General features: G+C 47.4%; 2 protein-coding genes across 6 annotated transcripts; both read right to left on the bottom strand.

Moving 5' to 3' along the window:
* Nucleotides 1–2,585: 2,585 nt before the first annotated feature.
* Actg2 (actin gamma 2, smooth muscle) lies at nucleotides 2,586–22,636 on the bottom strand. Of its 3 annotated transcripts, XM_038318906.1 has the most exons (10): nucleotides 22,463–22,636; nucleotides 20,668–20,775; nucleotides 13,385–13,546; nucleotides 12,887–13,015; nucleotides 10,606–10,716; nucleotides 10,275–10,359; nucleotides 8,598–8,759; nucleotides 7,445–7,636; nucleotides 4,444–4,625; nucleotides 2,586–2,805 (listed from the first exon to the last, which is right to left on the bottom strand). In XM_038318906.1, exons 3-10 carry the CDS (start codon nucleotides 13,508–13,510, stop codon nucleotides 2,662–2,664), a joined length of 1,131 nt encoding a protein of 376 aa, XP_038174834.1. In that variant the 5' UTR covers nucleotides 13,511–13,546; nucleotides 20,668–20,775; nucleotides 22,463–22,636; the 3' UTR covers nucleotides 2,586–2,661. The 3 variants fall into 3 exon arrangements, with proteins under 3 accessions (XP_038174834.1, XP_038174833.1, XP_038174835.1); XM_038318905.1 differs by lacking the exon at nucleotides 20,668–20,775; XM_038318907.1 differs by lacking the exons at nucleotides 20,668–20,775; nucleotides 22,463–22,636 and adding an exon at nucleotides 22,285–22,375.
* A 6,140-nt stretch (nucleotides 22,637–28,776) lies between these two features.
* Nucleotides 28,777–51,918, bottom strand: LOC119806893 (STAM binding protein). 3 transcript variants are annotated; one of them, XM_038318958.2, is made up of 10 exons: nucleotides 51,857–51,918; nucleotides 49,767–49,988; nucleotides 43,645–43,720; nucleotides 43,370–43,465; nucleotides 41,877–42,234; nucleotides 39,104–39,228; nucleotides 37,982–38,119; nucleotides 35,025–35,137; nucleotides 33,562–33,661; nucleotides 28,777–29,586 (listed from the first exon to the last, which is right to left on the bottom strand). In XM_038318958.2, the coding sequence occupies exons 2-10, from the start codon at nucleotides 49,967–49,969 to the stop codon at nucleotides 29,530–29,532; spliced, it is 1,266 nt and encodes a 421-aa protein (XP_038174886.1). In that variant the 5' UTR covers nucleotides 49,970–49,988; nucleotides 51,857–51,918; the 3' UTR covers nucleotides 28,777–29,529. The 3 variants fall into 3 exon arrangements, with proteins under 3 accessions (XP_038174886.1, XP_038174888.1, XP_038174887.1); XM_038318960.1 differs by having other exon boundaries at nucleotides 37,982–38,017; XM_038318959.2 differs by lacking the exon at nucleotides 51,857–51,918 and adding an exon at nucleotides 50,113–50,173.
* Between the last annotated feature and the right edge of the window lie 9,030 nt (nucleotides 51,919–60,948).

Below are 60,948 nucleotides of genomic sequence, written 5' to 3'. Positions count from 1 at the left end.
CTCTGCTAAGCATCTGCTGTATGTCAGGTTCCCTGCTTAGCTCTCTGAGCCCAGCTCTGAAGGATGGATTAGTTTTCAAGTGCTTACAAATGCTGCTGTCATAAATAAAGCTGACAGCACATTAAAGACTATGCCATCATTCAAACGTGTGAGACAAATGTTCCAAAAGGTGGCTTTCTTAGGCATCTATTTATTTAGCATGCAAGGGGTGTGTGCAGATTCATGTGCTTACAGATACGTGTCCGTGAGTGAGTGCACCTATAGACAGAGGACAACCTTGGGCATGTGTTCTTGCCTTCTACTTTGTTCAAGGCAGGATTTCTTGTCGTTTACCACTGTGTGTGCCAGGACATCTGGCCCAGGGGTGTCTGCGTATTCTAATGTCTCTTCTTCCATCCTGCTGTAGGAGCACTGGGTTTACAGCTGGGTGCTACTGCGTCCAGCTTTGTGTGCACTCTGGGACTGTGTCCAGCTTTGTGTGCACTCTGGGGGCCCCAGTTCAGGTCCTTAGATGTGCACAGCAAGCGCTTTCCCACTGAGCCATCTCTCGAGCCTCCTTTTGGGTATTTTCTTCTTATTTTCAAATCACAGGACCTCTCTTTGTCAGCAGATAACTTGGCATCAGCTAAAGAATCTAGAACAAGGGACTGGAGGGCTATAAAGATCACTTGTTCCATTGTGAACATTGGAGTTCAGGTCAAAGGATTTATGTAACTTGCTAAATTTGTAGGCATTCCCACAAACGTCTGTAACCGTAGCACTAAGGTGGGCGAAGACACAAGGATTGCTGGGGTTTTCTGGTCTCTAGCCTAGCTTAGAAAGCACAAGCCCCAGATTCAGGGAGGGATCCTGCCTCAAAGGAATAGGCAGAAAATGACAGAGGACAACACTGGATGCCCTCTCTGTGCACAAGCACACCCCCCCCCCGCCCAACAAACATACATATACTCACAGAGATACATATTAATTCATTAAAAATTTAACGGCCCTAAGATAGTGTTTTTGTGTTGGTTTTAAAGTGAAGAAATAGTGGTGTAGAGGTAAAAGGGAGATGCAGAAGTCAGATGGGTATGGAGGATGGGGGGGGTGGTGGGATTAGTCAATCTGCCCACTGTCCCGCCAGGCGGACAGATGGAGATTCCAGAGCATTCTTTTAGAGTAAGTTGATCTCTATCTGTCCTTGGATCCTTTCTGTGTGTGTATTGCTTATCTGTGTATTGTGTGTGTAGCTTGTGCATTATGTGTGTTGTATGTGTGTGTCCCTTGGCTTGGCTTTCAAGAGCCAGTCTCTTGGAGAAGTGCCTGAGGAAGCACACACAGAAGGTCAAAGAGCTCTTGTGTTCCCAGGGTGCACCCTCACCAGTCCCTGGCCAGCTGGGACTGTGGGTGCTGGCTTTCTGCTTCTAACTTGGCTTAGATTCAAGAGCAATGTGTGTGGGTTAAATGCAACAAACCCTCCAAAGAGCTTTTGCTGACCAAGGCTCTTCTGCCTCTTCCAAGCAGCCTTACTGGGTCCTCCCCAGAGACTTCTGTAGGAAGTCACACACAAATCCTGATCCCAGGATCTGCTTCTGGAAAATAGATCCTAAGATTGCATTCCTCCAAGGAATTTGAGCTCTCTGTACTTGGCCACTGGGCCCCACTATCTCTAAGTGCGCATGTTTGCAATGGCTGGGGGCCAGGCCATACTTTCAGGATCACGGAGGCCAGGACTAGGCAGATGAAGAAAAGGACATCAGGCAGAAATGAGGGCCTCCTTCTGATCCTAACTAACAGGGTAGCCTAGTCACCAGTAGCATAGCTTTATGACAGGGAATGGTATGTAAATGGACGTTCAGAAGAGTTAAGGTCTTGGTGAAGACTCCTTAGAACTAAGAGAACTTAAGTGTATTTGACACTAAAGCCAGTGTTCTTTCTTCAATGACATTTTCTCTTCATTCCTTGAACATTGATAAGAACAAGAACAATATATTTGGCAAGGTGGGAGTAAGAACTCGGCTTTTAGAGATATGAGCCCTTATCAGTGATGTGGGAATCTTTACAGCACTCACTTCAGGGGCAGTGTGGGGATTAGAACTGTGTGAGGGATTCGAGAGATGCTCAGTGGGTAAGAGCTCTTGCTCCTCTTTAGAGCACCTGATTTTGGTGCGTAGCAACCTTTTTGGGTGACTCACGGTTGCCTGTAACTCCAGCTCCAGGGGATCCTGTGATCTTTTCAGGCACATGCACATAAAACCACAAAAAGACCCACATAATTAAAAAAAAAGAATAATGAAAATGATGGCTGGAGAGATGGCTCAGTGGTTAAGAGCACTGGTTGCTCTTGCAGAGGACCCAGATTCAATTCCTAGCACCTGCATGACAGCTCACAACCATCTGTAACTCCAGTTCCAGGGGACGCAATGCCCTCTCCTGTCCTTCCTGGGTACGGCACACAGGTGGTACACAGAAATACAGGCAAAACACTCATACACATAGATATATCTAACAAGGAGCAGGAGGACGAATAATACCTGAAAATCCCTTAGCATTGCCCCTGAGACACACAGATAGGAACATCGAGGAACAAAAGAACCTCACACAGGTAAGGCTTGAAGATTTTAATGTTTTGTGGTTGGTAACAGCAATCTTGAGTGGGTTCTCAGAGAAGCCCCTCTGACCTTAGAAGCATTTCCTGTGGACAATCGAAGGTCCGGCCTCGTCATACTCTGGCTTGCTGATCCACATCTGCTGGAAGGTGGAGAGAGAGGCCAGGATGGAGCCTCCAATCCAGACTGAGTACTTCCGCTCGGGAGGAGCAATGATCTGCAAAGAGAAAATGTGGCAAATTATGACCAGCCCCCAGTGGGTGAGAAGTGGGGTACAGTGGTGCATGTTGTGGTCTCAGATACTGTGGAGCTTCAAAACCAGGTGCTCACACGAGCCTAAGATTCTAAACCATCCAGATCAGTACAAAATCCCATCTCAATAATAAAAAAATACAAAATTAAAAATAAGCAAGGAGGGTAAGAAATCAGAAAATTTTTCAACCCACTCCAGAAAAGGATAGCCTCCGTGAACAGGCTAGGGACTGGAGAGGTGGCTCAGTGGCTAAGCACTTGTTGCTCCTGCAGAGGACCTGAGTTCTGTTCCCAGCACCCACACAGCAGCTCACAACTACATGTAACTGCAGTTCCAGGGGCATCTGAAGCCTCTGGCCTCCACGCAGTGCACAGACACACATGCAGGCAAAATACACAAAATAAATAAATCTACAACTAAATAAGATATAAATTGTAAATGATTAGATTGTTGGCCAAATTGCTCCCTACCCTGCCACTCCCCATCTCCTCCATAGAAAGAGTGGGTTCCTCTATTCTGCGACTTTGGGCTGGGCTTCCTGTCACCTTGTCCAGAGGATGCTAGCAACCACAACACAGACAGGAATTGAAATGTGCTTGCCTAGTTGACCATGCTCCCTGTGCCTCCTCTCTCTTCATGAGAAGAACTCTATGGGAGCTGCTGGTCCTTCATCATCAGTCTTGAAGTCTGAGACTCAGGACTCCACCTGAGCTGAGCAGACCCATCGAGGTGTCCCAGACAAAGGTGACTCGGATTAACTGACTTGCTGCTGGTTCACAGCTGTGTAAGTTATGTTACACAGCTCATTGTTATGTGCCGCTGAGATTTTGTAGGTGTTTGTTACTCAGCAATAGCTGACCAGTACCAAAATCCAGCCCTTGCCTGAGATGATTCCTTTTGCAACTCTGTGCCAGTCTGCTTAAACCCTGCTATGAGCTTCATTTGGCAATGGCCGCTTATATCTGGGAGGCTCTCAGTTTTATGCATGCATTGTTAACCCTTTCCATGTGTTGGACAACTTTGAACTCGAACTCATTTTCTAGTTTTTGAAGCATCTGAAGTGTTTCGTTTGTTTGAAATAGGGTCTTACATAGTCTTATTTGGCCTTGAATTCTTTGCATATAAGGATAACCTTGAATTCCCGATCCTGCAGCCTTTTCCTTTCTCGGACTGAAATTACAGGTGTATGCAGGTGCTCTTATGCTCATATGATAATATTGAAAGAATTTGAGGTGATGGCCATATTGAGGGACTTTGTGGGGAAATTAGGAGGAGGAAGGAAATAGAATAAGAGTGAGAATGACTGGGGTCAGAGAGATGGCTCTGCCATTAAGAGCACCTGCTGCTGGGTCAGGCATGGTGGAGCACACCTTTGCTCTCAGGATTTGTGGGCAGAGGCCACAAATGGATTGAGCCATGCTAAGAATATCTTTATCACTGCCCCCAAGGAATATAATCCTCCATGATGTGATCGATTGCAGAACAGGAAGATAATGATGAAACCAGGAGACCACCAAACTCCAAGGCCCAGCAACATCTCCCAGATAGGCAGGTATTTGTATAAAGATCAGCAAAAGGGAAGTAGGGCAAGACCTGACCCACCTTGATCTTCATTGTGCTGGGAGCCAGGGCTGTGATCTCCTTCTGCATCCTGTCAGCAATGCCGGGATACATGGTGGTGCCCCCAGAGAGGACATTGTTAGCATACAAATCCTTGCGGATGTCAATGTCACACTTCATGATAGAATTGTATGTTGTCTCATGAATTCCAGCGGACTCCATGCCTGGGGGAGGTGACAGTTTTTTAATCAACACCCATGCCTTCAGAAATGTAGCTCATATCAGGCTCACGCTCGTAATCCCAGGCACTTGGGAGGCTCAAGTAGGAGGGTTGATGAATTCAAGGGTAGCCTGGGCTACAGGGTGAGACACTGTTTCCACATCAGACAAGGACACCAGACGGAGTGTAACTACAGCTCTTTAAAGAGTCCTCCCCCACCGCAGTGCCCTGGCTCAGACCTTGATCAACTGTCACCTGGACACAAGCTCAGATCCCCCTACTGCTCATGGCCCTGGCTTTAGTTTCTTTATGCCTCAGCTGATCTTTCTCACTGTTACCCAAGGCACATTTCTGAAGCAACACGCTTCTTTCCCCGGCTTTAAGGAGATGTAATTCATCTACTATAAAGTTAACCCTTTTCAAGTGTACAGTTCAGTAGTTAGTATATCCACAGAGCTGGGCAACTGTTGCCACGGTGTCATTTTTTTAAAAAGACAAGCTGGCTTTCAATTCACTGTGCAGCTGAGGATGAACTCCCGATCTTCCTGTTTCCACACCCCAATCACTGAGATTACGCGGATGTACTATCACATCCGGCTCTAGAGCATTTTAATGACCCCAGAGAAACTCTAAAGTTATGAGTAGCCACTTCCCTTTTCCCTTTAAACACGCCCCAAGAAAGTGGTTTCCTTTATTAAGTACTATCTTCTAGTCCTTGTCTAGTACTGTCTGGTAAGTACAAGTCACTAGTTCCAGTTTTTAAAGGGTTATTGTTGACCCTATTGCTTTATTTACGTGTTTGAATATGGGTTTGTGCTCACGAATACAGTGCCCATGGAAGGCAGAAGAGAGTGTCAGATTCCCTGAAACTAGAGTTACAGGCTGTTAGGAGCCGCCATGAGGGTGCTGAGAATTGAATCTGGGCTCTCTGGAAGGATCAGTTTGTGCCTGTAAATGGTGAAGCATCGCTCCAGAATGCCCCACTATTTCCATTTCTATACATGGGAAAGCCACAGATGGAAGGAGATGGCATGTCAGGGTGACAGTGCTCAGAGGTAGCGAGCTTCAGGATCAGCACTGAAAGTCAGCTCCGGTCCCAGGTTCACTCTCTGCACCACTGTCGAGACGCAGGCCTCTGCACCTAAATGCTAAGTGATGCAGAAGTGGTCTGGATCGACCTTTGCCCTCGTCATTGCTTCATTACTATCATACTATCTCACCTGTCTTGCTTTTCCTTTTAAAAATATTCAATTGTATATGTGTGTGCCTACATGAATTTATGTGCACCATGTTCATGCAAGTGCCCATGAAGGCCAGAAGAGGGAACTGGATCCCAGGGACTTGGAGTTACAATCAGCTGTGAGCCAGCATGTGGATGCTGGGAACTGAACCTTAGGTCCTCTGGAAGAATGGTAAATGCTCTTAATCTCTAAGCCTTCGCTCCAACTCCATCCTGTTTCTTCCTCTATCTTGGTTTCTTCAGTCTTCTATTCAAAATATGTATTTATTTGCTTGTTTATACAATACTGTCTCTTCTTGGGAAAACTTAGGGCAGGTAAAAGTAACAAAGTTCCTGTGTTTCCCTTTCCTCATATCATCCCGTCCTCTGCCCTGCATTCTCCCACTCTGTCTCCTCCACCCTCCACCCTGCACCCTGCACCCTGCACCCTGCACCCTGTACCCTGTACCCTGCACCCTGTCTTAAAAACCTTTGCCTTGGCTCCTTCCCCCTGTATTGTTGGAACTGCTTTTCCTGAAAATATCTCTTACCTTTAGAAAGTGAGTTTTGGCCAGACCTTGCAATCACGTTACTCATATGCATTGAAGTCATTTAAAACTATGTATTCAGTCTGCTGCCCTGAAGTATACTCAACCTATTTAAATTGCCTTTAAGAAAACAATGTAACCTACCTTACTGTACTTTGAACTTCCTATATAATCTCGTTTTACAATCTAAGCTAACTGCATAGCTTTAATCTTAAGCCATGTATGACTGCATGTGCTGGATGCAGAAGTGTGTGTGTGTGTGTGTGTGTGTGTGTGTGTGTGTGTGTGTGTTGTGGTAACCATTTGCTGAAAGCAGTCAACAGGTCGAAAGCAACCTTAAAAAAAACTTGGGGGCTGGAGAGATGGCTCAGAGGTTAAGAGCATTGCCTGCTCTTCCAAAGGTCCTGAGTTCAATTCCCAGCAACCACATGGTGGCTCACGACCATCTGTAATGAGGTCTGGTGCCCTCTTCTGGCCTGCAGTCATACACACAGACAGAATATTGTATACATAATAAATAAATAAATAAATAAATAAATAAATAAATAAATTTTTTTTTAAAAAAGAAAATAAATTTCCCACAACCCTTGAAAGCAGCATGAGGATATATAAATTGATAACATATGTATATGGCTGAGTGTTATTCTGTTTATTTGGGGTCAGTAAAATGTCTTCTCTCCCTTATAAGACTCTGTTAAGGATTTCTGTAAAGAATTCTTTATTCCTTTCCCATACTATGTGTTCTGTGCTATTCACTGAATACAGAGCAAAGCTTTCTGCTAGGCACTGGCACCAGACAGGCACCAGCCACATACAACAGGAAGACGACAAACAGAACACAGGGTACAGCCACTAGGCAGGCGGAAGAGATAGGAAGAATTCAAATTTAGGTCCGCTTTTAGTCTAAACTTCTCCAAGAGGAAGATTCTTTTCATCCGAATCATTATGCCCCTCTACTCCGCACCCTCTACTCTGCACCCTCACTCTGCACCCTCTATCCTGTACACTTCCAGCGTTTTATACTCTATCCTGCAGGGGCCATGGGCAGCACCTCACCAATGAAGGAAGGCTGGAAGAGGGTCTCTGGGCAGCGGAAGCGCTCGTTGCCAATAGTGATGACCTGCCCGTCAGGCAACTCGTAGCTCTTCTCCAGGGAGGAAGACGAGGCCGCCGTGGCCATCTCATTCTCAAAATCCAAGGCCACATAGCACAGCTTCTCCTTGATGTCTCGCACAATTTCTCTCTCAGCTGGAGGGTGTACAAATGGCAAAGTGGTTACTGGGCTCTGCACGAGCCGTTGTAGCAGGTGCTCTCCAGGAAACTCTTAGAATACTTTGAACCCAGCCTTAGGAAGAGGACAGAACTGCCGAAAAGAGAGTCCGGGCTCTTCTCTATGCTGGGTTACATGTCCCATCCCTCAAAAAGGCTCGATTCTCAAGCAGGAACCCAAGGGGTCTTCTTCTTGCTCTGTCACTGTCTCAACAATTCCACCGTTGCTCCTGGGGTCTTACAGGGCACATTATGGGGTAGAATTGAACTTACCCCTGGAGACTTGGCAGAATCTAAAATAATTATTATCAAAATCTCTCTTACCAAGGTAGAGTTTATGACCCCCTCTCCTCTCAGATAGTTTTGTTTTGTTTTGTTTATGTATGGAATATTCTGCCTGTATGTCTGCCTACAGGCCAGAAGAGGGCACCAGATCTCGCTAGAGATGGTTGTTAAGTCATCATGTGGTTATTGGGAATTGAACTCAGGACCTCTGGAAGTGCAACCGCTGAGCCATCTCTCTAGCCCTCAGGTTTTTTTTTTTTTATATCATTTGTTCTTATAGAAACTACAGACACCTCCAAGGAGAAAAATTTATCACCAGCTCACCAGTAGAGTTAAACCTTGTTAAAGCCACAGGGCCTGAGGTGACAGGAGCATTGGCAATGGGTGCTGGGGGACAGCAAAGCCGAGAAGGCTACAATGATGGGTTGGCAGAGCACAGCAGAAGGAGGCTAGCTCTCTGCCTTGTCTTCTTCCCCAGAGCATCTCCATGGGAACCTTCATCCTCCAATGAGGCTGTCTAAACACTACAGGGCTCCCAGTCCACCCCAAGACAGCCTGAGGTCAGAGCCACAGAATTCCCATCATTCCCCAGAACTTCTGGGACTAGATGAGACTGGATTTGAGCTCAAGCATGAATGAGAAAAGGGGCGGGTACCTGTGGTCACAAAGGAATAGCCTCTTTCTGTGAGAATCTTCATGAGGTAGTCCGTGAGGTCCCGTCCAGCCAGGTCAAGACGCATGATAGCATGGGGCAGGGCGTAGCCCTCATAGATGGGGACATTGTGGGTCACACCGTCCCCTGAATCCAGAACGATGCCTGTGGACAGGAAAGACAAACCTCACCTTCCTCTTTCACCAACCTGTTTCTGGAGTCCGTTACTGAATGACCTTCCATTATCATATTTTCCTTTAGTAGTTGAGAAAACTCACCCACCATGAGAATTCCCAGTCCGTATGTGTGTGTGTGTGTCCCCTTCTCCCAATGAGAAGATTGGGTTGTAGAAGGCAAGTGCTATGTCTCCATTTCGTGGATTCCTTGAACTGCATACATGATAATAGACACTTACCAATTTACCCTAAGTCTGAACCACGCGTTCTGTTATCTGTTACTTCAGACTACACATTCTTTGTGAGAGTGTCAGGTCCCTTGGAGTTAGAGCTTCCTAATGCAAATGCTGGGCCTGAAGTCAGGTCCTCTACAAAAGCAGTGTGTGCTCCTAACTGCCGAGCCACCTCTCCAGCCAGGTGTGCCTGTTGTTTGATATGGGCTTTGTGAAAAGCCCTGGAAGGCTGAATGCGCAGGTAAGCTGCGAACATTTAAAAGAATGCATTTTAGAAAGCATTGTGATAGTGCCCAAGTCCCTGTTGAGGATCACAGATTCTCTGCTTCCTGGGCATCCTTCTATATCGAGGCCACATTTGTATGCACAAGGTCGTTGCAATGAGGGTGTGGGGATAAGTGACTATAATAAGGAAACAGCCCTTGTTCATAAGTCAGTTCACGTATTAATTATAGCTTGGTTATGTAAATTCTTTCCAACTACACAAGCAGGCTCACACCCAGCATGCTTCAGGGGCCTTCTCATTTGTTGTTTCCCTGGACGTTGGATGTTCCTTTTGTTCTAAGCAGGAACCTCTGTAGGAGTCCCACTTGACCCGACTTCCCCTGCTGTAGTGCCCGTTATACTGGTAAACCGTCACGTGCTGTTTGAGCTCACTGGGAAGCTGGCTCTGGAAATGGAGTTGTCCCCGCCTCCATTTCAGATCCAAGCATGTTTGCAAGGCCCTATCAGTGGATGGGCTGCCCTCCCACACTCTGTGGTGGGGAGGAAAGAGAACAGAAGAGTACAATGTCGTGTCCTTGCAAACAGCTAGAAGCCAAGCCATTTCCAGCAAAGGTTACTACTGCTTATCCCATGGTTTATAAAAAGTGCCTGGCATGGGAAAGGGAAGCCAGGAGTTCAGCCATGGAAAGAAACTCTGTCAGGCAGGGACTGCAGCTGACTGCCAATCAGTCTCTGTTGGATGTTTCTAAGCCCCCAGTTTCATCATGTTACCCGCTGTTACTTGTTCTTTTACGTGGAGAGGACACTGCCCTGCCCAGGTGAGTGCCTCAGTGGGGTTTCTACCGCCTGTTTTGAGGAGCCAATCTGATGATGTTCTGCTATCTGTGGGTCTATCATTTGTCTCTTGCTATTTATTCTTTTCCTTTGGGTTGCTATAAACTTGCTACAGACTGTCATTAAAAACCCAAAGTATGACCACCACAGATCATCTTCAGGACTGTGAAGAAAACCTGGAGCCAGGGAAGGAAAGGTTCAGTGCTCCTCACCGGTGGTGCGGCCAGATGCGTAGAGGGAGAGCACAGCTTGAATGGCGACATACATGGCAGGGACATTGAAGGTTTCAAACATGATCTGGAAGGACATCAAGGAGAAAAGGACTGTCTCATAAACATCACAGCATCTCCTGGCCTACAGAATGCTCCGAAATTTTCTCAAGAGCAAGAACTATGCCAGCTCAGTGGTCCATTTCCCCTGGGATATGCCCTGGTGGCCCATGCATACAGCAGATCTGTAAAGACATTTTGCTGCATTGGTGCTGCATTGGTGGTGGGGAAGAAGTACCTGGCCAGGCTGCTTCCCTGTGCACAGTGCTCTTACCTGGGTCATTTTCTCCCTGTTGGCCTTGGGGTTTAGGGGGGCCTCTGTGAGCAGGGTCGGGTGCTCTTCCGGTGCTACTCGCAGCTCATTGTAGAAGGAATGGTGCCAGATCTAGTGGGGACAAAAGCCAGAGAAGCCCAGAGACTCCTCGGGGGGCTGGAAAAGACCCGGCTGGCCTGTGCATACTGGAAAAGGGCAACTGAATGCTACACAGGACAGGGTGGATCCCGAGAGGCTGGTCATCCCCGGGGAATCTCCGATCCCCTCTCCCCAAGCATGCCAGACCTAGAGCCAATGTATGTGCTCATGTCTACCATTTAACCCTTCTTCTTCCCTCCTCCCTTTTTCCTGTTGCTTTGTGTGTTCTAGGAGGCGGGATGCACTCAGTGCTTCTTGTTTTCAGGCTTCTTGGTTGTGTTTTGCTGTTGAATACACCGGCAGGAGGCTAGCCGGTGGGAGGAGAGAAAAGCCAGGACATTTCTCTCAGCTGTGGTGTGGCCCACCATAAACACACCTTCTTCATTGGATGCTCTTCCAGCACACCAAGTCCTGCTGGGTTCCAAGGCCACTGCCTACCCACTGGAATCCCAGCAGGGGACTCTGGAGAGCAGAGGAGCTCGTGTGGTAACTAGTACTCGTCTCTTGCTGGCTGCCGTCATCTTGCTCACACCCCAACAAGCATTCATATTGTCAGCCTCGTCTCCTGCTGTGATCCTGGCCTGTGCGTGGGCCCAGTTCTCACTGTTCGCTGATGACCAGGCTGGTGCGTGGAGCAGGGGCTCTGCACGTCAGCACGCAGTCATCTTAGATTGGCTCAGTCAGTGTTTTGTGGGACAGACCTGTGTGCCGTGGGAGGTTTAGTGGCACTCCTAGTCTTACTGGAGAGCACCTATTATGCTAGCACAAAATTTGGTTATATTTCCAGACATTACCATATTTCTGTGTGTGTATATGTGTGTGTGTGCACGCATGCATGCGTCTGTGTGCACATATATGACCGCATATGCATACCTATCCTAGACAAGAATCCCTGCCCTGCCTAGGAAAAGCTGACTTAGCTCCACCCAGACATGCCAATGGGTATCGTTAGGAGGGGGCCAAGTACTGTGCTTCATTTTAGTTTTTCAAAGCACTGTTGAGTTTAGGAATGATGACATCAAAAAATCTGGAGAATATCTTACATTCCATCTGTTGTTATTAGTTAACATTTTGACATCTTTCCTTTGTGACTCTTGTATTTCTGTTATTTGTAATTTATTATTTCCTTTCCTTTTTGTTCTTGGGTTTTTGATCAGGGTTTCTCTGTGTAATAACCCTGGCTGTCCTGGAACTTGCTCTGTACCCCAGGCTGGCCTCAAACTCACAGATATTTTTGCCTGCCTCTGCCTCCTGACTGCTGGGATTAAAGGTGTGTGCCACCACCTGGCTATTATTTCTTATCCATTATCATCATCATCATCATCATTATCACATTGAAATTTGATTTTAATTAAATGATTAAATATTTTTGAGACACAGTTTCTCTGTGTAGCCCTGGCTTACCTGGAACTTTTGATGTAGATCAGGCTGGCCTCAAACTCTCAGATTTGCCTGCCTCTACATTCCCAGAGCTGGGATTAAAGGCTTGTGCCACTACATCTGGTTGTTTTTATTTTATTTTTAAATGTGAATCTTTTTTTAAAAGAGAATAATTTTCTTTTCTTAAAAGAGGGATTTTTAAAATTATGTGTATTTATGTGTATATGTCTGTGTCTGTGTGTGTCATGCACACAAGTATAGGCGTCCTCAGAGGCCAGAAGATGACATTGGATTCCCTGGTGCTGGAATTATAGGTGGTTGTGAGGCGCCTGATGTAGATTCTTGGCGCCCAACTCAGATCCTTTGCAAGAGCAGACTGTACTCTTAACAGCTAAGCTATCTTGCAGCCCCAGCTGAGATATTCAGCATTTTAAACATGGGCCCACATCTGGCCAGACAGAGTAATGCAGGAGAGGCGGAGGCTGGAAGTTGGGTATGACTGGACCCTCAAAGGGCGCTACAAAGAGTTGGGAATATAGAGAACTGTATGGGTGCCAAGGACAAGGGAAACAGTGGGACACCATTGCCATGGTCCAGGGAGAGAGGTTGGGGGCTGAGGCTGGAGATTATCTGGGGAGCGGGAAGGAGGAAGGCTATGGAAAGCATTCCCAAGGAAGATTGACAGGGCACACAGAGACCGTAGGAGAGGAGAGTCAAGATGAGATATCACCATTAGAACAACCACATTGGGGGCTTCAGATACCTTCTCCATGTCATCCCAGTTGGTGATGATGCCGTGTTCAATGGGGTACTTGAGGGTTAGGATCCCACGTTTGCTCTGAGCCTCGTCCCCCACATAGCTGTCTTTCTGGCCCATTCCCACCATTACACCCTGTGATACAAAAGAAAAGGAGAGAAAAGTGCATTGGCTCAGGGGTCCACGCACAGGATTCAGTCATTGTAATGGTCCCCGGAAAGGAGACAGATGAGGAAAGGAAGCAGGAAATGAAGGTAGGCATAGCCAGGAAGAGGAGGTTGGGATTTCTCATGGGCTGATCCTTTTTCTCTCACAGAAGAGATGTGGTTTTCTGAAGGAGAACAAAGCCCACAGATATATGTATTCCCTTATCTCGTGTTATACTCTCTGCAGAGAGAAAGCGATAGAGACAGAGAGAAAGAACGCTCAATATAGTTCTTTCAATGCAGGTCCTATATGGCTCACTGCTAGTGGCTCACAATCTTGGATCCAGAGGGAACACACCTGATGGCGAGGACGGCCCACAATGGAGGGGAAGACAGCCCTGGGGGCATCATCTCCTGCAAAGCCTGCTTTGCACAGGCCAGAGCCATTGTCACACACAAGGGCGGTGGTCTCTTCTTCACACATGGTGGGTGTGGCTGTGTGAGCTGGGGGCTGGAGCACCTTGGGGTTGGAAGAGAAGAGAACAGTTAGCCACTTGTCAGGTAATAGGGGGAGACAGTCTTCGTGGCTCTGGGGTTTCGTTCTAGAAGGGTCAGACACAGGCTTGGCATCCTTGTTTCTGGAAGCCGCATCTCATGCATTGCTTCAGTTGATAAGCACAGAATTCTGTTGCCATAAACACATGTATGGAATGTATATCAGTGTCCTCACACCTGAAAATGTGACTGGCTTTAGAGACAGTTCTTTACAGAGGTCAACTGAGTTTAGAATGCACTTATAAATCCAGTATGATTGGTCTCCAATATGGTTGTATTTATTAACTGTGTAAGAAAAGAAAATCAGAATACTGATATAGGGCGAGAGTGGACACGTGAAGACATGACCAGAAGGCAGCCGTCTATAAGCCAGGGGAGGTCCTGAGGAGAAAGCAACCCTGGCGGCATCTTGACCCTCAGACTTCTAGCATCCAGGATGCTAGAAATTTGTTAGAAAACAAATTTCTGTCCTTAGAGGCCCTTGTCTGTGGTACTGTGTTATGGCAATCAACCAATTAATACATTTTATTTTTATTTAATTTTAGTTTTTGAGACAGGTTCTCACTGTATGCACCCACGTGTGTGTCTGTGGAGGCCAGAAGAAGGTTTCAGATCCCTGACAACTGGAGTTCAGAGTGGTTCTGAGCTGTCACATGGGTGCTGGGAACTGAACTTGAGTCCTCTGCAAAAGCAGCAAAGTCTTCTCAACCACTGAGCCATCGCTCCATCCCTGGGGTCTTCCTATACAGCCTTGACTGGCCTGGAACTCACTATGTAGGCCAAGGTGGTCTCAAACTCAGAGATCTGTCTGCCTCTGCCTCTGAGTGCTGGGACCAAAGGTGTGTGCCCCAGTGCCCAGTTTATTACATGTGATTTTAAAAGATGAAATAGCTACAAAACTTTCATTCAGTGGAGAGAATCGTGAGAGCACTTAACAGCTGTTAAACAAGTTGAGAAGTTTTACACTAAATCCGAGACAGGACTGGTGATTACAAGAAGAAAGAACTCTTACAAACCGATAAGTAGACAGCCCAAAAGAAAAAAGAAAGTGAGAAGACAACTGGCAAATAAGGGAAGTAAAACCCTCCCAACGAAAGACTCCCATTTCCCTGATAAATGAAATAAAACCACCTTCCACCTAGCACATATATTTTTAGTATGTTTGTATATGTGTGTATGTGTGTAGAACTGTGTCCATGTATGTGCATGTGTGTGCAGGTCAGGAGACAACCCACCCAACCTCCCACTCCTTCCTTCCTTCCTTCCTTCCTTCCTTCCTTCCTTCCTTTTCTCTCTCTCTCTCTTAAAGACCTGTCTGTCTGTCTGTCTGTCTGTCTGTCTACAATTTCTTTCAAAAAAGAGGTAAGAGAAAGAGAGAAGCTGTCTGGGAAGGAAGGGACTGGAGAGGTGGCTCAGTGGTTAAGAGCACTTGCTGATCTTACAAAGGACTCAGGTTCAGGTCTCTGCATCTACAGTCACCCATAACTTTAGTTCCAGGGGATCTAATCCCCTCTCTGAGCTCCTGGAGGAATGTATGCAAATGGTGCAAGAGACATGCATGTAGGCAAAACACCCACATGCATAAAATAAAAATAAATATTTTTAAAAATTTACCTCAACTTTACAATTTATAGCATTATCTGGTTAAACCTCAAAATATCCCCGAGGCAATCTATTTTTAAATTCCATTCTATTCATTTGTAGATTAAGACTCAGAAAACTTTAAAGAACTCAGAGACCTCAGTCAGAACAAGGTGAGCAGACTGGCCAGGCACTGATGCAGGACAGGTGTGGAGCCTGAACTTGTGTTGTGCTGTCCTTGCCATGGCTGAGAGATGGTCATAACTTCTCCTTGTATGGCATTTTCCTTTTGCCTGCTTTTCAGGAGCACACAAAGGGGCCTCTGTTTCTTCTCCCTGGGCGTCCTCTGAGCTCTTTCTGTACCAGGACCAGGTTTACCCTGGTACACAGGAGGTGCTCAATAATAAATGTTGACATAGTGGGCCCCTTTCCAGACCTGTCTGCTCTGCTCCCGGGATCCTCAAGCACTTGGCTGCACTGACTTAGTGACTATTCTCCCCAGGGGAAGCCAGCCCAAAGAGCCAGGAGAGGCCAGGAAGAAGGAAGCCACACTTCTGTGGCTGTCTCTTTTAAGGTCCCTCCAGCACTGTCTCTTGGTGTGGTTTATTCACACTTCAAATGTCCATAGCTTTTTTTCCCTTTTTAATTTTGTTTTAGGTTTTTTTTTGTTTGTTTTGGTTTTTTTGTTGTTTTGTTGTTTTTTTTTTTTTTTGAGTCAGAGTTCTTTGTCTATAGTTACTTCAGGTAACTTCTTTTAACTCACAGCAACCCTCCTGTCTTAGTTTCCCAAATACCGAGTTTATAGGTGTTTTGCTTCAAGTCTAGTTTCTCTTTGGTGCCTCTCCCAACTCCCTCCTTCTTTAGACAGGATCTTACATACCCCAGGCTGACCTTGAACTCCCAGCCTAATCAAGGATGACCTTGATTTCTGATTCTCCTGCCACCTAGTCCAGGATTAAAGGTCCTCATTACTTATACTTATGCAATGCTGGGGCTTGAACTCGGGACTTTGTACATGTTTAGGCAAACTGCCAACTGAGCTACATTCCCCAGCTGACTCCCGTTTAGCTTTGCAATGGCTCTTTCATCTCCTCTCTGGTTTTCCTGTGCCCGACCCCACCCCCACTAAGACCCCTGAGAACCACAGGCTTGCACTTTGTTTCCCAGGTTGTACGACCACAAAGCGTCCCCTGAGCAACTTGTCGGCAATGCTCGCCACAGTATTTCAGGGCCTTAGAATCACTTTTCTTTTTAAAAATTTTCTTCAGATTTATTTATTTTTGTGTGTGTGAGTGTTTTGCCTACGTGTGTGTGTGTGTGTGTGTGTGTGTGTGTGTGTGTGTGTGCCACATGTGGACAATGCCTGCTGAGGTCAGAAAAAAACACCTGATCCCCTGGAACTGTAGTGACAGATGGTTGTGAGTTACCATGTGGGTACTGGTAACTGAACCTGGATCCTCTGCGAGAACAGCAAGTGTTTTCGGTCACTGAGCCATCTCTCCAACCCCAGAACTGTTTTTCTATGGTAGAGCCAGAGATGAGATAGGGCACTAAAGGCCGGTGAGAGAGCTAAAGACCGGAAGGGGTGTGGGCCACCTCCTGCCATGTCTCTAGGCAGAAATTCTTGACCCTTCTAGTTACCTGGGACTGACCTAGAGTCACTGTAGCTGTGGTTTGCTGGGGTCACAACTGTTTGCATTCCATGGGAAGCTGAACAAATGTTGTGGTTATTTTAGTATATACCCTATCCGGACTTCATTGAGAGAATCACACAGTCAGACACACAGCTTTTGCATTCATGGGAAGCTGAACAAATGTTGTGGTTATTTTAGTATATACCCTATCCGGACTTCATTGAGAGAATCACAGTCAGACACACAGCTTTTGAGTTTTACCCTTTCTGCAAGGCAGAAAACTAGATGAAGGGACAGGTTTGGCCCTGGTGTCTCATCTCTCCTTAAGTGCCCCTTATTCTCCCTGGGACCATCTCCCCACAGCCCTTCCCCGTTTCCCTCCCCGGTACCCAGTTTCTTCCACTATAAAAGAGAAATGAGAACATCTATCTCATGAGAAAAGGATTAGGGGCCAGAGAGAAGGTCCAGTGGTAAAGAGCACTTGCTGTTCTTACAGAGGACCTGGGTTCAGTTCTCAGTCCCCACACACTGGCTCACAATCATCTACAACTCCAGTTCCAGAGGGTCTAATGCCTTCTTCTGACCTTTGAAGACACCAGGCATACACATGGTGCACATACATACATGCAGGCAACATTCACATGCATAAAATAAAATAAAATAAAATCTAAAAAAAAACCCTAAAAAATACTTTGGGAAAAAAAGATGGGTCAGACAAGCACAAGGATATGAAAAGGTTGCACAGACTAACCTAAGATAGGCAAACTCTGATATACTTTCTTATAGAGTGAATGTTAATAGTGTTTGTTTTTTTACACTTTATAAATGGCTGAAGATTGGCTCGGTAGGCGGCTTGGTGGGCAAAGCACTTTCTGTGCATGTGTGAGGACCTGGGTTCAGATCCCTGCCCCACAGAAAAGCCAGGGGTCACTGCTAGCTCCTCTGCAATCCCAGTTCTGGGCAGAGGGAGATAGGAAAGCCACCAGAGCAGAGCTTACTGGCCAATAGGCAAGCCAGTGGAGTCAGGAAACTCCAGGGCCAGTGAGAGTCTGCCGCAAAAGATATATGTTTCTCTCAGTGAGAGAAACAGAGAAGGATGCCCAAGGTCAACTGATAGCCACCACAGACACACATGTGAGCAAGGCACATGCATGCACACCAACACACACATGCATAACACACACACAAAGTTAAAAAGAAAAAGAAGCATATTTAGCTGGTGTGGTGGCTCCCAGCACTCATGAGGCAGAATTAGGCAAATCTTTATGACTTTGAGGCCAGCCTGGTCTACAGAGCAAGTTTCAGGACACAGAGAAAACTTGTCTCAAAAAAAAAAAAAAAAGCATATTTTTCTTTTAAAAATGGTAGAGGACTAATAGTTAATGACCTGTGAAAATTGTGTAAGATTCAGTTTTTATGAATGTATTTATTTTATTCTTGAGTCAGGCTGGTCCTGAGATCACTATGTAGCTGAGGACAGCCTTGAATTCCTGCTCCTCCTGCCTTCACTTCTGAGGGCTGAAATCACAGGCTGTGGAATGCTAACTGGCCTCTGCACACCCTCTCATGCCCACATTGAGTCATTACTTTTATTATAGCTGCAGAGTTGAAGGTGGTTATGATAGACCTTCTGTTCTGAAAGCCTAAATAAACAACCCGCTCTGTAGCTGACCTGACCTCTTGATTCTCCTTCCTCACTCCCCAGTGTTGGGATTCCAAGCATGCAACTACACGTATCCATTTTATTGGATCCCCAAAAATCTGCATGTTACCTACTCTTCTGGTCTTCACCCACCCTCCCATCCAGCATCCGAGTTCAGCTCTTGGCCAGACCCTTCTCCTGCCGAGCCAGCTGTATGAGGTGTATGCAGCCCAAGGTATCTCAATCCAGTTCTGCCAGGCTGACTGACAACCCGGGCTTACAGTTGGAGCTACACTCAGAGAGGCATGCCACCCACATCAGAACCTGGAGCCAGCACTGCTCATGCTCGCTCTTCCCTCCTAATTAATTGCAGCCCTTTTTGATTCTTCCGCCACACCACCGCACATGGTGGTGGCACTTCTGTCCTGTGCCCAGTCCTCTCATCCTCTGGGGCAGTCCTTCCACAGGGTAAATTTCTTGCTGTTATCCTTTAGGCTTAACTCCTTCCATGCAACCCCACTGCTCAATTCTTTAATTTAGCATCTAGAAACCAAAGGACTGACCTACCCACCCCTCTCTAAGGTGACTGGGCCTGCTTCTTGCCTTGAAATCTAAATGGAGTGGAGCTGAGTCCCTCGCTGTCCCAAAGACTACAATGCTCCTGCTTCCTTCTTTCTTTCTTTCTTTCTTTCTTTCTTTCTTTCTTTCTTTCTTTCTTTCTTCTTTTTCTTCTTCTTCTTCTTCTTCTTCTTCTTCTTCTTCTTCTTCTTCTTCTTCTTCTTCTTCTTCTTCTTCTTCTTCTTCTCCTTCTCCTTCTCCTTCTCCTTCTCCTCCTCCTTCTCCTCCTTCTTCTCCTCTTCCTCTTCCTCCTCCTGCTCCTCCTTCTTCTCTTCCTCCTCCTCCTCTTCCTCCTCTTCCTTCTCCTCCTTTTTCCAGGACGGCCCTTCTCTGGGGTTCAATTCAGGTATCCTTCCCCCAGGAAGCTGTCCCTGCTTACAGCCTAACCAGGAGTTTCTCCTGGGCTTCCCCCCTTTAATACACTTAATACTCCATTGCAATTCTATTTTTAATCTCATTTTATTCTAAAACAGTGTTTAATAAAGCCCAGGCTACCCTTAAACTTATTCTACAGACAAAGAAGACCTTGAACTTCCAATCCTTTGGCCTCCCAAGCACGAGGAATATAGGCTTGCACCACTACACTCTCCATAGTAATTCTTTAAACTTGAGAGTGCCACGCTAGGTAGACTAGGCTGGGTGGCTATAATGTACACATTTACTCCTCACTCTGGGGGATGTTCTGGGTGCCCATGTTATGGGTGAGGAAATGAAGGCCACTCAGTAACTGGGCACCAGCCTCCTGACCCGAGCTTGCTCTACTTGGATACAGCTCACAAAGGTGGTAGAGGCTATGTTTGTGTGTGTGTGTGTGTGTGTGTGTGTGTGTGTGTGTGTGTGATGCAGAGATTGTGGCCTTGGCATGTTACTTCACAGATGGTGTGAGATGGTTTGTTTTGTCTCACACAGAGTCTCACATGGAGGCCCAGGTTGGCCTGTAACTTACTATGTACCCCAGGCTGGCCTTGAGCTTTGGGCAGTCCAAGGCTCCCAAGTACTTAGAAGACAAGCATAAGCCACCACGACCGGCGAGGGTGCATCTTTTGGAAAAGTTGCCTAATTGCCCTGGACCTCAGTGACTTCTCAGAGGAGAACGAGTTAGCTGCCTTCTCACCCCCAAACATCATGGAGCCATGAGACATTCCTTCTTCCCTCGCGTCTCATGGTCCTCGTCCCACAGTGAACTTATAGCCTTCTGATACTGTGAAAATTCTCCATTCATCTTAGCCAAACTCAAATCAGAGGACAGAGAGACCAGCCAAGGCCACCTGAAGGCGGTACCTTCTTGTTCTAATACAGGTAGCTCATGAGTACCAGGGCCACCGTTGGCTAGGACTCGCATACCCAAGCAGAAGCTGCTTTCCTGCAGTGACACGGTGACCCATGGCAAGGAGAGCAGGACAGGAGTCATATCCTGGGGGTCTCCAAACTGTCCTGTCCTCAGGATGCCTTTTCCCATCAGGCAGCAATGTGTTCCAGGCACCCCTGCCACCAAGGGCCTTGGCGTGTGACCTGGACCACAGAAACCAAACAAATCTGGAGTTGCACAGATACACAGGAGGCCTGGCAGCCCCAGAAAGGAAGAGGCTACAGAAGTCGGGCAGTACTCACCGAGGGTGTGAGAAGTCCTTCTCCTAGGGACTGAGGGCCGTGGAGTCTTTGGCAGAAACACCAGAGCAATATAAAACCCCTGAGGCGGATCTTCTTTAAACAGAGTCCCTAAAAAGGCCAGCTGACGGTGTGGTAACAGTATTACCATATAAGGTGTTTTTTTTTCAATAAACCAGCCTTGGGGGCGTGGATGGAGGGTGGATAGAGTGGATTATCATTTGAAAAATGTATGCAAAAGGATTCGACTGGTAACAGTCTCTGGGCCATGGATTTGTTCCTTTTAGGCTATACTTGCATAAACAAAAATCACACCAGGCCTTATAAGCTGCCCAGAGTGAGGCCTGATAGGGCTGTGCTCCTGGAGAGAGAACCATACCAAGAATGGCAGTGGCCTCCTCTGTCCCGCCTCCTTCCTCAGGCCTTCTGCCCACTGCCCCAGGGTCTGCTTGGGACATCCATGCCTTAGCCACAGAATGAGTGCCATTGTGCTTTGTCGGGTGCAAGCCCAGGACAATGAAGGCTGAGGGGAAATTCCATCTGCACTTGGCAAAAAATCCCATGTGCCCCACCGTTTTGCTGCCCTGGAATCTCCAGTTGCCTTAAACTTCCTCTGTAACACCAAACTCTCCAGTCCTCCTTCCTGGAGTTGCTCCCCCAGTCCCCCAGTACTAGGAAATGCAGAATGAAGGGCCAGCCTCAAGACTGAGCACACCTAGCAAGACCCACGGACAGGCACAAGTCTCCAGAGTCCTGTGCTTGTGGATTTTCTTACATAACGCATTCTCTCCCTGGGCACCGTTCCATGTCCCACGGCGCCCGCCACCAGCTCTGTGGCAGTTCCCACTTCACCTCACTTAACATATGAACACAAAATGTTCAGTTGTGAGCTGGAGAGCTGCATCCAGGTGACTGTGGGCTCTTCAAGCTCAGCATCCAAAACCTCTCTCTCCTGCCCCCAAACTGCCACACCCCCTGATTCCCTCCCTCTTTTCTTTCTTTCCACTCTGTCCTTTAGGAAAGCCAGTCCATATAGAAGTTTCTCTATCTCTAGGTACCTGGGCGCAGTTCCATGAGTTCTAGACCAGCCTAGGCATAACACTTTTAAGGTAGGAAGCAGTTATAAAAATAGAGACATTTTATAAAAAAGAGTCAAAGGGGTACACAGGAAGGATTGGAGATAGGCAAGGGAAATGATGTAATTATATCTTAATTAAATAAATATGAACACACACGCACACACACACACACACACACACACACACACACGTCAAAGAAAGTTAAGGCCTCACTATGTAGCCTCAGGTGGCCTTCTGAGTACTGGGATTATAAAGAGGCACATGCGTCACTACAGCCTGCTTCATACTCAGAGGTTTTTTTTTTTTATAACAACTTTTCAGTAATGGATAGAACAAGGGGAAGAGAGAAAAAGAAAGGATACAGAGTGTTTAAACCACAGGATTAACTCTTACTTAGATAGCATAATGTCAGATGTCAAATCGTCAGTGCCACCCCGCCCCCAGCTGTAAATAGCAGGCTCCAGACAGCCCTGAACAGAACGCCTCCTCATCCCGCTCTGAGGTTACTCCCCCTCCCCCGACTTAGCGCTCCCGACTGTACCAGGAGCAGCTTCCTGCTGTCCCCCAGGCTGTGAAGAAAGATGGGCAGGGTGTGAACAAAGAGACTCTCTCCTGTTTCTGTGGGAAGGGGAGTAAGGAGCATTCCAAGAGGACAGTTTGGGAGACTTTGTTCCCGGATGCTGCTCAGGCCCAGCTGCACTGACGTGCCCTGGGCTCACCTGTGTGGAGAGAAGAGCGTGTGGACGCCAACCGGGCTACCAGCTTTGTCAGAGGGGCACAGGACGGGTGGTAGGGTTGGAGCCTTCTTGCCAGCCTCCAGTCCAGGGGACAACCAGTCCACCTAGGACTCCGTCGATAAAAGGCTGTGGGACCCCGGGAAGGGGGTGGGTGGGCAGATGGAAGCCTTTGAACTAGACTGATTTCTCTACCAAACGACTATGTGCTCCGCCAGCACTTCTAGGAATTCCCCACGTGAACACTGGATCCGAGCCACCACTTGGATGTCAGTACTGAAGGGAAAAGTCTAACAACCAGACATCCAATGGGAAAAACTTGAAACCTGCTTATCAGCTACGTGAAAAGACGTTTGCTTCTCCTTTCATCCCATGAGGTGGGAACCCAGAAGAGCTGGGAACAGACTACTTTCCAAGAGTTCTAGGACTTGGGCTGGGCTGGGAGCTGCCTCGGGACCTGGGTCTCCATTATCCTGTTCCCCCCCTAATTAACAGATGACTTTGTCATTCCTACACCCACATTCATCCTCTGGCAAGCCACTTGGGGTACCCTATCCTCAGCCTAGAAGTAAGTAAAACTATTAATTCCAGTACCCAGGAGGATCATAAAGTCAAGACTAACCTGGGCTACAAAAAAACAAACAACAGTCAAAGAAAACAAAACCTCATCAAACTCTTCCTACGAAACCCAGGCCTGTCACACCAGAAAGATGGCTTTATGTGAAAGCAGGACCCTCCCTTGAGTTTTCGGTCAATACTGTGGTTTCCTTAGGAAGAACAGGGAACCTATAAGGACTGAACAAAATCTGAGCTGTTAGGACTCTCAGGCCACCTAGTGAGGCAAGACCAAAATGTTCTAGAATACCAGAGTCTCCAGGAGTGATTTTGAACAAGTGGCTGACACATGTCTTACTATTAATACTTTCCTGTCTTTGTTTTTTGAGACAGGGTTTTTCTGTAGGTTTGGAACCTGTCCTGGAACTCACTCTGCAGACCAGGTTGGCCTCAAACTCACAGAGATCCACCTGCCTCTGCCTCTGCCTCCCGAGTTCTGGAATTAAAGGCGTGTGCCACCACCGCCCGGCAATGCTTTGTTCTTGTTATTGGAGCTGCCGTTGATTGGTGTCTACATGCTATATATTGTACGTAGCCCTCTATGCAATCATGTATTTAAATCTATTATTGTGTGCATATGAATGTGTGTGTATGATGCACATGAACAGGTTTGTGTGCCATAATGCACGGATGGAGATTACAGGACAACTTCGGGTTCATTCTCTCTTTCCATGGGTTCAGTTGAACTCAGGTCACGGGCTTACTGCACAAAGCTCCTTCGCTCACTGAGCCATCTTGCTGACCCCTGTGTAATCATTTTTAATCTTGGAATTACTGACTTAAAAAAAAAAACAAGAGTTGAAGACTTTGAGGCCAAGGGAGATGAAGTCTCTAGGGAAACCATGAATCCACCTGTCTTGGGTTAGTCTAGCACCAAATCTTGCCTTTGAAACTGAGTGCAATTTCTCTCCTGGTGTTGAGAGAGCCTGGTATTTGCCAAGAACTTTTGGAGTGGTTACTTGTGATACTGCAAGGATGAGATTCTCACAACATAATGCAAATAATTTCGAGTCATTCTCATCTTACTTTTCTGTTGCTGTAACTGAATACCATGACTAAAGTAACAGAGAATGAAGGGGTTATTTGGCTTGTCACTGCAGGAGAGCTCTCACCCTCAACCACAGGCACCAAGCAGAGAGCAAACAGGAAGCTGGAAAAGACTAAGAACACCTAAAGCTGCCTCAGATGATATACTTCCTCCAACAAGGCTCCACCCTCTACAGGGTCCATGACTTTCCCAAACGGTGCCACCAACTGGGACCAAGTATTCAAATGCCCAAGACCATGGGCGAATATTTTCATTCAAACCACACATTTTTGAAAACATATCTAAAGAGTTCTGATTTTGTTTAATTTTAGTTAAACATTTTAAACACACACACACACACACGTGCCTGTGCGCACGCACACACGCATGTGCCTGTGCATGCACATACACACACACACACATGCACACACGTGCCTCTACATAAGCACAGGCACCCGAGGAGACCGGAAATGGACACCAGATCCTCTGGAGCTGGACTTACAGGGTTGTGATTTGTGATTTGGGTACTGGGAAGTGAATTTTGGGCCTCTGTAAGAATATTGAGTCATATCTCCTGTCCAGACTCCTACTTTTCTTACACTTGGATTACCCAGCACTTGGGAGGTAGAGGCAGATGTATCTTTGTGAGGTCGAGGCCAGCCTGGCCTACAGAGCTAGTTCCAAGACAGCTAGGGCTGTTACACAGAGAAACCCTGTCTCAAAAAAAAAAAGAGCAAAAACCAGAAAACAAACAAACCCCAGTAATAATAATAAAACAAGTCAAATGAAGAAACCGTGAGAAATAAAGGGAGACTTGCCCAAAAGTAAGTTTGTGGTGCATTTTGCATTGACTTAAAAATCCTCCAGCGAAGCAGCTGCCTGCAGAATGTCCACCAGGCTGCCCCGCAGAGTCTGGCCACTTCTGTCTGAGGAACATCTAACTTCTTTTTCCTTTTCTCTCAGTGTTTTCCCCAGATACTGTCCAAACCTTGAGCATCATGACCTTGGTGCTCTGGCTTTCTCATTCTTTCTCTGAAGCCCACCCACCCACCCCTTCCTCCAGACTACTGCACACGTGCCTTCCCAGAGCCATGCGTGTGCATACGCAAGCCCACATCCCGCTGCCTCACATGTGGTGCGCATACACACACATACACACAAGTAAATCTAAAGACAGAACATACAGTAAATATGGGGCATGGTGGTAAACCCAGCACCAAGGAGGTGGAGGCAGACGGACAGGTTAATGCACAGTTAATGAGGCCAACCTGGGACACTGAGACCCCTGTAAGAAATCACCACCACTATCATCAACATGGTGACCCCCACTACTACGCCACCCCAAAAAGAAAATTCCAAGTGGTACATCAGAGCTCCCAGGCATGACAGAGTTTACCTCTACATTAAGCCAGTCACAGAATCCAGGTGTTTTGGATGGAACCTACAGGGCCCGTCCAGGTGCCAGCAGAATTATTCTTCTCTATGTGCTCTGGTGAGATGTCATAATAGTGGAAGACAGACCCTGTCTACCACCGGGAGCTGAGTTCATTATACAGATGTTTATGACATACCTCAGCCATTGTAGAAAGGTGTTTGTGGCTTCCACTTAAATTGATGTATGAGTGTTTGCTTGTATGCATGCCTGTGTACCACCTATGTGCTTGGTGTCTGCAGAGGCTAGGAGAGGGTGTTGGGTCCCCAGAATCGGCAGTTGCTGGTTATAAGCTTCCACATTGGTGCTGGGAACCAAACCAGGGCCCTCTGCAGGAGTAGCCAGCGGTCTCAAGCCCTGAGCCATCTCTCCAGCTCTGGTTTATTATGCTTAAAAAAAATTAATGAATCCACTTGTCTGTGTGCTTGATTTCTCCATCCCTTTCCCTCCATATTTAACCAAATTCTTCACAATGATTGACATAGCGCAAGTCTGTGTGAAATCTCCCCTGGAAGCTCTCCAGAGCCTGCCTCTATCAAATCCTGTGGAACCTGGGGTTTAGCAGGTGTATGTTAAATATTTGCTGAATAAATGGAAAGTGGAATAATTACAGGTATTATACATATATATGTTTCTCTCTTTAGGGTCTCCTGGTCACTGCCAATCATGAGGAAACTGGTCTTGTCCTATCATAGGAGTGTGGCTCCTTAATCCATCTGCTTCTGGAGATCAGAGGGCACAACATTTTTTTCCTATTTTAAACAGCGCTCCTCACACAGCAGGCACTGTCAGGGTCTGGACATATGACTCATGTTTTGGGGAGTGAGTCAGTACTCCCCGGTCCAGCAGCTACACCCCAAATCCCACAGTGCTTAGTGTTGCCATTTAATCTACTTAGTTCACACTATTGGGACCACTGCCATTGGCAGACTTAGATTCTCATCCTTGGCATCTATTGTAGATATCTGCTGCCTCCTCTTGTTCAGCATCCATTTCTGTTTCTAAGGCTACCATGACCTTCTTTGAGAAAGACTGCTCCCTGATCTCAGACCATGCAGCTCAGACGGGATTATAGGCTTTCAGTGCAGGCCTGACCAATCAGAACTTTCCATCCTTCTGGCCACAGTGTTTGGTCCCAAGACGAGTTGTGGCCAAAGCTATGACCCAACAACTCAATTAGGAGTTGTGTTGAAACCCAGAAGTTCATTTTCAGCTAGATTTATCAGGATAATATATAGGCTATTAAATTACAGCTGTCTACATTACTTTAATAGAATAACTTAGTCAAACCCTGAACCATCGTGGTCACAGTGGACACTGGATCCAGCTATGTCTGATCATTAGTTGCATTTTCTGTCAACGCAATGGAAAGAATTTTAACTTTTTTCTGTGGTCTCTTTGTGGGCCAGCTAAAGCTTCAAGTGCCACAGTTATTATAGATGGTGTGCTTCCAAAGCCATGATGCCATTGGGAATGAAGATACTTGTGTGACCATATCCTGGATTTAGCATGAATCAATTCAAGATAATTCTAAGCTCCCAAGTCTCAGGAACGGGGTAGAAGCACCTGACTGGTCATAGGTGCTCTGGACACGGAGATCTAGTGTGCAACAGGAACTAAGGCTGTTCAAGGTGGTAGCAGGGCCAATGCTTAGCACCGACGGCACGGTGGGAGGAGACTTTGCTTTGGCTCCACGCCATTAACATTTTTACAAAGGTTTCCCTGTGTGGTTCAGGCCAAGCCTCCTGCCTCAGCCTCCACTGTGCTGGGATTCCAGGCATGTGTCACCGCACCCAGAATCATTAACTTTTTTTTAAGGCAAAATGAGGTGAATAGGACTGCTGGGGGCGGCAAAGCTCACAGCAGGGAACGGGCAGAGGAGTAGCTAAGAATGGCCTCGCTTCCTTCTGTGTAGGAGAAGGTTCCACTTCCGTCACCCACCGGTTACCATTGTAATGTTCCATTTAAGCAACAGCCTGTGTTCTTGCCAAGCTCGGAAGTTAGAAACAATGGTAGGCCCTTGCAGCAGCTGCTCTCAGGAGGGGACATGAAAAGCGGTCCTCCTCAGGGGACTGATCAGTCTACTGAGCCCAGAAGCACGGTCAGGACTTCAGGCATAACACCAGCGACTTACTCCTTAGGCTAGCTCTCCATCCACCAGGCTCTGTCCAAAGGTCTCTGCTTGCTCTTGAAGGCAAAGTTTATGTTGAATAGGTTCCAGCAGTGAGGTCAGCCTCATGGAAGGTTTCCATATATGACATCGCCTGCTGCTTGGCCCGAGAGTGTTACCAAGGTCCCCTCACTGAGGGCTGTTCAGGGAGCAGGTCTGGGCTGGGTTCCCACATTAAGGGGCAGTGGAGTTCTGGTTTCTGGAAAACATGAGGTATCATTCTTTTTTGTCCAGTTAGAAGCAGAATACACTCTTTCTAGTTGGGAAACATTTAAAAAGGCTAGAGGGAAAAGTAAAGACACCTATCTCATAATTTTACCCCTTGATATGAATCCATCCTTTTCTAAATGCACATGTTCCCGTATATTTCGGGAAGGCAGCATTGTGGTATGGTTGAGAGTTTCATTTGAGGGCTACAGAGATGGCTCAGCAGTTAAAAGCACTTTCTGCTTCTGCAGAGGGCCTGGGTTCTCTTCCCAGTACCCTTCATGGCTGCTCACGACTGCCTGTAACTCCAGTTCTAGAGAAGCCAAAGGCCTGTTTTGGCTTTGCAGGCACCTGTATGCATTTGGTGCACACACACCACACACACATATACACGTTAAAAAATTAATCTTACTATCCAACATATTTACTCTTCTCTCATGTTGGTGTCACAGATTTCTAGGACCTTTAAGCACCAGCTCAGTTCATGAAGAAAAGTGAGGTGTCACCTACGGTCTCACACACCATCCTGGACATTTCCGAAGAAGACAAAGTCAGCACGGTGGACTTAGCAGGGTGAGTGCTGAACAACTGCACCGTTGGCTGGGACTCTGTAAGGCTCAGTGCCTTGGCTGAGGCTTAAGGAAAAAGTGGGAAGACCCACTTTAGTCAACACCAGAACAAGAGACGACTTCCTGCCCGTGGAGGGAGACTGGGCAGGCAGGCCACACTAACTGATTGCAAATGAACGGCAACACAGTTCACTGGGGGACACACCATCCCATTTGGCCACAATCAGACAGACATTCCATTTAAAATGTTTACATGACGCCCATGATCAGACAGATCACTCCAGAGCACAACACAGTGAGCTGTTTTATTACAGAAGAAAATAACATAACCTTTTAAATTAAATAACAGACTTCTTTTTTAAAAACAAAATCAACTTATGGGTGGTTGTGAGCTCCTCATGTACTTCCCACCAAAGTGATAAGCTCCCTCAGTAATGCCACAAACAAGAAAAAGCCAAATCCTTCCAAAATGGCTTTCACAGTTTTGCAGAGATGCCCTTATTTAGTCCAAAGGTAGAGATGAATAAGTTGGAAGGTAAGTCACAACAGGGACAAAAAAGGCCAGTGCTCGGATTTAAAGAGGGCATAGAGGTACTTTCTCTTGCATCCTAATTTTTGAGTTAGTTGTTTGGTGTGATTTGCTCATTTTCAGATTTGCTTTAAAAAAATAAAATGACTTATTTTCAAATAAATTAAAAAAAGACCAACAGTCACCCATTGGTGTTGATCCTTTCCTATTCTGTCTTAAAAGTTTTTTTTTTTCATGGGGGTGAGGATAGTAAAATGATCAGGGCATGTAGCTCAGGAGGAGGGTAAGACTTTGTAAATTACATCTATTTATTTAGTGTGTGTGTGTGTGTGTGTGTGTGCATGCGCACATACCACAGTGCACAAGTTGAGGTCAAAGGACAACTTGGGGGAAGTTGCTCTCCTTCCATCATGTGGGAAGTCCAAGGAAATGAACCTGGGCTGCTGGCCTTGGAGGCAAGTGCCTTTACCCAAGGAGCCATCTCCCCGGATGGTGACTGAGATTTACCGAAGGTCCGTGATGGTCACAATCCTGTCCTTGACAGTGACGTGACTGCAGTCCTGAAAGAGGAAAATGAGGAACAATAAATGTGTGGAAAGTCCTTTATAGTCATTAAAAAATGCAAACATTTCTGTTTTATTTGAGCCTGGGTTGGATGAATGGCTTCAAACTCCCTAGGTAGCCCAGGATGCCCTTGATCCTCCTGTTGCTGCCTCAGAGTTGATATTACAGGCGTAAATCCTCTGCTCGGTTCATTAGTACTGCGGATTGGACCCAGGTCTGAGGCTTGTGAAGGAAGCGCTCCACCACCTGAGCTCCATCCCCAGCCTTAAAACGCCTGCTCAAGCAGTAACCCAGATCCAGAAAGACAAATGCCAAAACTCTCTCTTATTCATGAATCCTAGCTCCGAACATGTGAGCATATACCCTAACGTGTCACAAGAAGCCAGGAAAGTGGAAAGGGATCATGGCAGGGAGGGTGGACAAGAAGCTCTAGAGAGGAGAGCGGGAGGAGGCAAGGGCTACAAAGGGGTTTAAGAAAATAATGGGGGGCCGGGCGGTGGTGGCGCACGCCTTTAATCCCAGCACTCGGGAGGCAGAGGCAGGCGGATCTCTGTGAGTTTGAGGCCAGCCTGGTCTACAAGAGCTAGTTCCAGGACAGGCTCTAAAAAAAAAAAAAAAAAAAAAAAAAAAAAAAAAAAAAAAAAAAAAAAGGTGCAGAGAAACCCTGTCTCGAAAAACCAAAAAAAAAAAAAAAAAGAAAATAATGGGGGGATTTATCTGGGGAGGGGGAGGAAGGATAATACAGGGAGAGAGGGAGGAAGGAATATGTTACACTAAGGTTGCCTGAAAACCCAGGGGAACCGATTATTTTATAAATTATTTAAAAAATACATACAATATGCTAGATATGTGACATACACGCTTCATTCAAGCACTTGGGAGGCAGGAGGCAAGTGAATCTCTGAGTTTAAGGCTGCCTGGTCTACAGGGTGAGCACTAGGCTACCGAGGCCCCATCCCCCCAATATAGACTGTTGTTCACTGGAGGAATACATGAGCTATTGTCATTGACCTTGCTGACCCAGAACTCAAAGGGAAGTCACTATTGCTGAAGACAGCACTCTTTTGGACACAGTACTTGGAGGAGTCATTGGGAGCTGACCTGGAAAGCGCCCCCCCCCCTCACTGACTCCCCAGCCCCGCATGACTGGCTCTCACAGTACTCAAAGGCACTATGCAAGCTGCGCAGGAAGAGGGGCAACTGGATGTCCTACCCAGCTGTAAAGCCTGCGACTCACAATAATGACCAGAGGCAAGACAGCCACAGTGGTGCACCGGTGGCATTTTGTCCTGGAGGTGTCATTAGGCCTTCTCAGTGGGAGGGAATTCGTACTTCAGACTGTGAACCTAGCCAGGGCTGGATAAGTCACAGACCCGAGAGAAGAACCTGCTACCGCCATTTCCGTGAACCAATGAACCAACGGTTTCTGAGTGTATTCTAACCACGGACAGCTACATGTAGCTCTCACCTTTCAGCACTAAAGCTTCCTTTTGCAACAGATGGAGACTATTAAGAGCTACAACTGATCCAGATACAAGCCAGAAAGTGACAAATCTGTAATGCAACCAGGAAACCCAAGGCTGAGGGGAAATCTCACAAGAGGGGAGCAGAGTGTGTGGGCCGGAGGCCCAGGATGCCTGCTGTTAGACAGTGACCCCAAGACTTGACAGGGAAAATAATTCCAGGAAATAACAATATGGTTATATAAACAAGACAAAATATTTGACATCAGTTTGCCCTGCCAACATGGATGGGGGAAATTTCACACAGCCCCACCACTAGATGAAAGCTACAGATTACTTTTTGCTGAGAGGGAGACTCAGTTTCCTTAAGGGATGAGCTCCTACATACATTGTCGTGTGTGTGTGTGTGTGTGTGTGTGTGTGTGAGTGTGTGTGTAATTATTAAAGAAGAAATCATGAATTTGGGAGGGAGAAGAAATTGGAGGGGGAAAGGAGTTGGCATGATGTAGATGCAGCACTCTTGTGAAATTCCGAAAAATAAGTAAATAAATAAATCAAATGCCGGCTCAAGGTCAGTGATTCCTAGTCTGGAAGCCAGACCATGATGTCAGTGGCCATTACAGTAATGAACCTGGGAATCATCCCTCCACTCACAGTCTGAATCAGCATCTTCCCATACATTTTCTAGAGTCACTTGTTAAATTTTCCTTTACTCAGAAGAATTAGTAGGTTTGTTGCAGTGTTTGGGGGGAATTATATTATTCAGATAATAAAATTCACCTACCACCACAAGTGGGGGGGGGCAGGTTCTCACTCTGGCATAAAAAAGGCTTGCTTCTTTATTGATTGATTGGAGTCGACAGGGTCTGGCTATGCAGCTCAGGCTGACCTCAAACTGGGAGATCCTCCCATGGGCGCCTCCCGAGTGCTGGCATTACAGGTGTGTGGTACCATGACCAACTCCAGGAAGAATCTTTATAACTAGACATGGGCACTGGTGTCCCAGGCCTATTTAATGGTACAAACTTTAACATTCTCACATCTAAACATTATTATATCTCGAGATATATATATATATATGTATATACACACACACACACACACACACACACATATATTTTTGAGAAAGAGTCTATGTGGCCCTGGCTTGCCTAGAACACATTGTGTAGATCAGGCTGGCCTTAAACCTACAGAGATTCCCTTGTCTCTGCTTCTCAGAGATTAGGATTAAAGGTATGTGCCAGCATTGCTGGTTCTATTTATTTATTTTTTAATATTTATTTTCTTCCTTACTTTCAACTGAAACCTATTATTTGAGTTTGATCCACAAGACTGAAAATAAAGTTCAGGTGCTGAGAGATGGCTCAGAAGTTAAGAGCACGACTGTTCTTCCAGAGGTCCTGAGTTCAATTCCCAGCAACCACATGGAGGCTCACAACCATCTATGATGAGATCTGGTGCCCTCTTCTGGCCTACACGGATACATGCAGGCAGATGCTGTATACATAATAAATAAATTTAAAAAGAAAGAAAATAAAGTTCAATTAAAAAATAAACATAAAAGTGATAAATAATAATACATATACATTTTTAGAAGCTATTATTCTATGAAGCTTAAATTTTTGGGCTTGGAAAAGTATGAAGTACACCAACACACACAAATACATACATGTGTGTCTCTCTGTGTATGTGGTATATATGTTATGACTGTTCTACCATGCAAAATCAGCTCGTGGACCCCATAATCCTAGCCTTCTGTGGTTCTCTTTGGCACATTCCCTGCTCTTTCACGCTTTATGGCACAGGACTCTGGTTCCTTCCTCTATGTTGCTTGCTTTTCTTTGGATACCTCCCACCCCCGCCACTACTCCCCCTCCCCGCCCCCCAAAAGGGAAAACTCCAGGCTGGTGTGAAGCAAGCACCAGAATCTCATGGATCTGAGCTGATTTGAAGTACTGAGATCTGAGTATGGACAGAAGCTGGGGGAAGAAACCACTTCCTAGGGCAGTGAGAACCCTAGTTTTGGGCAAAATTCCAGAATGAGATATGTTTAGTTTTCCTAGCTTGCACGGCTTTTCCCTTTGCATTCAGACTGCTGACTGAAACTTAGTGACTGACACGGAACAAAGTAACATTTAGTAAGCAGACAATGCGTTAGGCATTTTCTGTTATTACTTCTTTTCCAGCGCCTCACACATGCTGAGCACATTCTGTCTGGCTACACCCTCCTCCCACTTATTTCATCCTCTCCACGACCCTTTAAAGCACTATTATTAATAAAGTATTATTATTATCCCACATATCAGGGAGGGTCAGAGCCTCACAGACAGGAAGTAACAGAGTGACAGGGCTGAGATCCAAACCCATCTCCAAAGCCCACAGTTCCATGGCTGACTGGAACTCTGGGGAGGTGAGTGCCGGCGCTGAGCTCCGGTGGCTTAGAAGGACCAGGCACCTCCCAGGTTTGACGTGCTTGCTGACTTCTACATGGATATGATAGATACTTACGCAGAACAGAGGGGGGTCTCTGCCATGAGGGTGAAAGCCTTTCTGCCGGCAGGTGGAAATCTCTTGGAGGCCATAATCAGTTAACTTAAAGAATCCAGTTCTGGAATAAGAAAGGGCAGGCTCAGAGTCGAGGCATTGCTCCAGAGGCTTCCCCCCACTCCCAACACTCCCTAGTCTTCGCCTGTGCCCGTTGTGCCCCGTTTCGTGTTCACACATCCCAGGCTCTCACACTGACTCAGCAGGGCAGAGGAATTTTGAGACAGCTTTCACTGTGTACTGGCTAACAGCTCTGTTCTCTGGGGAATGGGTCACAGTCAAAGAATAAATTATCCGCTGATTACAAATAGGAATCAAATAGGAAATTTTTTAGACTTAATTACTCTATTTTATGAGTGTTTGTGAGGTCAGAAGAGCCTTAGAGTTACAGGTGGTTGTGAACACCATGTGGGCGCTGGGGATTGAACCCAGGTCCTCTGCACAACAACAAGTGCTCTGACCTGCTGAGCCATCTTTCCAGCCTCCAAAGAGGAATTTTCTAGTTGGAAATTAAAACAAAGTGAGAAATTCCTTTGAGCAAATCAACAACAAATTTAAGTAGGACTCAAAACGGAAATGAAGATTCTTAGGTCAACTGAGATTCTTCAGTCTGCGGAACAGAGGGGGAAACGGCAGGAGCAGAGGCACAGAGCCCTGTGGATAACACTAAGTGCAAAAAAAAAGTGAAACTTGAAAACAGTGAAAAATAAAAAGGCTAGTTCATCACTGTCTCCATTATTCGCTCTGCTGGAGAATTCAGAGTAAAGGGGACATTTGGAATGAAAAGAATCAACACTGGGAGATGACACAGGGTGCAATGTGGGAATTTTTTAACCTTTAACCTCAGGCTCTGATATCCTACCCCTTTAGGTCAAATAGTTCAGATTTCAGTTTTTCTTAGGAAACCAACATCACTAACACATCTTAGAACGAGCAGGTTGTGTTTATCAGAACGTGGGGCTCGGAGGAAGCCTTGTAGAGCAGCCAGGGAATGCCGCTTATGAATTTTGGTTTTTAAAAGGTCTAGGGGCTGGGAGGCTGGCTCAGTTGGTAAAATGCTTGACACAGAAACAGGAGAAGCCGAGAATGTATCCCCAACATCTACAAAGAGCCTGATGTGATGGTATACATCTGAAATCCCAAGCTAGGAGACAGAGAGGGGTGCTCTCCAGACTAACCAGTGATCTCCAGGTCAGCCAGAGACCTTGTGTTAAAAACAATGAGGTAGAATAGCAACAGAGAAAGATAGCCCACATCAACCTCTGGTCTCCACACATATGTGAACACTTATGCACAGGCACCCTCCTAAACTCAGATAAACACGTAAACACACACACACACACACACACACACACACACACGGTTGGTTTCAATAAGAGAGAACTTCTGTTCCTTCTAAGACCCAGAACGGCATCCTTGCTACTCACTCCTGGAACTTGGGGGAGCAGACAATTGCTATAGACTCTGGCAACATCATTTGATAGGAGCAGTGAGTATGCAGATCCACACTGGACAGGAAGGCCGTCTGGGTTGGGTGAGTCTGAAAAGATGGAACACGTCAGAGAATTTCCAGTAGCCCAGCTGCCACGCCCGGCCCACTTAGGAAGGCAGGTCCTAGGCGCTCCCAACAGTGGGACCCAACCCCTTCTCTGCAGCCATGAGGAACACAAAGACCCGCACAGTGAGTTCCCTCCCGGCACTGTAAACAAGTGGAGTCTAACACCAGCGTGTGAAAACTCTACCTGTCCTTGAAAGGTAGAGATTTTGAATACAGCGTGTGGCCTGTGAAGTTCAAGACCGTGTGCTGTATCCTTGAAAATGGCTAATGTACACACACCTCAAAACACATTATACATCATATACAGGTTTGTATGAGTTGTCAGTTTTATGCCTTGTCTTCAAGGCATACAATCGGCTTTTAAAAGCTCTGAGAAACAAGAGGAAGAAGTTGAGCACAGGGCTGTCTGAGGCCAAGTCAGGGGACGGGAAATAGATGGAGCTCTGAGGAGCGAAACTGACCTGTGTATTTTCCTCTTGTGATTTAAAGATCTGAGAAGATCCATAGCCTGCTGTTTTCATTTTTTAAAACTTACACTTATATATGTGTGTGTAACCCCGAGAATGCATGTCTGCCTGCCCATGTTGTGTGTGTGTGTATGTGCGTGCGTGTGTGTGTGCGTGTGTGCAGGTCAGAGGGCAACTTGTGGAAGTCAGTTTTCTCCTTCCCCCAAGTGGGCCAAAGAAACTGAACTCAGCTAAGAGTGGACAGCAAAAGCCTTTTACATACTGAACAATCTGGAAAGTCCTTTCTTGTTGTTTTCAATCCCAAATTATGAAGAAATGGTGCAGAAATGTCACAGAGGTAAAATAAGCCAAACTTCTCTCCATGTGTTCCTAGCTGGGCCCTGACTAGACTGGGAGCCTTCACCCATCCATGCCTAGTTCTACCTGGGGTCTAAGCAGTAACTACCTGGAGTCTGCCCTCTCCTTTAGTTTCTTTTTCATTTTTTTTTTTTAAAAAAGATTTACTTAAAAATTGTTTTACTTATGTTCACGTGCACACATGTCTGTGTGGCTACAGGCCACATGTGTGCAGGTGTCCTGGGTAGGCCAGAAGTTGGCATCAGATCCCTTGGTGCTGGAGTCAGGGGAGACTGTGACCTGCTCGGAGGAGTTCTGGAAACCAAACTCAGATGCTCTAGAAGAGCAGCAGGAGCTCTTAGCCACCGGCCTCCTTCAGCTTCTAACCTCCTCTGCCTCCCCCACTCGGTCAGCAGATCCTCACTCCACCCTCACCAAGACAAAGGCTGCCTGACAAGGGTGTCCATGACTTCTTCACACAGAAGCTCAACCCTCTCTGTGCGTCTTCAGCTCTCTGACCTCAACCCCGACTCTGAGGCCTGTGTGCTTTCTCCCTGTGCAAATACAAATCCCTTTGCGCTTCTGATACATTACTGTCCTGACTGCCCCGCCTGCCTTTCCCCCCTCCTCCACTGCTCACCAGACGTAAACACACACACCCCAGACAGCAGCACGCAAGAGTGTGGATATATCTTGAAGGGGATTAAGCAGAGGAAGCCGGATCTTCCAACTGCAGTTCAAGGTTAGACCCAAGCGGAGCTGAAGTACTCAGGAGTCGGACTTAGGAGGTGAACTCTAAAGAAAGGTAGGACAGGATGATGGGAGCGAGTGGTGGGGGGGCGTCACTATTGGAGACAGGAAGGGGGAAGGGTGAAGCAGGTTCCTGGCAGGGTGCTGCTAGAGCCCAAGGCAGTGAGCATCCTGAATTCCTCCTTCTGATGCCCCTGCTCAGTGGCTTCTGTGTTTTCTTTACACATTCCTTGGCCTCCTTTAACCACCCCTGCATCTTCTGCTCCCTCAGTAGCCTGGCGTCCTGGCTGCCAACAAATAGCTTATCTTACTGTCTGCTTTCTCCACTTTCAAGGCTGCCTGGGCCAGATCAATACGAAAGCCTCCCAGATCACTCCCCTGTTTTGCCCTTACATCTTTTTCTGACGAAAACCCACAAATTCCAGCTGACAGGATCGCTCACTGATGCAGGAGCACAGTGCACCTGTCAATGCTGACCCCTCCCCCCTGAAACTCTCCCTTGGCCTTTCATTGTAAGTCATCGTAAGTCATGACCCCCCCCCCCCTTGCTCTGAAACCCACAGTGCCCTGTGCGCACCTTCTGAGGAATACAATGCATTCTGCCTCATGGGAACAGGTGCTCCTTTTCTGTGTAACCCTCAACTGTGTCCCCAGGCACAACAGGGAGAGTTTCTATCTGTCAGCTGGGATCCTTGCGTTAGGCAAACCAGTGAGTATTTACGTAAGTGAACAGAAAAGGATGGAAGGGCCGGAGACTGCCCCACATGTCAGCACTGCCTTAGTGCAGAGGACAAGTGTGTATGACCCCCGAACCTAGAAATAAACCATCCGACTGTGGCTTACACCTCTCATATGCCTAGGAAGCAGCTTGTTCAGTGAGCTGGAGGCCTTAAAAAAAACGAGAGAATCATCCAGACGTTCTGTTTAGGAAGGGAACTGTGTTTCCTTGAACGTCATCAGAAGTGTGCATGGAGTGTGCAAACACTTGTAAACTGTGTATACTACGGCAAGTGCTGCGTCATGAAGAGAGTGCAGCCACCAGAATGCACTCCCTTGGCTATTTAAAACAGTTTCACTTACACAGCTTTTAGGTACAAGGTCTCTAGGCCAGCTTCCCTTCACCAGTACTTGAGGCAATTGACTGGAGCACTGGGAGCCATGTGTGCGGAGAGACAGATTGTTTGTCTAGTTTGACTCTGCTCAGGGAGTGAAGCAGGCTGTGGGCCTCTAACAGAAGAGGAGCCCCGCCCTCAGGGAAGTCCAATTTTCTTACATGGATCCAGCCAAGCGTGAGGAGTCCAAGATCATCCTGCATAAAGAAAATTTCTTCTTCATTCTCTGTGTGACAATAATCGGGCCCACCATTTTGTCTGGGGATGAGAACATGTGTGATTGTAAATTCATTTCTCATCTGCAAAGGAGAAAACAACAGGTCACAATTCCCTGGGTCTCTCAACCCACTCCCTCTTAGCAGAGGAAAGCGAAGCCCTTTCTCCCTGAGCTCCCACTCACTCCTCCTCCCTGAGCTCCCACTCACTCCTCCTCCCTGAATCCCTCACCCCAGGGCTTCACAGCAGAGTGTGCTCACGAGCTTTGCCTGGGGACTCAATAAAGCCACAGACACTGAGACAAACCCCAGATCTCCCTGTAGCCCAGGTTGGGCCAATGGCATAGTCCTAGGGGCTTTTCTGTAGCAGCCAACAGTTCAGGGTTCCTGGGGTGCTCTAGAGAGAGCCCCACTGCTCTGCTGCCTAAAGCAGCTCCCCTGCTCCAGCCTCCTCATTAAGGCCTTGGTGAGGGTGGCTTCCCATCGCTCACGGGCTTGTTTGGAAGTGAGGGATGGGTTCAAGCTCTCCCTCAGTGGCCTCGCCTTCCTCACAGTTCCTACATCTCCTAGTGGACACATTGCTCAGTGGTCTCTATCTCAGGGTCCCTTCCATCTCTGCAAAGGACTTCACACCTTACGGACACATATGAAGACCTTAGATGATTTCCATTCCTAGGCCCAGCACTCGGGGAGCTCAGAAGAGGAGAAAATAAGCCTGCCTGCCTGCCTGCCTGCCTTCCTTCCTTCCCTTTTCTTCTTTCTTGAGACAAAGTCTTATTCCATAGTCAATACTGGTCAGGACTCACTGTGTAGTTCAAGTTGACCTCAAACTCATGAAAAACCTCCTGTCTCAGATTCCCCAGGGGTAGGATTACAGGCATGAGGCACCAGGCAGCACTGCTGACTGGCATTACAGTGTGTGTGTGTGTGTGTGTGTGTGTGTGTGTGTATGTGTGTGTAGGCTTTGTGGAGGGATTGGTGCAGAGTCAGACCCCAGATATCAAGTCTGAGCATCACAGGAGGCCGCAGAGGAAACAGCCCCAGTTCAGGCGAGCTACACTTCCTTACCAATTTTCCACAGAGGACTCCACAAGTTTCAATGCCTTTGGCAGTATTGGCACTGGCAAGCTGGAGAAATTCCGGGCACAGATTGCGGGGCACCACAATGTGGCGTAGGCCTTCAATGGTGGGAACTGAAATGGACAAGGGGGGAAAGTCTGAGGCCAGAGGTCCTTGAGCAGAAGTCAGAGCTGACAGCGTGGATGAGAAATGCCACATCATTGAGATTCCTTCCATGAGCCCCTCTCCCCTCAAGGGCACCACAGAAAGACATAAGTCTCTTCTCCAACATCTGGCCACAGCTGGCTGTGAGCTGTGACCACATACTTTAGTCTCAGCCTGACTGGAGGAGCATTATTTGTGGATGTGACCATGTATGTGGGCACCCCATGCATGTGGGTGCCTGGGCTCTGTGGGCAAGGTCCACTCTCAACACCGGTGGACAACATGCAGCCAGCCGGGAGCTGCAGGGAACAGAGAAAAGATTTCCTCTGTGTCTCTCCTGGGACGTGCCTGCTCTTCCTCTGTCCTTAAGACTCCAGGTCTGCTAGGCTTTGGACTCTGGCTTGTGGACTTGTGCTGGGACTTCAGGTCTCTCGCCTCAGACTGAGACTCACACGGGGCTTCCCTGGTCTGTCCTTTTCACACAGGGACTGAGCCCAAACTACCAGTATTCTAGAGCGTCCATCTGCAGAAAGCCTGTTGTGGGAACGCTCAGCCACGCAGCCCAGTTCCCCTAAGAAGAGCTGTGCAGCCATGGGAGACACCACTCGTACTTTAAAGGACATTACAGACTCAAGGACAGAGCTCCACAGAGATTCCCCCTTCAGGGCAGTGCGGTAGGAACGGGGCAGTGTCTTGGGATTCTGAAGCTGTGGGCAACTAGTAAGTACCTCAGCCTCGGACTGCTGCCTCCTGAGACCCCAGCTCTGAGTACAGCTGGTGACTGAGCCCAGCAGAGCCATAATGACATGATTCTGGACGTAGCTGGCACCAGTTACCCTCTCCTGCTCTTTCTCCCATTCTGAACGGTACCGACTCACTCCTGCCTCTCCGCTGTATTTTGGAAGTGTGGATTCACGGCAGCACGGTCTCACAGCTGGAGAAGGCTGACTGCCTCATCCAGTTCTGATTTTGATGGAAACTTGGGATTCTTGTTTTATGATCCCGCTCCTTTAGGAAGAGGAGGTTTTAATCCTTCAAGGAAAGGATCACCTTCTACTTTTTAAAGGTTTGTTGAAAAGAAAGATATGAGGGCAAAAGATAAGCCGTCACTCTATTGCCATCTCGGCACTCGGAATATTGTGGCAGGGGAATCCCAAGTTTAGTGCTAGTCAGTCTACACAGGGCGGCTCAGGAAAGAAAACAGCAAAAAGGGGCTGAGGAGCTGCTGGCTCCATGGGTACAGACCGCTGCACAGGCATGGGGAACAGAGCTCAAATCTCCAGAAGCCACATCTACAGGCCCGGGGCTCCTACAGGAACAGATGGATCATCAGAAGCTCACGGAGGACAAGAAAGAGGCCCTGTGTCAAACAAGGTGGAAGCGGAGGACTGACCCTCAAGGATGTCGTCTGACCTTGTGGTGTGCTGTGGAACACCGCTAGAAGAAAGTTGAAATGCCAAGCTCCCTGAGAAAAAGCAGCTTGTAAAACTTATCCAGGGTGCCAAGAGTGGATCCTTTTGTGAACTCCACAGAGAAGCTGTGTGTATGTTATCATATTAAGAACACAGTAAAACAGACGTGCCACATCAGCAGTTGGGTCTGCTAGACCTGACCGGCCAGAGGGGACAGCGCAGACCTGCAGACAGAGCCACAGCAGTGTGACAGCTGCGTCTGTGGGTGATGGGTTAAGGCTGGCAGTCTCCCTTTCCGTCCAGCGATCGCTCCGTCTATTCTCAGAGGTGCGGCTCCACCAGCAGGAGACACAAAATGAGAAAGACTCAAGGCCTCGCCTGCAGGAAGCCAGAATCTAGTCATTGACAAATGATGGCACTATCAGAAATGATTTCAAAACATTGAGGATAAGAAGATCTCTGGGAGTTTATGGGTTGAATCAATATGACTGACCGGACAGAAGCTGGAGAAGCCGCAAGGAAAGCAGAAGGCAGACGCTAGGGCTAGATGGAAGCTGACAAAGCTGTGGGTAAGCCATCAGAACGTGTTTCCCAGAGCACAGGCCAGGCAGGAAGGAGCGGTACAGGGAGAGAGGACTTTAGAAACAGGGAGGAGGCCTGAAGCCTCAGAGCACAGCACAGTTCCTTTCCGGGAAGAAGGGTCACAAGGTTTTCTGAATGAACCAAGTAGCCCCCTGCAGTGTGCAGCAACTCTCACTGGCCGTGCCCCCCACAGCTTAGGAGCTCCCCAGCGCAGGGAGATCCAGTGGTAGAGTTGCCTGTGGAAGCAACCTTTTTAGAACGGCTTCCAGGAAGCGCGATCTCTAGTTTACTGAACACGTCACATTTCTGCAGAACCCTTGAAGGTTAGTGTCTGTCTTCCTGGAAGTTTTTAGAAAACTGACTCAGATTAACCTAAGTTAAAGGCCATTTCTACAAAACAGACAGGGAGCGGGGCAGTGGTGGCGCACGCCTTTAATCCCAGTACTCAGGGAGTCAGAGGCAGGCAGATCTCTGTGAGTTGGAGGCCAGCCTCATCTATAAGAGCTAGTTCCAGGACAGCTAGAATGGTTACACAAGAAGGTCTGTCTCAAAAAACAAAACCAAAGTCATGGAAGTGAGAGAGACGGAGGGAGGCATCAGCAGTGGGGGGGGGGAAGGCTCACCATTTTCTATAACGCTTAGTGCTCCAGGCTTCAGGGACCTGTCCACCACGGGTGGCTTAGCTGGTCTCACGGTTCTGTTACAGTCTGAAGTCTGCGTGGGTGAGGTGGGGGCCACATCTACACAAGGCTTTTCCAGATCAGGTAGCAGAGGCCCACTTGGGCCAGGGTCCACCTTCCGGAACTCTTGGACAATTTTTAGCCGCTCTTTTTCCAGCTCCTGCTTCTGGATCATTTCCTCAAAGGCATGGAACTGCTCCTGCTCTAACTGCTTCTGCTTCTGCTGGGCAACTCTCTGTCTTTCTTTTTCCAACTCTTGCTGGATGGCGATATTCCGGGCAAGTTCCTCCTCTTCCTTTTTCTGTGGGGGAAGAAAGGGTCTTGGTTAACACTTCAGCTCTCAGAAGGGAAGCCTACTCCGCACAGAGACGTCCAAAGTACAGTTTTTCTCTGGTCTGATTTCCCAGTCCAGAACTCATGCTTTGCTAGGTACCTCTAACGTCATGGGTTACAGTCTCTACCCTGCTCTATCAAGCCACCATTACCTGTTTTCAAGGACAGCTAGTGTTTCTATCTTCAAGGTACCTTGGTGTGAAAGTTAGTGTTCATTGCCCACCTGACAGACTCTAGACTCACCTCGAAAACAAGGCTCTGAACATGTCTGTAGGGGATGACCTTGACCCATCTTAATTGCGGATGGGACCATTCCCTGTGCAGGGGATCCTGGAGTGGATACCAGAGGGAGCTGAGTACCAGTGTGCAAGTATTCATGCTGTTTGCTTTGTTTTTAATTTTTAAAATTACATTTACTTATATGTTTACCAGAGAAAGGACATGTGTCAAGGCTCACGTGTGAAGGTCAGAGAACAACTTGTGGGATTTCTAGTGATTATCATTTAAATAAAATGACATTTAAACTAATGAATATCAAGCAATAAACCCCTTTAATGCATTAGAAATGTATGGCTCAGCACTATTAATCCCTCTGCTGACTGTCAGTGCCAGCGTGCAGAACAACGCAGCATGTAGGTAGGTACCTCTCCAGTGTGTACTCCTGCTCTACAAGGGAGCACTGTAGGGCCAAGTGTTTCTCCACAGCTGAAACCATTCTAAACAAGACCCGCTGCACATCACTGGGAAAAAAAACCAATGACTAGAGAAAGCTTTTGGGATAAACTTCCCACACTTGAGATCTGAAACACCTATGCTCTAGTGAGAATGTTCACTGTGGTCAGGTCTCTTGCTGTAGATGCAACAGAAAGGTCACAGGTGTCTGTCCTCAAGTCATCCTCTTGGGCACATAGACTGAATCTGCTATAAGTCTTCATATCGCCCTCGGTGACTCTTTTGAGTCACTGGTCTTTGTGCCCCTCCCCCCCATCCCCCAACAAACTAGCCCATTAAAAATCACAGACTCATTTGGGATGGCGTAGCACAGCCCTGGGACTGTCTGAAAAGCACACACCGCCCTCCCGTCTCTTCGCTGTCACACTGACCTTTTGTTCTTTATACTGCTCATATTCTTTGGTGTATCTTTTCAAGAGTTCGGCCTTAAGTTCTTCTGCTTTGGGGAAAGCAACATTCTTTAATTTCTGAAATACAAAACCAAACCTGAGAATCACAGCCTTCTAACGTCAGCCAAGGAAGAGAGAAAGAGGACATCAAGAGTGACTGCAGTGTCCTCCCACAATGATCTGAAGCCCTCCTCCACCCTGCCTCCTCGACCCCCTTCCTGCTCTGGAGAGGCAGCCCAGTGAAAACTGGGACCCACCTTGACTGCATCTTTCTTCTCAGGAATGATAGCTGATTTGTAGTCTCGGTGTTTTGGAAGTTTTTCAATGAAAAGCCTAAAGAAACAGAGCAGAATGGTTAGGGTACACAGGAAATGCCACATGAGACCCTGAGACAATGCAGCCACTACAAGAAGGGTTTCTAGGGGTGCTGGAGAGATCAGGCACAGCATACAGGGCCTTGGCCCCTACCAGCTTAGTCTTGGCATAGAAGTCCTGATCTCTTCTCCCCAAACAGGGAGTAACAATAGATACCAGATTCCTACAGCACAAAGGAGAGCCTTAGGTGAGATGGCTCCCTAGGTAAAGGCACTTGCAGCCCAGGCTGGGGACCAGAGTTTAACCCTTAGTACCCACATGGTGGAGGAAGAGAACTGATTCATCCAAATAGCTTGCCAGCCTCCATGAAGGCCACCTTGCAGGTACTCCCACCCCAACAAAAAATATAGGTAAAATTTGAAAGAAGAATGTAGCATCCATTGACACTTGCAATTCCAGCCCCCAGGAGCCACTGTGAATTTTAAACCAGACTGAACAACTTAGTGAGAATGTCTTAAAACAGAACAAAAGGTCCCCAAACCCCCAAACCAAACAGAAATAAAAGTCTGTGATATGCTCCAAATTGGAACTCTACAGAAAAAGGTCTTTTCCTTGTGATATGACAGAAGGAGCCTCTGACATAAAACATCACTCTGTGCTGGCTAATCTTGGTTGTCTACCTCACACACCCGGGAAAAGGGAAACTCAGCTGAGGAATTGCCTCCATCAGATTGGCCTGTGCGCATGTCTGCGGGACATTGTGCTGACTGCTAACTGATGATGGGGGGCCCAGTCCACTGTAAGTGGTGCCCCAGGCAGGTGGGCCTGGGCAGCAGGAAAAAGGCAGATAAACACAAGCCAGGGAGCGAGCCAGTTTAAGCAGTAGTCCTCGGTTGGTTTCCTCTTCAAATTCCTGCCTTGACTTCCCATAAACTACACAAATCCTTTCCTCCCCAAGGGGCCTTTGATCAGAGTGGTTGATCACAGCAACAGAGATGCTAAGCAGAAAGAGGACATCGGCACCAGGGGCAGGAGGTGAAGACAAAACCATGGCCATTACTGCTCTTATGACCTTGGCCACCATAAGTGTTTCCTTCAGAGAATATTTTGCACCAAACCAAGTATGGAAATGCTTCCAGCATATGCAGCCTGTGGTCTGCTGGCAGATGCAACTAGGGGTAACTATGAAGGCAGACCAACACAAAGTCATAAACTATCTAATTACATGCTGTGCAAGCCTGTCAAGCCAAGCTGGACCATCCAGAAGGAGGTCTTGAAAGTTGTCCTCTGATGCCAGGCGGTGGTGGCTCATGCCTTTAATCCTAGCATTGGGAGGCAGAGGCAGGAGAATTTCTGTGAGTTCGAGACCAGCCTGGTCTACAGAGTGAGTTCCAGGACAGGCTCCAAAGCTAAAGAGAAACCCTGTCTTGAAAAAAAAAAGCAACAACAAAAACAAAAAAAGAAAGTTGTCCTCTGACCTCTGTACGTGCATGTGGCAACCTATCCATCGACCCCCATATGACCACTACTAATCATAAATATAAACTAAAGGACTGTGCACATAGCCAATATATGCCGTGTGTGGATATAGTTATAGTCAGCAGCAGACATCGGAACAGAAGATGGGGATGAGAATTATCAAGGAGATCTAACACCAGGGCTGGAAACTTCCTAGGTGCCAACACAACACAGTGGTGGCTGGCTGGATGCTTGTGTCTGGGGTTATATCTGGTTGCAGACTAGAGAAGGCAAATCCATCACAGCAAAGGTGAGTCAGCAAACAGACAAAAACCACCTCACAGAGCAACAGAAGAGGAGGCAGAAATGGTAAGGGACAGGCAGTGAACACATAGGAGAATGGTGCTCAGCTTCACCTCGGATGAAGGGAATTCTAAGTGAAGGTGAGGTAGCGGCTTTAGCATCAGATTGGCAAAGGCTTCAAGGTGGATTGTGCCCAGCATCAGTGCAGGTGTAGGAAAGTATGTGTTCTCACGTGCTAGCGAGATTGTAAACAGATCTAACCTTCTTTCTTATTGGAAGGAAAAGACAGAGATAATTATTCAGAACTTAAGGTGTACATATCCATGAGATTCCCAGTTTGGCCTCCAGGAATCTATGGAGGAGATCAACATAAGACATAGATGTTTACACCAAGATATGCATACAAGAAGATTCAATATGGAGACAACAATGTCCATCAAGGCAGTATAATTGAATAAATCATTACATATCCAGATGTGAAACAGTTGCCAATCACTCATTTATTCAAAAATTTATTGTTTACTGGGCATTTCTAGAAGGTGCCCAGCTGGCCTCTGAAGGCTGGGATATGTCATAAATGATCCATCCAAGGTTTCCCTCCTCATGGAGCACCCATTACAATGCAGATGGACATGAGAAAGAAGTATGTCAAAGAATCAGTGCTATCAGGGCTGGAGAGATGGATCAAAGGTTAAGAGCACTGGTGGATCTTCCAGAGGACCTGAGATTGATTCCCAGCAACCACATGGAGGTTCACAGCAATCTGTAACTCCAGTCCCATGAGATCTGACACTCTCTTTTGGCCTCCTCTGGCACCAGGCATACAAGCAGACAAAACCCCCACACATAACATAAACACATTTAAGAAAAAGGAATCAATGCCAGGAAGATCATTATCAACAGGAAAGGAGGACAGGCAGTGACTGGAGAACGTGGTTAAAGATGGAGTAGCTCAGGGAACGGATGGTGTCCAAGGAAGGACTGGAGAGAGCTGGCCTTGAGATCCAGGAGACTGTTCCGGTAGGATTGGGAAGTCCCCACGTGGCCCCATGTAGAAATACAGTCTCCCTAAGAGAACCATCTCAGAACAGAGTACAAACTGCGGTCACATTCATGCTTTAAGGACAAAGGAGCAAGGATCACGCATGCTTGCATGTGTGTAAATGCATCCGGAAAGAACAAGTCCATAGGTGGTGGTATATATGCCAGATGATACATTATTATTATTATTATTATTATTATTATTATTATTATTATTATTGTGTGTGTGTGTGTGGTCATGCGTGTGTTGCAGTACATATGTGGAAGTCAGAGGACAACATGTGGAGTTAGTTCTTTCCTCTACCTTTCTTTATGTGGGTTCCAGGGATTGAACAACATTGACCTTCATGGCAAATGCTTTACCCACTGAGAAATGTTACCAGCTTGCCATTTAATATTTTGTTTTAACTTGAATTCTTCCCTCCTAATATTAGGGGAAATTATCATTAACAAGTATTTTTGTACAGAAAAAACTCATTCAAAAAGCAGACATTCAATAGAAGGCTGCTTTAAGGACCATATTTTCCAGTTTCCAAAGTTAATTGCTGGAGTGAACCCAAACACGGGAGCCCCCTTCTTGGGTCTATAAATCCCAGTGCCAGTAAATGCCTTTGGTACAGGTGATGGTTCATAAGAGGAAGGAGAATTTGTGTCAGAGGGCGCTCACACGGTATGGCAGACTGGAACTGCTTGCATGGTCTAAGTCTTTTCTGTGCAGCCTCTGATGCCCATAAAAAGCTGCGAAAGAATCCACAGCCTGGCTTATTGTCTGTGCTCATCATGAAAGTATGTACTGATCCCGCATGCTCAAGATCTTTCTTCTATACTGGGGTCTGCAAAAGGCAACGCATTCCTTCAACAGGAAAACTTCTACGGGGGGGGGGGGGGAGAGGGGGAAGATATGCCCGAGATCACTAAGATGCCTGCACTGATCTGGGAGGAAGGACAGACATGCCTTTTAAACCCTGAACTAAAGCGTCCATGAAAGATGCAGAACAAGATTCTTTCGAGTGGGGGAGGCGAAAGGGTGGTGAGGTAGACGTCAGCAACCCTCCCCCACCTCCCTGCCCCCCACCCATCCCCACCCCCACTCCGCAGCTGTAGTAACTGGTAGAGTGAGCCACTCCATGTAAACGAGCAGGAACACACCAAGTGAACACCAGGCTCAGAGTCGCGGGGCTAGGACTTCTCTGCAGCCGACCCCCCACCTCCCAAGTCAGTTCACAGACTCGGGATCAGGGTCCGGAAAGCAGGTGCCAGAACAATGCAGGCAGCTGCATCTATTGCTTCAGACCTCGTCAACCCAGTGAAGTCCCAAATCCAACAGTCGAGCAAGTGAGTGCAAACCCTCATCTGTGACTCTGCCCCAGGCCTAGCTCACGGTGTCCAGGGGCAGACACCCCACTCCACGTCAGTCTCAGCACTAACACTAATATTTGTCATTCAGAGTAACACTGGGTCACATCAAAAAAAGACAAAACCAATTTCTTAAGGATCCATTAGTGTTGGTGGTGTTGTTACTGGTGCTGGGGGCCAAACCCAGGGTCTCCCACATGCAGGACAACTCTGTACACTGAGTGCATCCACAGTCCTCCGTGGACTTTAGCAGCATCAACACATCTGCTTCCGTCTCTTAGGAGCTTGGTCCTGCAGTTAGTCTCTCTTGACATAGCCTCTCCTTTTCCACAAGATCTTTTCTTTACGGAAAACAACAAACCCATGCTCTAGAACTTCCCATCTTGAAATACAGAGAAGCACATTCACGCTTCTCATCTGCATTCGGCGACTTTCCTCATTATTCTACTTTGTGTCTTACCCAACTTCCTACAAAGAGCTGTCTAAGCCAGGCATGGCAGTGCACACCTTTAACCCCAGCACTCAGGGGCAGAAGTATCCTTATCCTTGCATTTAAGGCCAGCCTGGTCTACGTAGTTCCGGGACAGTCAGGGATATGTAGGGAGACTCAAAATAATTAAAACAATCAAATAAAAACAAACCAAAAATCCCAAACAACCCCCCTAAACCAGCCCTCCAAAACCCCAAGCCAAAAACAAAAGTCAACCTGTCTACACCAGGATTTGGCAAAGTAAAACCAGTGGGCCAAATCCAGCTAGCCATCTCTTCTTGCCAACAAAGAAAAAACAGAAACAACGAGGAAAAATCTAGACAATGGGGTTTGCCAGAATGAGGGGAGGGGTGTTGCTGGCACCTAGTGGGGTGCTTCCCGCAAGGACGCTGCCAACCTTCAACACTCAGCTCAATCACGGACCCGAGACATTCCCTACAGGGTCAGAATGTCGCTAGAGAAGACTGACAAGACACCCACTGATGACTGATGTGCGTCTGTCCGACTGGGAGGACACACGTGGAAGTGGTCAGTAGGTGTCTCATGTAGAGAGGAGTGGAGAGGGAGACTTACTGCCTTCTGTAAGCCTAGACGGAGAACAAAAGAACATGTGTTCTAGAATGAGCCCTGAAATAGGAGGTGCCACTGCAAACGGGAACCCAAGCTCATTCTTAACCCCGAGTGCACTCCATTGCAGAACGGACCTGGAGTGTGATGTGTCTTAGCACCCCCACCCTGTGAAGATCCATTAAAGATGCCACGGAAACCCTTCCTGAGCCCGAGGTCCTCTGAGTCACAGCAAACTCTTTAGGTCCTATTGTACTGAAGTTTAGACTAGAAATGATAAGTCAGACTTTCCCATCATCCCCTTCCTCAACCACACGGTGCCCTTGTCACTGGGGCTTTAGGAGTCATTCCCTGGTGACAGCCTTGAAACCTTATATTAATGCTGCCTATCCAACTACGATGAACAAACAGCTCAGGAAATGTCTTACTGTTGTAAGTCAGACGGCAAGTGGTCCATAGTCATCTGTGCTAAGAGACTACACTGACAGATAAGAAGCTACAGGATGAGTACAGGAATCTGGGCTCTTGCCACACACCAGCAATGGTCCTGTGACTGTCTGCCTGAGCAGAGAGAGTGCAGCCAAAATACTCACCAATGCAGATACATCCTGCTTACCTGTGGATAGCTGGGACAGGTGGGAATGAGGACTAAGTCTCCTTACCCAGGACATTCCTGAGTCAATACCGCTTTTGGCCCTGTGTCCTTGAATAGCAAGGACACCTCACCAGGTTAATGGTTGACATTATCAAGTTCCCTGCTGTTAGCAACTGTGAGGGCCATAGGTGAGCACAAGGGCAGAATACAAGGGATGTCAGTCACAGAAACGGAAAGAACTGTGGGTATCTTACGTGATGTACTTGTTGTAGAGGATAAAGGCATGTTCAATGTTGCCTTCTTCAGAGTAAATGGATGCCATGCGGATAATCTCAACACCGGAGCGATAGTAGCGTCGGGGTGGAATGTCTTCATTTAATTCCACTGCACTCCCAAGTTGGGATAGAATCCTCACCCGGTCTTGGGGTGGGAGGCTCACATCCCCATGGTCAGACATTGGACCAATAATGTCTTTTCTGGGACAAAAGAGAGAAAACAGATAACATCAAAGCCAGGGTCTTCCCAGTGATCTAGCACAAGATGACTGTACCACAAATCTCCCAAAATATTAAAGAAAGAGCTGGGCGTGGTTGAGCACACCTTTAATCTCAGCAGCTGAGGAACAGATCTCTGAGTTCAAGGCTATTCTAGCCTACACAGAGAGTTCCAGGATAATCAAGGCTCCATAGAAAGACCCTGTCTCAAAACAAAACAAAGCACACAACAGAGAAACAAAAATTAGAGAAAATAAAACACTACATGCAGTGGCTCTGATCAATACATTAATCTTCCTACCCACAAGAACACCCAAATCCTGATTTGAGGACTGACAGGTTGAAAAAAAATATCAACACCCTTGTGCCACAATTTGATGCTACAAGGAATACAGCATTAATAGGCCACTGTGTGGTCTAGTGCCCCTTAATCACTCTTCATCAGCGGAAGGCCTGCCTAGAGCCCTGTAGATGTAAGGAAGCATCTGCTACTTGCTCTGTTGTTTCTCTATCCAGATGCCTACTTCCATTTACCCAATACCTGGCAGAGTGTGTTCAGTGAACCTTCCTGAAGACTGCTCTGGTAATTTATTATTCCATCTCATTTTGCTGGAGAATACCAGATATTTACCATGATATAATTCCTCAGCTTTGAATACAAGGTCTGTGTGTGTGTGTGTGTGTGTGTTTTCTGGGGGCAAATGCTCACAACTCTGCTCGCTAAACCACTATTTGATTCACTCCATCACATTTACCATTTTCAGGGAAAGGCAGTTAGCACTCTGAAACAGTGTACACTTGTCTCCACAAGGCAAGTAGGACTTCAACAGCAAAGGGACAATTACCTCAGATGGGGTGGGACACTCTAGGACTTCCTACTCGTTGGAATCCAGACTCCAGTGAGTCTACATGATCTCTAGATGTTGCTTCTGTTGGACTCGGGCTCTGGGCTCCATGACACCATCATTACACATAATCCAGAGAGGAATCAGAGTTGTTTTGTGCATCGGATCACAGCCCAGGCCAGCCAGCCTATTCTAGAATACACTCATCTTGTGTCCCAACAGTCTTGTTTCCCCGTCTTTGTACCTTATTCCTCGGTCAGGATTCCCATCTGCCTCGGAACCGCAGATTACGGTCTCATTTACTCAGTCGTTGTTTTTCTGAGTTCTACTCACCTGTTCTCAGAGACTTTTCTCTAAGCCAATTATACTTTAGCTTTCTTCAACCCTTGGGTGACATTTCTTCCATGAAGTTTCCCCACTAAACCTCCTTCCCTCCTAGCAAAAGTTGGGGACTGTTAGGAATGTGGAGGCACATTCCTAACAGCATAAAACCCGTCCAAGTCCCTAACTGCTGGAACTGGGCACAGCCCAGCAGAGCTCACTGGAATGGGATGCTGGGCATCTCGGTACCTCTTGGGGGAGGCACCTGTGGATAGAGAAGGTACCTTCCTCTGGAAATCATCGAGTGGCTTGGGCCAACATGGGGTTCAGCAATCATGCAAGGGAAAGGCAGTGTCCGAAAAGAAGCGGGGAAGGACCAGGAGGAGCTCTGGAGGAGGCAAAGGGAAGGAGGAGGGGCAGAAGGGCGCGCCCCGGAGAGGGATCCAGCTGTTACAGCCGGCAGAGCCCTTCCACAAGGCACTCAGTCAGGTTTCGGAGAAAATGTAAGGAGTGTTGAGACCGGGCCTGGCTGGTCAGGAGCCAACCCTGGGGACAGGGCCATCCCGGAGCTCGCGCGCGGCGGCCCAGGGCCAGGGACATGGGCACCACACTCATGGCTTCTCCCCGCGGGGTCCCACCGCGCCAGGATCCCCCGTCCCGCAGCATTCCCGGGACCCTTCCCACCTTTCGTGAAGGATAACAGTCGGAGCTTCCGGAAACGTCACCTCCGATGACACGCCCACTCTCGCCACTCCTTCAATTACACTCCAAAGATTTCAGACTCAGTCTGGAGAACGGGTGGGTGGGGCTGGAATCTTCAACCAATGAGGACGAGCTCTGCAGCAGCCCTCTTGATAAAGGAATGAACCAGGAAGAAAAGGGAACCTAGTGAGTGAGGTAATAGAACTGCCGACCGAACCAGTATGTTTTAAAAATTATGAAGCAGCAATTTCCTGCCAATGGCTCCTCCATCGAAATAATAGCAATTTAACATATCATGGGGAATTGCTGTCTAGCTTAACATTCACGGCTCAGATGACAGCACCTTTTCAAACAAAACTAACCAGGCTCTCCGTTAGCGGGTCCTGCTTGCTTTTAAACTTATTATTATCGTGTGTGTGTGTGTGTGTGTGTGTGTGTGTGTGTGTGTGTGTGTGCGCGCGCGCGCTCGCGCGCGCTGTGAGTGGGAAACATACTGCAAGGGACGGTGATTGTCAGAGGACAATTTGTGAGACAGCTTCTTTCCTACTATATGGGTTCTGGGGACAGAACTCAGGTCATGAAGCCCCGTGGCAAGTGCCTCTATCCTCTCTGACCCATCTCACCAGCCCATGTTGGTTCTGTTGTAATTCTCCACTTTAGGATTCTCCTAAAATTTAATTTCTTGAAAGGGAGATTTTCTGACTCATTGCTCCATCCCCAGTGCCCACAATGAATGACCTGTGGTTCCAAACTCAATACCTATTCTTGGATATGCAGGTGTTACTGAGATAAAGGTTGTTTCACTGTCCCCCAATATTACAGGGATGGACTAACCAATTGTGAAAATGGAGATGGCAACGACAGGCTGATCGTTATGTTCTTGGGACCAAATATTTTCTACGAAACAATCAGAACTAGGAGCAGAAGGCTGTGGAATGGGGTGCCCTTGCTAATTTTTAAGTATCTACCATACTAAGTCGCAGGGACACTTGAGGGGCAAGTTCCTGCTGTGAAAGCCTGCCAGGGACCAGGGCTGAGATGTAGCAGAGGAAAACCCACTAGTGTGAGCTGTGAGCTCCCTGCACCACAGCACCACCCAAGCCTGGCTTGCGCCCTGTGAGTGAGTGAGAATGTTTGTGTGATGAGTTCTACAGACAAACTGGGCGTGGTATTGGCCTCTTCGCTGTGAATCTGTCGGGACTGAAAAAGACAAAAAAGTGAGCCCTCAACACTCAGGACGAAAGATGTGGGCTTTACGGGTTCAGACACAGGAAAAGGCATCAAGGTGTTGAATTCGTGCACAATTATTGCAGGCAAATTATATACCCGATACTTATCTCCAGCCACAGAACACACCTCAATTAGCTGGCTCAGATCTCTCGGTGCAGAACTCCTAGCAACATTGGAGGATGGACTTGTGGCTCTGAACTCCATTTTGTATGAAGGCAGGCCTTTCCTGTCACCAAGAACCAATTAGTTAGGGAAATCAAATGCATGGGAGATCCTTCTGCATCAGCCTCAGAAGTACTAAGACCACAGGTGAGAGCCACCTGCCCAGCTCCAGTCTCTCTTCTTCTGTGGGCGCAGCCGGTATGGCAGTTATAACGGACTTACTTCCGCTTGCAAACGGCCAGTATAGAATCTTGACCCTCTAGCATTCTGTACCAACCTTGGGTGCAGAACCAGGCAAAAAACTGAAGAGTTGGAGAAAGAAGACATTAGTGAAGGCCAGGTAAAGTCCATGTCCAGAAAAAGGGAATTTGTGTGGATTTGTTGGTGACGTTGTTTTACCGTGGGAAATGGGCCAACGCACCTTGCCTCCCTTTGTATTTTAGAACTGTCAATTTGATGTTTTTATATATCAGGAGAGTCCAAAAATGGTTATGAAATCTGCACACTGAAGAGAGGATCTTAAACATTTTTTCTCATGTTGTGTCTCCCCTACCATGCATGTCGACAGTAGGTCACTTTTCATGGTTCACAAAGGTGTTTACACAGTTCATATTTAGTGACCTAAAACAACAACAACAAAGATACTGCCCCGTCTTAACTGCATCCACTTAATTATCTCAACCCAGTTAACTGCATCCTTAAATACTTTTAGAAGTGCTAGATATTGAACCCAAGGCCACATACACCCCAGGCAAGTCCTCTACCACTAAGCTACTTTCCCAGCTCAACAAAAGTCTTTTTTTGTTGTTTTTTGGGAGACAGGGTCTCTCGGTGTACTCCTGGCTGTCCTAGAACTCACTCTGTTGATCAGGCTGGCTTCCATCTCAGAGATTTGACAGCCTCTGCCTCCAAGTGCTGGGCTTAAAGTGTGCACCACCATGCCTGGCCAACAAAAACTTCTTCACATAAGAATATATTCATCTTGAGTAGTTCTGGGTGAAATACTGTCAGAGAAATGTCTGTTTCACAGAAAGCCTGGATCGCTTTTATCCTTCACCTAACCAGAGTCTTTCGTGGCCCATGGCAAATCTGTCTGTGAAGGATGCCATGCTAGTCAGTTTTCATCGCTGTGACAACATACTTGAGGGAGTAACTCAAAGGAAGAACGTTTGTTGTGGCGCACAGGGGCCAATGTATCAGAGCATCAATGTCCTCACCCTTTGGACCAGTGGTGAGGAATCGGGGAAGGAGACTATCGCAGAGAGACTGGAAGGGACAGGAATAAGATCCAAGCTTCAAAGCACACCCCTTGCAACACACTGCCTTTAACAAGGTCCCACTCACCAGTTTCTGGCACTTCCCATAGTGCCACCACATTATGACCCCACCAAAGGGTCAATACATTGACTGGGTCAGAGTCCTCATGAGCCCATTATTTAAAATCCTTACAGTTGGTTTTTAAAGACTCATATTTTCCTACATGTGTGTTTTCCTATCCATATTATATTACTATTTTTAAGGAAAACAACACGGTGAGGCATACTGCATGCTTTCTCATGAGGCACACTGCATGCTTTCTCATGAGCCATACTGCATGCTTTCTCATGAGACATACTGTGTGCTTTTTCATAAGGCATACTGCATGCTTTCTCATGGGACATACTGTGTGCTTTTTCATAAGGCATACTGCATGCTTTCTCATGGGACATACTGTGTGCTTTTTCATGAGGCATACCGTGTGCTTTCTCATGAGCTATACTGTGTGCTTTCTCTTGAGCCATACTGCTTGCTTTCTCATGATATTTCAAAGCAGCATGAACCAACTTGACCTGATGGACTTTATGGGAAACCATAAAGAAAGGCGCTTAGGAAATGCAGTGTGGTGAGTTATACCATGCCTCAGGCACAAGGTCGGGTATTTGCAGCCCAACTGCACAGGCTCCTTTTGCTCTCAAGTCCCTGATTAGTGCTGTGACTTCTGAGTGATTCTCACTGGCTCCTGTGTCAGTGATAAGGTGAAATAGATATAATTCATGTTGGGACCACTAAGTTTTTAGGGATGCCTGGGTGAATCTATCTAGGAATTCTAGTATCAGTGAGTAGGTAATGTGTGACATATGATTCCAAGGACCACAGGCAGTAGGGACATGGGACCGGCCTCTACAGATAAATAATGCACATATAGTCCTTTAAGAAGTGTTCTTTCCATGATCCTGCATGGGAGATTTGGGAGTGTGGAACACAGCTTTAAATATATGAAGTTTTCAAGGTTTTGTTTTCTTTTTAAATTGGTGTCATATTTCATAAAACTCCTTTCCATGGTGCTCCTATGTACTCTGTAAAATGTCGTGGGTTTGGAGCTCAAGGGGTTCACTGAGGTGGACGGACCTTCTGGCTAACAGACTTGTTAGAGTCATTGATGCCTTGGACAGTCAGACAGCAACATGACTGAGCTCTGAAGAGCTCAGACCCACATGGCACCATTCTCAGGCTCTTGAGTGCTGGAGTCACGGGCAGATCAACACATATCTGGGCAGTGGGGGAAGATAGACAAAATGAGACAAAATTAAGGAAGCTGTTTTTTCACTTGGGGACTGATAAGGAAGGCAGTAAAGGGTCGACCTTCTGCTTGCTCTCCCTGGCTCCCTTCCTGCACCTTCACCACATGCAAGCTGGGGTGACTGTCTTGGCCACACCACCAGCAGGCTTCACAGTGGTCAAAAGTGCATCTCCAGCAGAGACAGAGGCCACAAATCCTCCCTAGGGAACAGCCAGAGATAATTTCCTCACAAGAGCCCTCAGGACAGACCTTTCTTGTTCTCTGTGTGGTCCTTCAGAGCCACGAGTCACATGACAATGCCAGTGCACAGATCCATGTGTGCTTTGGCCACAGAGGAGCTGCCACTCAGGCAGGACTGGGAGTCACAGTGGAAGGCAGGGCCAGAGAAGCCTGGGATAAACTTTGTGTACATTCTAAAGATCTGAAGCATCGTCTCCCCATCTGTTGAGGGCCAGGCTAGAGAGAACTCTCCTTAGAGTGAGTAGGGAGTCAGAAAACCCATCTTCACCACAGTGAGCACTGCACACGTGGACGGTAGGATCTATGTGGAAAACATCGTGAGCACTGCACACGTGGATGGTGGGATCTATGTGGAAAACATTGTGAGCACTGCACACGTGGATGGTGGGATCTACGTGGAAAACTCAATTCTAAACTCATCCTATACAGTAACTTGTCTTTTGGAGAGAGGATCTCATGCAGTCCAGGCTGGCCTTTAACTTGCTGTTATGAAGGATGCCTTTGAACTCCTGATCCTTCTGCCTCCACCTCTCAAGTGGGGAATCACATGCATGAACTCCAGCAGGGTCCTATGCAGTGGCTCCATCTCCCACATTAGCCCCAAGAGGGTCTTCTCTAGCTACTGCCATTCCATAAAGGAGGAAACAGACATAGGGCGCTGTTCTCCCAGCTACAAAGGCTAAGGTGGAGCTGCACCCATCCCTCTTGCCTGCCACAGCCCCAGGAGGTAAATTGAGGCTCTGACACCAAAGACGGACTCTAACAAGACAACGCAGGAGCTGTGCTGTTGTCCAGGCAGATGGAGAGGGCCCAGGCGGAAGGTGGCCAGGGCACATGTGCAGAAGGCTCTCCCGGCATGGAGGGGAATTGCATGACTCAGGTCAGGTGACGTTCTCAGAGGCTGATGAAAGGGGCATAAGGGCCACCCTGAGGAGGGCCTAGACTGCCAGTCCCGGGGTCTATAGGAGAGCTAAGAGGGAAGATGGCAAGAAAGGTAGGACTTTGGGGAGGCTCCGAAGGCAAGAGGAAGCAGAGGAGAAGGCTCAGTCGGTAAAGTGCTTAGCCTCAGGAGCCTGAAAACCTGAGTTAGGATCTCTAAGTGTCTAGTTAAGAAATGCCAGTACACCCCACAACTGCTAATGCCGCTATGCCAACAGGAAGAATGTCAGGAGCAGCAGGGGCAGAAGAGGACTACCATGGTCTCCTGTGTTGAGTTAAGGACATCACCTGAGACGTTCTTTGCATCTGTTGATGGAGAAGCAACAGGAACTCAGAATCTCAGGAGGTGAGTCACTCTCTAGAGTTGCCTTTGATACAGGGTCTAACTATGTAACCTAACTAGGCTGAAAGTCATGGTAACATACTTCCTCTCTTCTCATGTACCAGGACTGCAGATGTGAGCAAGCTTTTCCTGGGCTTCAGTGAAAATGAGGGAGAAGACATTAGCCACCTTCTAGCCCTAAACCATCATGAAGCCCAGGACATTTGTTCATTTGTTCCTCCCTCCTTGCTGAATGTCCTTATCCCATGATGGCCTCAGAGCCTCTGACACTGTTTAAATTCTGCATTTACTTCATTCAAGAACACATGTGCATGAACAAAGTTTCCAGAGTGAGGCCTGAGAGGGGCTGTGCTCCAGGAGAATGAAGAACAGCAAGAAGAAGTGGCCTCCTGGGCCCCACTTTCTTCCTTGGGCCCTCTGCCTGCTACCCCAGGGTCTGAAGTACCCACCAAACGAGTAGTGGATTTGTCTAGCACGAGCTTAGAACAACTGAAGGCTGAGAGCAGCCCTGGGGTAGCCAGCCACATCACACTTCCATCAGACCTCCACAGTCTTCAGGCCTCCTTCCTGAAGTTGCTCCGCCAGCCCCCCAGCCCCTCCCGCCCCGCTGTGCTGGGGAATGCAGAATGAGGGGCCTGCTACAAGGCTGGGCACACCTAGCGAGACCCATGGACAGGTACAAGTTTCCAGAGTCCTGTGTTTATAGGTTTCTATTTTTCTTGCTTTTTAAAAAGACAATGTTCTATGTGTGTGTTTGGCCTGTGTGTAGAAACAGTGGAGGTCACCAGAGGGAGTTAGATCCCCTAGAACTAGAGCACAGAGCCTGTGAGGCACCAAACCCTGATCCTAGTCTCTTCAGCGCTGAGCCTTCCCTTGAGCCTTCTGCGCTGTCTTTGAAGTGAGACCTGCTCTGGAGAGCACTGGAAAGCAGAGTGCTTTCTTTTCCCTGGTCTGTCAACCAGGATCTAGGAGCTTGTATAAGTGGTGACCTGGGACGCTCAGCCCAGTCCTGTACCAATAGAGCCACCTCTCTCTCTCTCTTTTTTTTTTTTTGGATTTTCAAGACAGGGTTTCTCTGCAGCTTTAGAACTTGTCCTGGAGCTAGCTCTTGTAGACCGGGCTGGTCTCGAACTCACAGAGATCCGACTGCCTCTGCCTCCTGAGTGCTGGGATTAAAGGCATGTGCCACCACCGCCTGGCTAGAACTACCTCTCTTAAAACTCTGCGTTGGCCTGGCCACCTGTTGGGTGGGTTGGGGATGTGTCTGTGTCTCCAGGGCCAGCTGTGATGTGAAAAGATATAACCTCTGTCTTCCCTTAGGCTAGACCAGCAAGCAGCAAGGGAGAGGACAGAACACACAACAGGGAAGGCTAGAACTGGAGATGTGGAAAGTAAGGTTTCTGGAGCAGGGGTGGGGATGGGATGGGCACATGTGCAAAGAGGACACCTAACTACAGGTGGACTTCCTGCCAGAGACATCCACAGGGCAGTGGTAAGAGCACCATGCACTGCAGTGCCGGTTTGAGCACCAGGATGGCTCCCCTGTACCGTCCATTTGCTGAGTGTTGATCTGTGGAGGAGGGAGAGCTCACTGTTCTCAGGCAGGAATGGCTAGCTCAAGGCTTGCCAGCCCTGGCTGCACTTGAGGATCCAGGTAGGAATCATTCTTGACCCAAGGTATCCACTCCTGTCATGTTAGGTTCACAAATTTCCAGGCAACCGTGAAACACTAACTCAGTTCATAAAGAAAAGTTCAGTATTGGCTGCAGCTTCCTACCCTGTCCTAGGTGTGGTCCTGGAAGAGACATCAGGTGAACTTAGCAGGGTGGGAATCTAGGTAACTGAACCGTTAAGTTGGTTGTAATCTGGGACTTAGGAAAGGCTTCAGTGCCTAAGCTCTCGAGTTGTAAGAAAGAGAACAGGAAGACACGTTTGAGAGAACACCTGTACATACGGTGTCCTCGCAAAGCTGCTTCCACAAGTCATGGGTTATCACAGAAAACTACCAGTCCCTGGTGTGAGATACACATATGTATCTTTAGTCAGGGAGCCCCAAGGCTTCCACGACTTTACAGGCTATTACTCCTGTTTTTCTCCAGGTTATACCCCAGGATTAGATGGTTAGACCCTGTTGTTGAAGATATCACAGTTTGGTCTCGGCACATAGCGAAATCAGCTAAAACTGACTGGCAAACTTTCTCCCTGCGCCTAGCTTTCTTTGTGCAGGGTGGGGCTATGCCTGGTGCTGGGAGGAAACAGTCATCAGTGTACTGAGCAGCAGTGGCGTCTACATACTAATGCGGACCTGCTGGGGATGATGTGTCCCCAGGTGCAGTCATGGCACTGTTGCTATGACAGTAACCAGCCATTTTCTGGTTGAGTTTTCGGTCACTTCACAGGATAGAATTCATGCCTGGTGCTTTAAATCTGGTCCTAAGCCCAGATACTAAGTCATAAAGGCCCATGAGGAAACATGCTACCATCATTTTTCTAAGTAGACACATTGTCAAACTGACTTCTAAATGTCTATGTCCATGGATTCGTGCTGCTTTCCACGCTGGTCAGAGAATCTTCTCTTGCATGGGGAGTGGTTAATGCATAGGCAGCCTCGTTACTCATCAAAGGGTTGGGAATAAGTGTTAAATGTTTGGTCCCAAATGAGACATCACACAGACACACAGACACACAGACACACAGACACACAGACACACACACACACCTCTGCCTCACTGCTCAGGGGGCATGGTGTAAAATGCCACAGAGGCTGGGAACCTCCCTTCGGGACAGGACAAGGCCATTGCACCGAGGAGAGCCCAGCAGCTGTGGTTACCTCCACTAAAGCTTCTCCAGGTGGAGCCTTCCGTGTCCCAGCAGGCACGGGACTAGCGCTCCAGTCCACCCCTAGCTGAGCAGCTATTGATAATCAACTATTCCACGGGGGGAGGAGTCATTTTTCCTTAGGGTGTACAAACTGGGGAGTTGCCCAGGATCCAAGAGGACCCCACAAACATGCACATGCCAGAAACCCTGATTAGACTCAGCGAGCGGCTTGTTCAAAAAGAGATAATGGGACAGGGGACAAGACCCTTGCCACCGAGCCTGACAGAGTTTAATCCTGGGACCCCACATGGTGGAAGCCGAGTTCCTGCAAGTTATCCCGAACTCAGCAGAGCCTCTAGCGTTCTCTCTGTCTGTCTCTGTGTCTCTGTCTCTCTCACACACAGAGTAAATAAACATAGATTTTCAAAACATGAATGTGGGGAAGAGGCTTTGGGAACAGGACTTCTGGAAGGAGCTGGAGGAGGATGCAAGAAGTCAGCGAGAAGTAAATATGATTGAGATACATTACAGACACAGAGAACAATGTCAGAGAATAAGTTTTAAAGTTTACAGCCACATGAATCAAAAGTCTTCAATCCCAGCCCTCAGGAGGCAGAAGCAGGTGGATCTTTGTAAGTTCTAGCGCAGCCTGGACTACATAGTGACTTCTGTACCACACATTGCTTCACACTGAGATCCAGTCACATGAAAACAAACAAAGAAAGAAACAATAAACAAAATACCCAAAAAGGACAGAAAAGGGAAAGTGAAAATCAGAAA

The sequence above is a fragment of the Arvicola amphibius genome, chromosome 2, assembly GCF_903992535.2.
Source record: "Arvicola amphibius chromosome 2, mArvAmp1.2, whole genome shotgun sequence".
NCBI classification, from domain to species: domain Eukaryota; kingdom Metazoa; phylum Chordata; class Mammalia; order Rodentia; family Cricetidae; genus Arvicola; species Arvicola amphibius.
The sequence above is the reverse complement of the archived record's forward strand: the minus strand, read 5'-3'. Positions and strand labels throughout refer to the sequence as shown.

Bases quoted from the DNA above. Each gene is read 5' to 3' on its own strand.
- LOC119806893 (XM_038318958.2), bottom strand. From the start codon at position 49,969: ATGTCTGACCATGGGGATGTGAGCCTCCCACCCCAAGACCGGGTGAGG. The intron at 39,229-41,876 runs GTGAGCCTTCCC...TGTCCATTTCAG, and splicing joins ACTAAGCGTTATAGAAAATG to TTCCCACCATTGAAGGCCTA. The intron at 35,138-37,981 runs GTAAGAAAATTG...CCATCTTTTCAG, and splicing joins TCACGCTTGGCTGGATCCAT to ACTCACCCAACCCAGACGGC.
- Actg2 (XM_038318906.1), bottom strand. From the start codon at position 13,510: ATGTGTGAAGAAGAGACCACCGCCCTTGTGTGTGACAATGGCTCTGGC. The intron at 13,016-13,384 runs GTGTGTTCCCTC...TTTGTATCACAG, and splicing joins TGGGCCGTCCTCGCCATCAG to GGTGTAATGGTGGGAATGGG. The intron at 2,806-4,443 runs GTGGGTCAGGTC...TTCTCTTTGCAG, and splicing joins CCAGCACAATGAAGATCAAG to ATCATTGCTCCTCCCGAGCG.